Below are 51,028 nucleotides of genomic sequence, written 5' to 3' on the forward strand. Positions count from 1 at the left end.
GCCCAGTCACATCAGAGGCTTGGTTTCCTTTATGAAGAGTATTGTTACCTTTAAAAAGCACTGGCTTTAAGGCCACTGGGCTTGCCCTTGAGCCATATTGAGCTAGCTGCTCTCTCACAGGATTCTCCTCCCCCTGCAGACTGGAGCTCCTGCCTCCATCTCTGTGCTCTGCATCTTCCTCAGTCATCCCCACATCAAGCATGTGCGACTGACCTCACAGACCACAAGGCCTCGCAAATAGGGGAGGATGGGAGCATTGCCTGAAAACCCAGTGGAGGAGTGTGCAACATGGCAGGGAGGGAAGAGTTGGCTGAGGAGCGAGGCAGGACGTGCAGAGACGTGTGGGGAGGCAGCAGGGGCTTGTACAGCAGCGGGAGAGACCCCCAATTGTGCTGGCTCTGAGTAAGATCCGACTAAAGCTACAGCTGCCTCTGCCTTGAAGGAGGTGCTCCTCACACAGACCAAACACCACTGCTCAGGGGAAAGAAGACAGTTTATTAAAAAATAAGTTAGCACAAACACAGCCTAGAGCACAGAGCACCAAGGGAAGCAGTCAGAACATCTGCCCAAGAAATTTAAAACAAAGACTGAATTTTAAACTACCTTTAGGGTGCCCTCCCCTGGTCAAAGTCTGCTGCCCCGCTGCATCTGAAGGAGTCCTGAATTCCCAGGGCCTTGCTAATGGAGCCAGGGAGAAACGGTGACTACCCCAGACAAAGCGCCACTCCTGCCCCCTATGCCTCACCGCAGACCCTAGCAAGCGAGAAAGGTAACACCAGCATCTAAACCATCGCGCATAAATAAAGGGAGCAATCCCACATCCCTCCCTGGAAACCTACCTACTCGTGTCCCGCCTCAACACTCCCACAGTCCTGGCCAAATGCATCCATCCACGCCTTGATCCATGTCCCCACCCATGCGTGCTGTACACAGAGGCACACACTGGCCTTTGCGCCGCTTTCCCCCTCTTCCCAGCCATACAAGCAGCAACCAGATCACTGGAGAAGCTTGAGTCTCTACGTGCTCCTGGGCGGTGTGTGCGCTCGCACTGGAGTCTGTTTCGCGCCCTGAGCACACTGCGTACTATTGCGCCTTCTTCCCCTCCGTGAGATGGCCATTCAGACAGTTGCCGTTCAAATGCATGGGGCTGGCACTCTTTCCCCGGTACCACACAATGGCTTTGTACAGGGCATAGGCAACACAGGCCAGACAGAGAAGGAAGAGAGCAAGGATATCCAGGCAGAAGTACTCGTAGAAAGAGAGGTCGTAGACGGCTGGGCGAAGGTACGACGCCCCGTCATGGCGGAGGATGTACTCCAGCCAGTACACCGTGCGGTTCAGAGCGTGCATAGGCGTGTCTCGGTGCAGGGCTGAGATCTGCTTGGCTGCTTTATTGTAGCTGCAAGAGGGGAAGCGAAAAAAAGTAAAAAAGTCAGCCGCTGTTATTTCACAGTCAGTCACTTCTCTGGGTAGAACAGCCCCTTCTGACTCACAACGGGCCTGAAGCCTACAAGGAACCAAGCAGCCTCATCTCTCACCTCTCATGAGCAGGCTCTAGATCTGTTCCCCAGGTCCGTACAATCACCATCACTGATAGTTTTACTCCTGTTAGCCCTGCAGAGCCGATGCAGCTATGGCCATGCCAGCCAGAGTCTGTTCTACCTCACACATCATTAGCGGAGCAGTCAGCTAAATTCTAGTGACATAATCTTTGTAACAGGCATCACTGTCAGAGGCTTGAAGGACCCAGCTGGATTCTCACATCCTAGGGGGAGCAGGCAGGTGGCAGAGGTCCTTTTCTGACTCTGGGCCTGATCCTGCATAGTGCCAAGCACCCTGACATCAACAGCAGTTGAAAGTACTTAGTAATTTACGGGAGCGGGCACATGACAGCACTTCATACACAGGATCCTGCCAAGTCCTCTCAGGAACATTCTAGCCAGTATCACCCAGAAGTCACTTGCTGGCCCAAGGGTCTTAAAAAGCCGGTGAAGAATAGTATCTAGTAGATACAAGCCCTAGCACTGTCTGTGCTTACTAGTCTCTGCATAAAGGTAGTTTGGGCACGACCAAGCAGATTGCAAGGTGAGGACTTAGGTGGACCCAATAACATGCTGCTATTGAGAAGGGAGGAGTTTTGAGCAGCAGCATCTCAGGGAGCATTCCAAGGGAAACCCAAATAAAACCAGATCAGTTTCCCCTTCACCATAAAGACGGGCAGAGATGTGGTTTTGGCTGCTGCCGGCATCAGTCTTAAAAATCAGAAGGCATTGGAGGGTCCAGGCAAGTGAGCGACGCACCTGGTGGAACCACTGCTTGAGCCAATTATTATAGGCTTCCAAAAGGAGGATGCAACCAACTGTTCATCTGCTCCCCTTTAACTCAACAGCTCCATCACTCAGAGAGTCTCACCTGGGGTTGGAGAGAACGGTGACTATGGCCTGGTAAAGGTCCTCTTCGCTTACTCGGCTCCAGTCCATGAGAATTCCCATCCCTTTTGCCTGAACTCTTGTCATGATGTCAAACTGGTCCCCATAGAAAGGGAACCCCACAACTGGCACCCCGTGATAAATTGCTTCGAATATGCCATTCATCCCGCAGTGGCTGACAAAGGCTTTCACGTTGGAGTGACCTACAGAGAAGCAAGAAATGGTGACCCCCCTGCAGATGCCCCAGTTTGCTCAGGCCTGCTCCATACTAACACTTACTGTACCCGTACAGTCTGGGAGAAACAGGGCATGTCTTGGGGATAGGAGGAGGATGTAGAACCCTGAAGGACCCCACCATCTCCTGCCATGACACTAGGCTGACCAGACAGCAAGTATGAAAAATCAGGACAGAGGGTCGGGGGTAATAGGTGCCAATATAAGACAAAGCCCCAAATATTGGGACTATCCCTATAAAAATCAGGCATCTGGTCACCTTACATGACATTGAGCTGGTCAGACCCTGAGGAGCAGAGGTTAGTTTCACTAGATAAGGAAGCGATTGCTTTCTGATCGGACATGCTCTGGATGACACACACTACAGTGGCATTTTCTTTGCTCTGGTTATGAGCAAAACCCTGAATTACGGTATTTCTCTCCCTGTCTTACCAAGCAGGTCGTTCTGGGGCAACCACTCCATCATCAGCGTATTCTCACCCAGGTTATTTGGCTTCTGACCAAAGTATCTGCCAGAAAAAACAGAGAAGGGAAACCAAGAGAAACAGACTGAGCTGGAATCACCCTTGGAAACGCAATTCCCCATCAAACTATATCCAGAGATAAAGGCTCCCCCTCACCTCCACACGACCCTTTGAGGAAGGCGTGCAAATGCCCCAGCCATCTTCTCCACCAAGCCGCTCGGGAGCGCTCGGATCCCAATGCCAAAGGAAACAACGACAACACCAGCATCCGCAGCTTCCACCCAGTGGCGAAGGCCCTGCAGGTAAACACACACAACTGTGCCTCACAGCCTGTCCTCCAGAGGGCTTGGATACTCTACCACTACCATGGGAAAGCCTCTCTGTAGAGGGGGAAGCTTCACCCATTAGTACCTGTAGAACTTCAGCTTTCATGGACACAGTCTGACTATAAAGAACGCCTTCGCCACTGAACCTGGCACAAGGTGATCTCACTGAGCTGGCAAACGGTTCTAGAGTGTTTTCAGATCATAGCTTTGCCAGGCAAGAGCAAAGTTACCTGCGCTCTGGTCAGCCTCTCAGCTGGTGTTGGGAACTATCAAGAGAGCCAGTTTCATGATGCTGCTTTGGAAAGCTCTGAGCAGCAGGAGCGGGGACTTGGGTCACTAACCAGTGAGGAGGACCCCAAAAATACAGGCCCAGGCCTGGATAGAAGTGGAGACTTGTCCTTTTCTAGAAACCAGGCAGGTCTGGAAGGGATGTGAGGAGAATTGGGCACCTTCTCCATCCCAGCATCAGAAAGGAGCTCTTGAAGCAGGGCCGAGGGACAGCACTTGACAAACCCCAGCAACGCCCCTCTCCCAGCAGCTGGCAGTGGCTGCGGATCTCAGGGGTCTCATTAGGATTTTGCTGATGGGACGTGCCCATCCTTGTCTTTAGTTAGTACCCACCGCTGGCTAATTGATTTAATCCTTCAGGCCCAGATCCTCAAAAGGTATTTAGTCTCCTAATCGCCACTAGTTTTGAGGCTCTGGGCCCCAGTTACTAGGTGTAGGCAGTGGTGCTGGAACTACAGGTGCTGCCGCACCCCTGGCTTGACATAATAATAACAAACACCAAATACACGATTTTCATCATTGGCACCCCCACTATAAAAATTCTCCCAGCACTCCTGGGTGTAGGTAGGTTTTCCAGGCTGCCAAAAGGCTCTGTGGGCACACATGCATGCACACACCCCTGACTCTCTTTAGCAAAGGGAATTTAGCCAGCTGGCTCATTATGGAGCTGCAGTAGCAAACAAAGGGAACCAGTTTTCCCTTATCAGCTCCCAATTCTTGGACTGATCCCAATTTTTATCTCCACCTCCTTGACCCCTCAGGTTTCCCATGACTCTTCTCCTAACATAGGAGGATTTCAGGGGAAGATTTTCAAAACTACTTCAAGGAAGGGGATGTCCAATTCCCATCAAGCACCTTTGAAAACTCTTTCTCTAACCTCCAACTTCCTTAAAAACAAATGTTAACAAGGCCTTAGTTAATATGTGCAGGGAAATTTTTTCTTCCTCTTCCAGTTTTCAAAAAAACCAAAAGAATGGAGTATGAGGGAAGATTCAAGGTGGGAAAAAGCAACTTCATCTAGAAACTGCAAATCTTGCATTTGCCCTCAAAAAGGCCTACTGTCAGAGTATGATGTGTCAGCAAGTGAAAGGGTCTATTCCAGAGTTATTCTCACACAGTATCTGACCCTTTAAGACCCCTGGCAAGTGCTGATTGGGTTTTTAACCCTTTCTTGACAGCATGGGTCATTCTGTGAGCAAGAAGGTCAGAGATTAAATTAAATGATTGGAGATTCTCTTGAATGTCAAGGAAAGGTTTTCTTCTGGAGGTGCAACTGTCTGCAAAACCTATATTTTTCAAGAAACAGGAAATTCTGGTGCCCTACCTCTACTTGTGCTACATTGATGACATCTTCATCATATGGACCCACGGAAAGGAGGCCCTTGAAGAATTCCACCTGGATTTCAACAATTTTCACCCCATCATCAACCTCAGCCTGAACCAGTCCACATAAAGAGATCCACTTCCTGGACACTACAGTGCAAGTAAGTGACAGTCACATAAGCACCACCCTATATCGGAAACCTACTGACCGCTATACTTACCTACATGCCTCCAGCTTCCATCCAGGAGCCATCACACAATCCACCCACTCACCAAGATTGTCCTTTAACACAAATACTAATCCACATTTCCAGCACAGACCACAAACTCTCAGCTACCTGAGGGGGGAAGGATAGCTCAGGGGTTTGAGCATTGGCCTGCTAAACCCAGGGTTGAGAGTTCAATCCTTGATGGGGCCATTTAGGGATCTGGGGCAAAAATCTGTCTGGAGATTGGCCCTGCTTTAAGCAGGGGGGTGGACTAGATGACCTCCTGAGGTCCCTTCCATCCCTGATAGTCTATGATTCTACCTTAAATACAATAAGGATATAAAGAACCAGAGCTACTGGACTTGCTTCCATACTGGGACATCAGGGTTTGGGCCCCAGCTCAAAATGGAAATATCTTGTCTACAAATGCCTTCCTCTCCCCATCCCTAGCATCCTACAACCCAAATACAAAACAGCTGAACCACCAACCATCTCACTTCTTAACCCTCTGAGGACAGCATCTCACAGCCAGTATTCCAATACAGGCCAAGTCTTGCAAGATGCTGGGCATATGGCTGATCCAGAATAGAATGTTTAAGCACACCAGTAATCCCACGGAAGGCAATTGGACACCTCATATTTAAAGGTAAGCATGTGCTTAAGCGCTTTGCTGGATTTGGCTCAGCACCTGGCAGGATTGGCCCCAGGCCTCATCCACCTTCTGATATATACGTGGGGTGTTCCGGACTGTATCTGTAGCCTCCTCACATTACTCAGGCACCATGAGGAAAGGTGGTTACCCACAGGAGCAGAGTCAAGGATAGTTGTGGAACTTTTATTCCAAAGTTCTCAACTTAAAAAAGAGTGTTGCACCCAGAGCTGAAAGTAAGCTGGTGCGCCATACCGGGGTGTTCAAGCTTCCCCAGCCAGCAATTTAAAGGGCCAGAGGCTCCCAGCAGCAGCTGGAGCCCCAGGCCCTTTAAATTGCCACCAGAGCCCCGCTGCTGGAGCCCTGGGGTAGTGGCAGCAGGGTTCCAGGGGTTATTTAAAGGGCCGGGGCTCCTGCTGCATCTACTGCCCTGGGCCCTTTAAATAGCCACCAGAGCCCCACCGCCGCTACCCCAGGGATCTGGGGCTATTTAAAGGGCCGGGGCAGTAGAAGCAGAGGAGTCCTGGGCCCTTTAAATAGCCCCTGGAGCAGCAGCGGCAGCCATGGGCTCCAGCAGCAGTTTAAAGGGCCCAGGGCAGTAGCAGCGGCCGACCCTTGGGGCCTTTAAACTGCTGCTGGAGCTCCCAGCTGCTGCTGCTACTCTGGCAGGGGAGGGCACTTACCAGTACAGGGTGGGCTGAGACTGGCACTGACCCCCCACCATCCCTGCCCCTTCCGCCCGAGGCCCCACTCCTTCCGGGGGCCAGAGCTGGCCCCAACCCAGCCCCGTACTGGTAAAGTCCCTATTTCTACTTTCACCCTCGGTTGCACCTAACATTCTACCACTCACGATTTCATTGATATTTATCAACAATCTTAACCACGCCTGTCATCGAGGCTGGCATTTTGTCTCAGTTTCAATCCATTGGCTGGGCGTGGGGACCCTCCTGGCAAGCCAGGCCACCTTAGCCTGTTCTCGCTGAAGATTTCCAGCACTCCTCCAAGTAGCAGAGCTCCACCAGGGGTAGCAGCTATGGGACCTCTAGTGTAGTCAGGGCTCCTGACACTCAATTCCAATTGCAGGGAAGTGTCACATCTGTACAACCCCATGGAAGAGAACAGGATTAACACAGGGGAAACTGAGGAGCAAAGTCTGGCCTCCAGAATCTAGTACTGGTGATGCTACATAGGAACAGCCATTCTGGATCAGACCCATCGCCCATCTAGCCCAGCATCTTCCAACGGTAGCTGGTGACATATGCTTCAGAGGAAATGAACAGAACAGGGCAATTTCAAGTGATCCATCATCTGTCACCGAATCCCCACTATCTGCAGGGCTGGCAGCTGTGGGAGGGGAGAAACTCCTTTTAACTTGTAAACGGAGCAGATTCAATATGGGATCAGAGCGAGAATAAGCAGGAAGCCCGGGCAAAGTTTTTATTTTAAATAGGTAACTTATGGAGGTTGGGAGATTGAGGGAACAGGATTAAAAAGGAAAACCTGGGGAAGCTTCAAAGACAGGTGAAGCAATAGGACAACAGAGAGGAGACTGCTCAGTTCAAAGCCCCAAAGCCGTCAATACTGGGCTTTTCCCAGGTTGGTATAGGGACTATCATTGCCAGTGCAGAACTCCCCAGCACTGTCAGATGGAGGCAGTGTTACAGGCTCCCAACATGGGATGGGGGACTCAAAACTGCATTCCACCTCCCCCTCACCCCCAATACACACACTTGTGAACCGCAGAGAGTTACCGTACAGGTTTCACAGCCTGTGGCACAATTTGTGAAGCTCAGGGGTGCTGATCAGGGAAGAGACACCCTGGATTGATCTCTGATCACAGCCCTTAGATGCCCTGGCCAGGACCAGAAAAGTTAACCTCAGAACTCTAAAGCCAGCAGCCCCTGTAAGCAGCCCCTCCTCCTGTACTTACCACAGGAAGGGGCTTTTCAGGCTCAGCGAGGATTCCCCCAGTGAAAATGACATGGGGGAGCGTGGGCCTGGGAAAGTCTAATACCACATCATTGCACAGGAAGAAGAGGCTGGTCCCATAGACAAGCTCCAGCATGGACTTCTGCGGCTCCACCCCGTGTTTCTGCATGAGGCGGTCGAACTTGGGCAGGATGACCAGCTTGGTGGCGATACGAGTGATCACGTAGACCAGGAGATTCCAAGTCCGGCCCACCAGCCCCATCCTGTCCGTCATCAGGGAGTTGAATTCAGGGACATAGGCGATGGGGGAAGTGGCGCCGATCTCAGCCGGGTACCAGAAGCCGGTGGAGATCACGGCGTATTTGACGCCAAGGAGGTGGGCCAGAATGAAGCCACACATCTCGTTGGGGTCTACCAAGAACAAGTCAAAGCCCTCACCCTGGAGCTGCCGCAGGAGGGCTGCATCCCCCAGCACTAGATCACAGTTTTCCAAGTACTTTTCCAGAAAGGAGAAGATCTCCAGGGAGGTCTTCTTCCCCTGGAAGACACGCTTTATCTTCTCCTGCACCCAGGCATCCGCACTCTCCATGCTGAATATCCCCCTGTATGTTTGCACTCGGAGACCTGGCAGGAAGGGCTCGGATTCCCGACCTTCATGGAGGAGAAGCGTGGTGTTGTGACCCCGGTCGTTCAGTGCCTCTGCCACCCGCATGAAGACCCGGAGGTGGCTGTCGAAGATGATGGTGGGCATCACCAGCACTTTGGCACCATGGCAACAGTCCAGACTGAAAGTGGCTGCCATGAGGAGGACAGCAATGGGGTGCGGCGGGAGCCTCATCTCCATCGCTGCAGAGAGAGAAACGGGCAGTTACTGACCGACTTGTGCTGTAGGCCCTAGACAGTGTCTCTGTGGGCTGTGGAGAAGGGAAGGTGCCCTGTGTGGTCACCACCTACTGATGGAGACTTTCCACAGGCAGGGTCACATGTTTAATACGACTCAGGCTTCTCCATGCATCATTTTCCCCTCTTCCTCCTCATCTGTCTCTGTGTTCTGTAGTTTCCCCACAAGGAGGTCCTAAGTGGATTTCCCCTGCCTCTTCTCCCACCACTACTTTTTAAAGCCTGGGGCTGCTCTGGAAAAGCAGCACTTTCCCTCACAGCAGACCAGCTCCCTGGGTGTGTCCGATAAGTCTTTACCGCTGTTTACACATGGGCAGAGCCAGTGCAGCTTGGTAAGGAAGCTGGATTCTATCCCTGCTTATGTACCTACAGCAGGCCTGTTTACGAAGCTCCAATCTGTGATGTCCGCGCAAGCCTGCTGAAAGGACAGCAGGCTCAGAGAGGCTGCACCGACAGCACAGTTAGGCCTGCAACTCCTTTATTACTGGTGATGGGGCACATGACAGAAAGCACTCGGCTCTCCCCTCAGATCCAGGTTACATGTTGCAGGGGCGGCGAGTACTACTCAATCGAACAAGGCTGAGACAGAACAAGTGTTCAGCCTGGTTCCCAGAGAGGAGCTGCACTCTTGAAGGAGAGAGCACTAAGCAGTGAGATCCCAACTGTGGCGATGGTGCAAGATTGTGGCCTGACCAGACCTGCTCACGAGGCAACTGGGCCTCAGCACAGTTTGAACATCTGAGGAGCCACACAGCAGCTTCTCCTGTGGCCATAGGAACACCAAAAGAGGGTGTACAGGATTGTACAGCTGGCTGGAGGAAGGGGAAAGCCAGATGTGGACGGAGCAGCAGAAGGGGCCCACAGGACTTGCAAGGGTGGGAGGATTCACAAAGCCATGACAGCAATACAGCATTCCTAAAGACACCCCCCTTCCCCAGGGAACGCCTTCATATTGCTACATAATTCCCCATAGGAAGCAAAGTTCAGCACAGCGCCACTGCACAAATCCAGGGGCATCATCACATCACTGGAAACCAATGTGCCTCAAAACACGAGGCCTTGGCCAGAGCTCCCGTTCTGGGAAAGCGGACCCTATCTGGGAACGTTCATAAGCAAGTAACTGTCCTGAGGCAGATCCAGCACAGAGGCTTGGGAGGAACGGGCCCTCAGAGATGTTACAAACAGAATAGAAATGATGGAATTTTTGACTGTTTAGATTCCTGCCCTCATTCACACCCACCAAACTCCATGGAAATCGGTGGAGCTGCAGTGTCGTGACAGAGCAGAAGTTGGCCTAAGATCTTATCCAGGCCTCACATACTAACTTGATCAACCCCCTCTCTCCTTCCCCTCTACCCCCAAAAGAGGCAAACAAACAAGCCCCTGCTAAATGCAACTCTGGTGCTGCCTAATAAGGATGTGTGCTGAAAGGGGAATTCAGCCCAGAGAGGTGAAGGGGATGTGGGGATGGGAAATTCTCTTGCCAGTGTTCCCTGGCCAACTTCCGTCAGCAACACATAACTACAGCCTATTTCAGAGAGCCTCGGCACCTGCTTTCCAGGACCCTTCCCTGGCACCATGCCACACAGATGCAAGTGGGGGGCGGGAATTATCATGACTCCACTCTGGAAAGCGTGAGGGGAGGGGAGCAGAGGTGGGGGAGACAGCTGTGGTGACTGCACTGGGGAAAATTAAATGTTTGCTTGGAGGAGGGGGAAGGAAGAGGATTAGGTTGGGAGTGGGGCTCACACCAGGTCCACACAGCGGGGAAAGTGCAGATACTGAAAGGGACCTTGGACAGGCACACGGTAAAGGCAGAGGATGGGGGTTGCACCACGGAGCTCTGCAAGAGTCTGAAAGGAGACGTCCCCACACCACATTCTACTCCCCCGCTTACCTGCGTCTTACTGAATGAAAGGGGCTCTTCTGTCCTGGCAGAGCTGCAGAAAAGAGAACAATTGACAGTCAGCAAAATGACAGGGCAGCCTCCCCTCACCCAGGAAATGAAGCCAGCCTGATCCTCAACTCATTGGGCTACAGCTTCACATCCAGAGCCCCGATTCCCCTAGGGAACACCGGAGGAAAGAGAATTGGTCTGCCAAGGAGTCAGGTCAATTTTGCCAAGTCAGAGCAAGGCTCCTTCCAGCTTGCCACGTGGAAGAGAATATACAAGCACTGGGGATACTTTTTGGGAAGACTCTGCAGACGCTAGGGTTGGGGAGGAAGGTTTGATTAGAGGGGAGGGTGTGTGAATGTGAGCTTGCGGAGCCTGGGCTGGACAAGCGTCTTGGAGAACATGCAGGGAGGTCTGGGAGAGGGGGTGGGTTTTCTGAGGGTGTGTATGGGGATAACAGGTCAGAAGGGGAGTATAACTTGAGGAGGAGACTTGAGTGATGAGAGTTGCCATGTAAATCAAGGAAATGAAGATATGGTTTTTTAGACACATTGATACTCTTCTGTCTGCCTTGTCTCCTGAGATAGCTTTGTAAGGCAGGGACAAACAACCTTGTACAGCCCCGAGTACAAGGGAGCCCTGATCTCTGGGCGACCTAAATAAATAAGCTTTTGGTGTGTCAGAGCAGGGGGCTGTTGCTGACCCAGGGGCCTTGCAGGTGGTGCTGGTGTCCCCTCTTTGGGGGATCAATCCCTAGCAATGGAGGGAGCTGCCTCCAGACCCAGGACTCTGCCATCTCTCCACAGGCCCTTCAGCAAGGCATGATGGGATCTACGGGAATCCTCCCCTTCTCCTTGAGTCAGCCACATGTGTTTCCACCAGCTGGATACTCTTCCACCCCCCTCACAACTGACTCAACTCTGCCCTGCCAAAACTCCGCACTCCCCAGGTGCTCCAGGACAGGCTCTGGTTGGGAACTGGCTGCAGCCCACAGTGCAAGCAGGACTAGGTTTAGAACATGAAGAAAGAGGCATGTCTTAGTCCAGGCTTCCTGCAAACTGCATCTATGGAACCCCTTCTATCTGTACCATGCACGTCACCACAGCATCCGAGCACCTGACAACCAGTCCTGCGGCTGGGATCATGGCTGCAGGTACCGCCCCACCCCAATCCTCGCTCTGCAGGCTGGGTGGTCATATTTGACAAGTTCAGCGCTGGGAGCCTGGGGTGGAGGTGTCAGAGGGGAGGGGTCTGGTGGGGGGTGGGAAAGAGAGCCTAGCCCCTTTTTGGACTGATGAGCTGGATGCTCTACAGCAAAGGGTCAGGGGGAGGATATGGGAAAGGGTCACATACCACTGTCTCCCCAGTTCAGGTCTCTTCTCCCGGTCCAGTTATGTTTGCCCCATACACCCCTTTATTTTCCCTCCACTCCTCTCTCCTAGCCTAGCCCTCTCCAGGCCCAGATCCCACACACACCCAGCTCAGGCAATCCCTTCCCCTTCTACAAGACTAAGACACCTCACCAGCTTAGTCCCATCCTGCCCCCTTCCAGCACCCCACTGGCCCTGGAGATGCAGGAGTAGAGGGACCGTAGCTAGCCCTGCTAATCCAGATTAACCCCACTCCAGCCTGGATTCCGATCCGGCCTGCTGCCTGCAGGGACTTCTGGTGGAGCAGCTGCCCGCCCCCTAGGGGCAGCCAGGTGTATCGCAGCCATTGGAGCTGCAAGGAGTTCCCTTGCAGATGGTACTGCACCGTGCACACTAGAACCATTACAGATGAGAGCTGTGTGGCTCGAAAGCTTGTCTCTATCACCATCGGAAGCTGCTCTAATTAAAAAAAAAACAGTACCTCACCTTCCTTGTCTTTCAGTCTATAGTGAGGCTAGCACCTGGGGGCACTATTGAGGGACCCAACGCATCAGTCCAGGTCTGTACTGTACCTAGGCCAGTAATAACAGATTCCAACCGGGAATGCAAGGGAAAAGGAGGAGGCCGCTGTGGCTTCATGAGAGATTGCTTTCAATAAGATAATTAAAACAAATCTATACAGGAAACAGGAAAAAAAACCCATATAAAACACCCTGCTAAGCCTTGCGGGAAAAAAAGGCAAAAAACCCGAATGAGTTAGAGCACCAAAATGAGTAATACGAAGAGCTCACCATTCATAGTAACTGGGAGGAATTCTTTGGCCTATGTTATGCATCAGTCTAGACAGCCTTCTTGGTCCCTTCTGGCTGTAAGATCTTTTAATCTATAATACTGTCAATACCTGTCCTGCCTCCCTATATGAGGTTACAGGTGGAAGAGAGTACTTCTCAGTGTATAGGATAATAACCAAAACCCCATACCCTAAGATGATAAACTGTAAAATCTGAACCACACAGATTGACAAATTAACCCCCCACCCCCCACACAACAGGTCACAATGTAAAACTGCTTTTGTTTCTTCATGGAATTTTACCACCTCAGGACTAAGCCTTGTTGCGTACCTGGGATACCAGCAACATTCCAACACCAAATCAACTGGTTGCTCCAGGGATATGTAGGAAAATCTCTCTCATCATTGTTATTGTACTGACCTGATTGGAAGCATCACTTGGAGCATACAAGATCCATCTTGTATGAAGCACTGAAAATGTGTTTGACCATCAAGTTTATACTAGACAGCTCAGATAGAGTATTGGGGGGCGGGGGGAGGCCACAGCAGAGATTAGAAGATTAAACCCAGCTGTGTCAAAGATAAAGGCAGCAGGAGAGGTTGCCCAGAGGTCAGATTTTTACTGGGAGTAGAAACTATTACCAGGAGGTTTTGTTTACCTCTCCATTTTCCTATATTTGCTAAATCTGACCATTAGGCTTTGTCTACACAGGAAAATTATAGCAATTTATCTTAATTAATTTAGAAACTGTCAGTCAGTGTGTCCATGAAAGGGGGCTGCACCATCTTATTTCATTCTAATATTGGTTTAGCTCGAATTAAAAAATTTAAAGGAACAAGTTAATCTAGACATGGGCATATTATTACATTTGAGACACTTCCCCCTCCCCCCCCCCCGCCTCTCCCAGTGTGAAGAAATCCATAAAATCATAGGACAGAAGGGACCCCCAATAGGTCATCTAGTCCAGTCCCCTACACTGAGGAAGGACTACGTATTATCTAGACCATCTGTGACAGGTGTTTGTCTAACCTGTTCTTAAAAACCTCCAATGATGGAGATTCAACCACCTCCCTAGGTAATTTGTTCCAGTGCTTAACTGCTCCGACAGGAAGTTTTTCCTAATGTCCAACCTAAATCTCCCTTGCTGCACTTTAAGTCCATTACTTCTTGTCCGGTCCTCAGTGGATAAGGAGAACAATTTTTCTCCCTCCTCTTTATAACAACCTTTTCTGTACTTGCCCACCCTCCCTAAGTCTTCTCTTCTCCAGGCTAAACAAACCCAATTGTTTCCAACCTGTTTTCTAGACCTTTAATCATTTTTATTTCTCTCCTCTGAACTTTCTCCAATTTGTCCCCATCTTTCCCAAAATGTAAGGTCCACAACTGAACATAGTACTCCAGTTGAAACCTTATCAATGCTGAGTAGAGTGGAAGAATTACTTCTCGTGTCTTTCTGTCTCACAACACTCCCGCTGATGCATCCCAGAATGAGGATCAAATTGAGAACCTGTTTTGGTCAGCCAAGATTTTACTAAGCCTTTTGAAGTGCAGCTCTGCACCAAGAGAATGGAGAAAAGGAACAGCCTATCCAAGAATAAGCAGAAAAGTGAACTACAAAGCAAAATAAAGCCCCTTTAGATTTTTGATACAGAACAAGTTTTTTTCTGGCTGCTTTCATATCAGGTTTTGGCTTCTTTGTTACAGTGCAGAGATTCCAAGAAAGACTAGAGAATTTGGCCATGCCAGTTCTCACCAAGTGAGGGGAAGCACATGGGCAGACAGATTGCTTCATTGGCATTGAAGCCTGTTGGCCGAGTTCATGTTTCTGACACTTGGTCGGGAGGAGAGCTCTTAGGAGAAGATTCCCTACACCCATTCCCTCTAAAAGTAGTGTTGGGAAAAGAGCCTCTCGACTCTAGTTCTCCAGAGGGCTCTATAGCAAATAGAAGAAATTCTAGAGACTTTATATACCAGATCTGTCTGAGGTTTGACAAATACACCCAGAAGAATATTTCACACACCAGATGTAGACTTGAGCCCTTTCCTCCTTAAAAAAAAAATAAAAAGTTTCCCCTCAATGCATTTACCTATAAAGGCTTCAGAAGAGCAGAATTCCTAAATGCAGAAAGTGGGAGTCCATTCCTTTCTTTCTCCAGAGCGCATGGGATGTGACCCTTTAAATATTCCACCCGCCCATGCACTTTAATGTCTAGTTCCTCAGCACCAGGAATCCCTTGTGCTCTGTGTGGACGAAAGGCATTGAAGCATTTCTCTCTGCTGCAGCCTGCTGTCTTTCCAACTCTTCCCCAGAGCAGGAAGGTATAGATCTCCCCTTTTGGTTTCCTTATTTAAATGGTGAGCCGAGTGATGCAGCACAGCTGTAGCTCATCTGAAGCCAGAAGGAAAGAGAGGACTTGTCTCAAGGATGCCAGAGGCTCTTACCTGGGTGGTAAATTAGTGTTTGCTTCTTCTCCCTAGTTTGATCCAGAAAGAGTGACTGCAGCTGCTTTCAACAGCTTGCTAATAACAGGCTGCGGCTACTGGACCGGTTGTCGTGTAGCAGCTCCCTTAAGAAAGCCACAAGTGCGGCTACCATGAGTTTGCAGAAACTGAAGCAATATGGGTAATTCTGCTGTATAACAGGCAAAAGGATAATATTTCACTTCTAGTAAAAAGCCTCCAGGACAAAATACCGTACGGAGCACATTCTCAGGCAGGAAAGACTAACCAATGCTCACTTTTTGAACAAATGTTTTGATATTTCGGTGGACTTCATCACCACTGGTTCCAGGCCATCGTTTTACAAGGCTGACTTAGTCACCCAGTCAGTGACACTACCTTTACGAGATTCTTGTGTGAGACTCGAACCCATGCCCCTGTAGCATTCTGCACAAACCATTCCAGCAAAGGTCTATAGCAAAGCAAGGCTAGATTTACCCAAGCAGCAGGGTGAGAGATTTTAAACACAAAACTGTCACAGATATAGTCATTTTCTTATGCATAACAGAAAAAAAATGAAGTACTAGAGAGAATCTCTAACTGTCTAACACAATATTCCAGAAGGTCACTCTGTGTGTCATTCTAAAGCCTAAAATGTCTGTAGAACCAATGTGAAGGGATGGAAGCAACTACAAGCATGGTCGAAAGTTCTTTTTATTCAGAATATGACCAGTTTCAATCATCACTGGATTTCACAGTCTACCACCATCCAATTTTCAGGTTCTCATCCGCTTTTACTTGACAAATTACATGCATGTGGTGTACAGGCTAGCTACAGTAAGGCATGTGTGTACCTAGACCATTATGATATCAGAGATAAGTCAACCATTCACCACCCTTCCTCTCGACAGCTAATTTGCATGCAACAGTGTCACCGGCTGTATGAGGGATAGTGCCACACTCGTGCACCCAACTGCAATCTGCACAAGTCTCACAGCACACACCCCTAGATACAAATCAACAGCCACCCATTCCCCACCACAACCAGCATACACAACTCCAAACACATAAGGCCCTTAACTGCAGCACACATCCTTATTTGCCACCCACACAAATCCACACAACTCTCCCAGCACAACACACACACACACACACACACACACACACACATCACTCCGAAGCCTAGAATGCCCATAGAGTCAGTGTGAGGCAATGGAAACTGCTACAAGCATGGTTGACAGCAATTTAGAGTATCATCAGGTTTAATCATAGCAGGGATTTGCAGTCTGATACTGTCCAGTTTTAAATGCTCAGACATTTTTAGCTTTTTCTTTTTTAAAAAAAAAGAACAACACATGACTTTACAAATTACACCTGGCTTTGGGATACTAGTAGGTCACAAACAAACAAGAAAGGGGTTAAATGACCAATCAGCTGAGATACTGGACTCAGAGACAAAAAGGTCTAGAAAGACAGGAAGGGACAAAAGCCTTGAAAACTCACCTCTTGATAGAGAGCAAGTTAATAGAATACTTGGAGGTTCACACATCCAAGGAACAGGCTCAGCTGAAATGTATGCTAGGATAGTAAAGGTGTTCAAGAACTTAAATTATTGGATTACTAACAATATTTCTTTTTAGAATCCATAAAGAACTAAGGAGATACCAGTGTCCAGCTTCAGCAAAGGAAAGAAGCAATCCTACCAATTACTGCCCTGTAATTACAGCTTCTTTCTGTAGTAACACAGTGTATTTAAAAAAAGTAATTAAACATCCTACAAGGTTATGAAACCATAAGTAGGAGGCACTGAGGATTTATAAAGAATAATACTTGCCAGACAAGCTTGATTGCTCAGCAGAACATTACAACATTAGGGCAGCAGTAGATATAGCTGAATTTTAGTAAAGTAGTTAATACTGTATCTCAGAAAGGCTTATTCAAATTAGCTCACCAGTCTTGAAAACTGGCTGAACTACCATAAACAAAGGTTAATGAGAAATAGTCTGAAAAGGGAGCCACTGTCCAGGGGATATCCTATGGATGATAAATCCTAATCTTATTTAGCAGAGCTGAGTCAATTACAGAAGAATGTTGGTGAAGATCTGTTGAAATTCTTAGAATCATAGAATATCAGGATTGGAAGGGACCTCAGGAGGTCTCTAATCCAAGCTCCTGCTCAAAACAGGACCAAACCCCAACTAAATCATCCCTGCCAGGGCTTTGTCAAACCAGGCCTTAAAAACCTCTAAAGAAGGAGATTCCACCACCTCCCTAGGTAACCCATTCCAGTGCTTCACCACCCTCCTAGTGAAAAAGGTTTTCCTAATAGCCAACCTAAACCTCCCCCACTGCAACTTGAGACCATTACTCCTTGTTCTGTCATCTGCTACCACTGAAAACAGTCTAGATCAGGGTCGGTGCAACCATTTAGGCGACCTAGGCGGTCGCATAGGGCGCTAGGATTTGGGGTTGCCATTTTCTTTGGCAGGGACTGCGGCAGCCCGATCTTTGGCCACCCCGGTCGCCACTGGCATTTAGGCAGAGGGAGCTGGGGCAGAGGAGCATGGGGAGGGCCGCCTGCAGCAAGTAAGGGAGGGGTGTGGCATGCAGGGGAACTCCCTACCCCACCTCACCCCTGCCCCGCCTCCTCGAGCACGCCGTGGCTGCTTCACTTCTCCCGTCTCCCAGGCTTGCGGTGCCTATGCTGATTGGCGCCGCAAGCCTGGGAGGCGGGAGAAGTGAAGCAGCCATGTCGTGCTTGGGGAGGAGGTGAAGCAGGGGTGAGCTGGGGTCGGTGGGGGGTGCCTCAGGGAGGAGGGTGGGAGCTGCTGTGGGGGGCTCAGGGTGGAGGCTCAGGGATAGGGGACAGCGCAAGGTAGAAGTTTCACCTAAGGCGCGAAACATCCTTGCACCGGCCCTGGCCTAGATCCATCCTCTTTGGAACCCCCTTTCAAGTAGCTGAGAAGAATGAGGGGGGATTTGACAGCTGCTTTCTTCTGAAGACTAAATAATCCCAGTTCCCTCAGCATCTCCTCATAAATCATGTGCTACAGCCCCTTAATGCTTTTTGTTGCCCTCCGCTGGACTCCCCAATTTTTCCACATCCTCCTTCCAGCGTGGGGCCCAAAACTGGACACGGTACTCCAGATGAGACCTCACCGATGCCAAATAGAGGGGAATGATCACATCCCTCAATCTGCTGGCAATGCCCCTACTTATACAGCCCAAAATGCCATTAGCCTTCTTGGCAACAAGGGCACACTGTAGACTCATATATCCAGCTTCTCATCCACTGTAACCCCTAGGTCCTTTTCTGCAGAACTGCTGCCTAGCCATTTGGTCCCTAGTCTGTAGCAGTGCATGGGATTCTTCCATTCTACGTGCAGGACTGTGCACTTGAACTTCATCAGATTTCTTTTGGCCCAATCTTCTAATTTGTCTAGGTCTCTCTGTATTCTATCCCTACCCTCCAGCACATCTGCCACTCCTCCCAGTTTAGTGTCATCTGCAAACTTGCTGATAGTGCAGTCCACGCCATCCTCCTGATCATCAATGAAGATACTGAACAATAGCCCCTGAGGCTCCGCTTGATATCGCCTGCCAACTAGACATGAAGCCATTGATCACTATGGTCCATGCATGGGTTTGGGTCCTGCAAAGACTCATGCATATGTTTAGTTCCACTGAAGTTAATGAGACTACTCCCAGGTATAAATCTTTGCAGACTCAAGGTCTAGATGAGTTTCAGTCTGAATGTTAGCAGTATTTTTCTGGTTACTTTTTACTACTATTAATGTACAGGATGTTAAATTTAGTGCACGAGTATTTGTCACAAGAGAGTCTCATTGGGACATTCATAAGCGATGCCAAACACCACAACAAAGGTTGTGAATTTTAGAATTAAATTCACAACTAAAGTTTACACACAGCTAGTTAGGCAAGGAGTCCACACAGAGAAGAGAAACAACTCTGCCTACTTTATCCCTCTAGGTTCTTAGACCACACCCAGCTCCACACTATCTGAGTAACTATTTATATAACCAGCCAAGAGTGAGAACATTTCTAATCATATATTTGATTATAAACCCAGCACTTCACACCAAGAAGAATTAATTGAAGAAGTTGGTGAATAATCTTGATTAGCCAGTTTGAGAATTTCACAACACCTCTGCAGAAAGACTTGCAAACTGAAAACAGGGCCAAGTTTACCAAGTTATTCAGCAGGAATTTGCCCAGATTTATTTTAACATCTTGATTAACACAGAGGAGGCAGTCACCAGCAGGAAAGGAGACATTTGCAGATGAAACAAAAGGCCAAATCCCCCTTCCGCGCACTAGCAGGCAAAGAGATGAGGATAGGGAGCTGCTTCCGCCCGTCTGCAGCAGCAGGGTAAGATTCCAGGCTAAGGCTTGTAAAACAGGACCAGCTACTGTACTGGCTGGTTCACTGCAGTAGCCAAAGAGCACAGCTTGCCAGGTAAGGGTAGCGTGTATGTGGAGGTCCCGTTTCCCGGGCAATGCTGCCAACACTGGGAACACCACTGGCTGAATTACTTTACATGGGCTCCGAGGAGCGCGAGCCGTTCGTAAATTCAGCTGTAGCTTATCCAGCTCACACCTCGCCCACGTGCTCCGAGCTGGCTGCTACCCTCCAGCCCGCTCCAGGAGCTGGGCTTCCCTTCCAACACCTGGGGCGCTCGGAGGTCCCGTCCAGAGCCGGGGCGATCCCAGCCCTGGGGCTGAGATTAGCCAGGCGGTCGGATCACGGACCCCGCTTTGATGGGCTGGGGGGCGCTCCCTTGCTGCGGCCGGGGTGACGGAGAGAGGGTGCGGGCTGGAGCCCACTAGCCTGTTCGGACCCCCGGGAGGCTGGCGCAGAGCGAGGCACAGGGTGACCGGGCCGGGGGGGGCGGGAACTAGAGACGGAGAAACTGCCCCCCAACACCGGCCCAGAGAGAACAGCCCCTCGGCCCGGCCACACACCAGCCCGCAGCGCCTCTCACCCACCTGTGCGTCTCCAAAGGCGGCCGCCTCCCTCCACCCAGCCGCGGCAGGTGCGCAGCGCTGCGGCGGCTACTACTAGCATTGGCCTCCCCCTCCGGCCCCTTTCAGCCCGGCCGGCGGGCACAGGCGGAGCCCGCCTCTCAGCCCACACGCCCGGCTCCCATTGGCAAGCGGAGCGGCTCGGCGTCCCCGCGCCCCGGAATCCCCGCACACCGCCCTGCCGCAGGCCCCCAGCTGGCACTCTCCCGCCCTCTGGCCCCGCTACGGGGCGGCCAGGGATGCAGGGCCGGCGGGGTCAGGCGGGACGGGTCTGGGAGGTGGCACCTGCCTCAGCGCCTCGGGCACTAGCTCGGCAGGAACAGGGAGCCAGGCGCAGCCCCTAGGGCCAGGGGTGTGTTACGATCGCCCAGCGCCTGCACCCCCTGAAAGAGAAGGGCAGGTCTTGCGCAGCCCTTTGCCCAACAGGAGGAAACGGCCGCGTTGGAGTTTAGGCTTTAATCATGTGCTGGGCGCGCAGCTACACAGAGCAGCACCCCGCTGGAGATGGAGTCTGGCGCTAGCTCTGGCCATGGGGCGGGGATTCGGGGTAGGGCTCCACTAGGGGCCCCGCGTGGTAGAGTTGACCCTTGCTCTACTTAGGCCAGTCCTGCAGCCGCCCAACCGCATAGCTCCAGAATTAGGGACAGCCAATAAAGATTTTTCAAATGGAACTGGTCTCTGCACCCCAGAAAACCAGGGCAAAGCTAGGAACTACATGCACTACACTGTACAAAACTTAGACAGCCTACTTCCTTCTGTAAACCCATGTGCTCCTGAAGGGGGTGTGGCTCAATTTCTAGGTGCACTGAACAAGACTCCTGTGGCACGTTATAGACTAACATGTTTTGGAGCATGAGCTTTCGTGGGTGAATACCCACTTCATCAGATGCATGTAGTGGAAATTTCCAGGGGCAGGTGTGTATATATAAACAAGCTAGAGATAAGGAGGTTAGTTTGATCAGGGAGGATAGGCCCTGTTCCAGCAGTTGAGGTGTGAAAACCAAGGGAGGAGAAACTAGTTTTGTAGTTGGCAAGCCATTCCCAGTCTCTGTTTAATTTTGAGCTGATGGTGTCAAATTTGCAGATGAACTGAAGCTCAGCAGTTTCTCTTTGAAGTCTGGTCCTGAAGTTTTTTTGCTGCAGGATGGCCACTTTAAGGTCTGTTATAGGGTGGCCAGGGAGCTTGAAGTATTCTCTAGGAATGGCAATGTACAAAAACCTGTAAGAGAACACTTCAACCTCCCTGGCCACCCTATAGCAGACCTTAAGGTGGCCATCCTGCAGCAAAAAAACTTCAGGACCAGACTTCAAAGAGAAACTGCTGAGCTTCAGTTCATCTGCAAATTTGACACCATCAGCTCAGGATTAAACAGAGACTGGGAATGGCTTGCCAACTACAAAACTAGTTTCTCCTCCCTTGGTTTTCACACCTCAACTGCTAGAACAGGGCCCATCCTCCCTGATCAAACTAACCTCCTTATCTCTAGCTTGTTTATATATACACACCTGCCCCTGGAAATTTCCACTACATGCATTTGACGAAGTATGTATTCACCTAAGAAAGCTCATGCTCCAAAACATGTTAGTCTATAACGTGCCACAGCATTCTTTGTTGCTTTTACAGATCCAGACTAACACGGCTACCCCTCTGATACTGAACAAGACTGATCGCAACATGCAGGCCTTGCCTATACTGGAGAGTTGCAGCACTGGTAGTGGCTTTACAGCGCTGCAACTTACTCCCCGTGCACACTGCCAAGGCACATACGGCGCTTTATCTCCCTGGCTACAGCGCTGGTTGTACTCCACATGAATGAGAGGAATAAAGAGAACAGCACTGGTGCTGCAGCGCTGGAGTGCCAGTGTAAACAGTGATTAATCTTACTACGCTGTAACTGACCTCCGGAATTTTCCCATAATGTTTTTAACTAAAGAACTCTCTTTGTTTTGTTGTGAACTCGGGGCTCCAGGAGCTGCTTATCTAAAAAACAAACACAGCTCCTGTTTGCTTGAGCAGAGGCAGGCAGGGAATGTCCACAGCTAGTGTTTGCTTGAGGAGAGAAACAGTACGGGGGGGGGGGGGGGGTCCGTCGGAGCAGCTGCTTCTCTGTTATGAAGGCTATTTGCATTTAAGAGTGAATGAGAGAGGGGTTGGGGAAGTGGTCGGAATTTGCAAGACAGGGAGCTGAGACAGTGTCAGCTCCAAAAAGCCACACTCTCTCTCTCTCCCTCACACTCCCTGTCACACTCCACCCCACCCCTCTCTTTTGAAAAGCATGTTGCAGCCACTTGAATGCTGGGATAGGTGCCCATAATGCACCACTCCCAACACGGCTGCAAATGTGGCCACACTGCAGCGCTGGTAGCTGTCAGTGTGGCCACACTGCAGCGCTTTCCCTACACAGCTGTATGAAGACAGCTTTAGCTCCCAGCGCTGTACAGCTACAAGTGTAGCCAAACCTGCATATACAAGTGGCTAAATTCTGCAGCCTCTACAACAGGGCAGAGTTCCAGCCAGCCACATGTGCAAGGGGGTGGAGTTTCTCCCCCTCCTGCACGATGGCTTTTTGGTGATCAAAAAGCATTGAGTCCAAACGTGCCTCAAGGGTGTGGGCAAAAACCTCCAGCCAAGGATACTGTTACAGTTCAGAGCACCTACATTTCCCTTCTATGCTCCAGCCAAGGCACTCAGGCTTCTGGCTCTCCAGCCATCACCTCTCTTGGGTTAAGATCCACTTTTCTTCTCCTCCTGATCAGGGTATTTTCAGGTTGCACAGCTCCCAGCCAAAGAGTGAGCTCCTCAACAAAGTCAGACTGCCTAAGCAGGCCTGCTTTACTTCCCAGGGTCAGCAAATGTCATTGCCACAGTTAAGTTACCACACAGCTTTTTAGTTATTTGAGTTTACTGTAAAAGCATTACAGAGAAACCAAAACCTACACACATGCTAATAAGCTCACCAGAGATCACCCCCAGTAAGTGCTGTGGCCAGTGAATGTCCTTCAAACCCGAAAGTGTCTTCCTGTCGCTACAAGCTGGGAGTTACTCCTCTATGCAGTTTGGGCCTCTTGATCCAGGGAGTAGATAATTCCTAACCCAATGTCCCATCCCCAGGGTGAAGCTTTAGAAGATCATGCCCTCTTCCAGACCTTTATGTTCCCCTCTTCCCAAGTATTTCCTAACAACTAACAGTTCATTCTTTAGCCCATTGTTTAAGAGAGTCCTTTGCAGCCCGTAGCACCGCCCAAGGCTCACATTAATCATGGCTCCTGGGCAAGTTACACACAATCTCAAAGAAACAAAACATTTGCAGTTTTAATGCAATGAGCTCCTAGGATACTGAAATTGAGTTCAATAAGCTTTGTCCAAGATATCGCAAGAAATTGCCATACCTGTCACAGATGAATTAGCAGTACCCTCTTCCCCTCTGCATCAAGACTGTCTTGCATGTGTTCAGCTTGACGTGGTGCTGGTCTCCAGGCATTGCAGTACATGACACGTACTGCTGGCACTTCAGCTGGTGTTATTGGACCAGCTCCCCTAATGACTTCACACCAAAATTATGAGATGTGAGAGGACTGAATCTTGTACAACTGCAGAGGTAAAGGGCTCTAGAAGTGGGTTACCCCAAAATGGCTTACCAATTCCCTTAACCTCACCACCCAATGGGGTCTTACACAGGACTCGCTCACTGCTGTGTGGCTACAAGTGAGAAGAAAACATCTGTAGTTCTCCTACACTATAGCAGACTACAACTGCAAAGGTGACCAGACAAAAGTGGACACAATGTTGTGCAAGCAGTTTACAGGGAACTTTGGACCCAGGCCACATGCCATAGGAAGGCTGGTGTCCAGGCCCCCATACATCCATTTCTGGACTGTGGACAGAGGGAGGGGGTCACTGAGGGAGCTTACTGGCTGCCCTGCTCCCACCACCTGGACTGCTCTCCTGCCCCAGATGGGACTGAGTATGGCCAGCTTAGCCCCAGAGAGAGGGCACAGGCAGGTGCCCCGCACCAACACTTCCACCACAGGGAGCTGCTAAGCGATGCAGCCTGTGCCCAATGGGAGAGTCAAGGGCAGCAGTGGTGAAGTCAGGCTGGCTGCTCTGAATAGGGAGTACAGGGAGGCTGGACCAGAGGGGATGTATGGGTTGCTGCACAATAATGAGGAGCAGGGGACAGCTGCGGTGTCAGGGATAGGAGAGGAGCAAAGAGAGGTACTGAGACTGGGCAAGTATCAGAGGGGTAGCCGTGTTAGTCTGGATCTGTAAAAGCAGCAAAGAATCCTGTGGCACCTTATAGACTAACAGACGTTTTGGAGCATGAGCTTTCGTGGGTGAATACCCACTTCCTCAGATGAGACTGGGCAGTGGCTCCAGGCTGGGAAGGTAGTCTTGTGACACAGCGTGAGAGACATGAGCCACCTATGCCTGGCCCCAGCCTGACCACCCTGGTTCGTACCTGCTCCTCAGGAGCTTGCCTCAGCCCCCATTCTGCCTAAGTCACCGTCCAGCCCTCACCACCCCTGCCCTGGGAACAGAGAAAGTCGCAAGCAGCATGTTTGTGACATGCCCAGTATATTGAAAATTGCTGCTTTACAGGGAATGTTGCCATCACCACCACCTGGCAGCACTTCCTGTAGTGCAGCAAAAAAGCATCGCAGCAAACCCACAGTACATAAGACCTTGGTCAGTCCCTTGAATTAATGCAGGCATAAGAACTCTCCCCTGCACATGTGTTCAGATAGCAGGTGAAGTACGCAGACAACTTCTTTACATGGGTATTTACCTAAGGATTTTTTTCCCCCATTATGTTCTTTGCACACAGGTTTTGCTGCATTGCGGCACATGGGAAGCCAGATTTATCTAGCAGAGAGGCATCACCGCTGCATAAAAGGTTAGTTAAAACCAGCATCTGACCAGATCCATTGACATAACCTGCATTAACTTAGACTGTAAGCCCCTGGGGGCAGGGGCTGCCTTTTTATCTTTGTACAGCACCAAGCACTATGGGCTCCAGGAACACAAATGGGGGTCCTAGCACTACAGAAAGACAAATAGTACAGGGGTTCCTCACTCCGCTTACCAGAGCCCAGGCTAGCTTCTTGTGCACTCTCATTACACCTGTTCATATTCCTGCACAGAGCACATGCCTACATATTTCTATTCCTCCCCATCCTTCTGTTCTTGATAAAGGCAGGTATTTATCCTCCTCTCACCTATTTTCCTTAGCTCCCAGCTGCCTGGACCATCCCTTATCTCACATTGTCCAATGCCATCTTCAGGTAAGAACACTATTAGAGGCTGACTAACCACTACTTAATCCAGAGAAATGCAGTTAGACCTATTGACCACCCCTCAGACATGGTGGTGCACCCTGTCACAGCTAAAATAGCTTTCCCTTCCTTTTCCCACCCCCATTCTGAGTGTCAAAACCCATCAGTGAAATACACAACTTACAAACACAAGCTTCTTTATTGTAGGAGACACTTGTGTGCTCACACATCAAACCCCCCCCCCCCTCAAACTTAAAACTCTTTAAAATGTCGACAGTTCAGTCATTCACGTGCCAGGTAAGGAGGACAGAGAAGCGTACTTGACAGGTCCCCGCTGGGATTCTACTCCAGAAACCTGCCCAGGAAGGCAGAGGGTATTTTCTTCCCACCCTCCAACTCTATAGAATAGCCTTGGTTTCCTGAGCATGTGCATCGCTGCATGGAAAGAAGCCAGTGACGAGGGTTATTGTGCAAGCATGAAGGCGCGGTGCTGAGATGCTCCTTCCAACAAAGTTGCAGTTAGTTAATGTGCATGGGGGTGGCTTGTTAGTCACCTCCAACCCTCAATTATCTGGCACTGCTTCTCACACATACCTGGCCTCCTATAACAGCAGGGCCCTTTGCTGGGGGCAGAGCTGTAAGATCTGTAGGGCTCTATCCTGCTGGGAGGGAGAGGGAGAACAGAAATGAGGCCTTGGGCTACCTGCCCCTCTGGCTCTCAACCGTGCTAGAGATCAGGCTGCGCTGCAATGGAAAAGGGCCCCAAGCAGCAACTTGCCTGTCTTGTACTTAAAGCCAGGACTAACTTCTGCTTGCTGTCTCCACTTTGGCACTGGGTCTTTCAGACACTAAAGCACGGAGGGCAACAGGCATTCTACCTCTGCAAAGGGGCGCCTCAGGCAGGAAGAGAGCAACTGATTCAAGCAAGGGGAGAAGTTTAAGGCAAATCGTGTTACATTCATCTCAACCTCCCACCAGCTGCATTGCACATGGCTAGGACAAAGCATGTGTTGGGGAGTCAGATTCCTAGAGAGGGCTTGGGGCAATCACTGATGTCAGAACATCCCAAATAAAACAGAGTTAAGGGAGTGGAGAGCTAGGTGAGGAAGGGGGCTGGAGGCAGAGGTTTTATCTGTCCTGCCTCTTTAACCTATTGGGCCAAGGGATTCTCCAAATCCCAAAGCGGCCAAGCAGCCAGGAGTGTCCCCACTTCTTCCATAGCCTATGCCTTCCCTAAGAAAGGAGGACACATCTGGAACTCCCCCAGAGTTTGGGGCTCTGAGCTTCTGACATCAGTGCCAAAGGTGCAGGAGGGAGAGAGAAGTCCTACCAACCTGAACCCTGAGCTTCTCACGCTGGTGGCAACATGCCCCGGGCTGAAAAGCACTTTGCTTCTCTAGCTACCCTGCCTAATGGCACCAGCAGGGTCTGCCCTGGGTGAAAAGGTCACTGAAAGAGGGGGCCTTAAAGAGAGAGGAAAGTAGAAGAAACTACCCCTCTGGAGCTGTGCTTTGTAAAGCTGGAGGTGCAAAGTGAGGAAGCTGTAACCACAGGTCAATCAGGCCTAGCCACAAACAAGCTACAGTACTTTAAATTTCACAGGTCTCAACAGTTAAACTGTCTGGAAAAGAAAGAAACGGATTCATGGAAAATATAAATTTTCTTTGCTTTACAAGGTGGGTGGGAACCTGAACTCCATGGCACCACCAGCCTTTTAAAATAAAACTGTACAAAATTAGGACACCCGGGTAGGATCTGGTGTCACCAGCTCTAAGAAGGCTCTTACCAGGTGCTATGCCAGAATTAGTCAGAAATAATGTGGGAGCATCCAGCCGCTCTTCCACATCCTATGGCAAGGGCTACCTTCTCCCCACAAGACAGCAGGGAGGATTAAGTTCCAGGCAGGATTGGGGTCTACCATGTCCATTCTGTTCACATGCACATCCAGCTGGCTTTGGGGGATGGATGGGGTATGGACTCCCAAGCCAACTGAAGCTCAGTCACTTTCAAACTTGATGGAATTGACCTGGGTAGAAATAGCACCTCCGCAGTAATTGCCTCTTTTCTTCTTTGTCTTCTCATGGCGGAAGGATTTGCCTTTGGTGAATTTCAGTACATTGTGGGCCTTTTCTCCCCAGTCGCCTGCAGCTCCTTTCTGTGAGATAAGGAAGAGGGGGGCCAGGTCAGCACTCAACAGCCAACATGGCAAACACTACGTCCTGCTTTGTATACTACCCAGTAACGACTTCCAAGGGCTAAAGGAGTTTTTACCCAGCTCCTCTGCGGGAGGGGCTGGGAGCCCCCCACAGCCAGAGCCCATGTACTTCCCAGTAAAGCCTCCTGGTGGGAAAGGTTCAGATTGGAAAGCTCTCCACAAACAGCATGAAAACCCTTTCCCAGATGACCTGTGTTCTAGGGACAAAACATGCCAGTTTGTTGCTCTGGCTGGACTTGTCCCTACCTTTGCATCGAATGAATTGTTAGCTACACGGGAATCCACTTCAATCTCTTCCTCTCTCACTCTTCGGAATGGAACAGCTGGCTGTTAGAGAAAAACATAGGTCACCCTAAGCCAATACCAGCACATGGCCTTCTCTTGGCTGGTCCACATAGCAATGCAGGACACTAAACTGAGGGAAATCCTAGTTGCTCCCTGGTCCAATATTCCAGGCCACATGCAATTGTGATCTTTCCCTTTGACAGTAAGGGCAGTACAGAGGGGATCCAGAGGGAGTCTATACAGTCGTCCTCAGCCAGAAAGATGCTGGGGTCACAATGTGCATCTTCTCTGGGCTCCACATAAGGGGCACTTACGCTGGCTGAGGAGGGGGAGATGATCTCCTGCATCCTCGACCACCAGGGAAAAGCAGTGCTGATTGCTAGGACTGAGACACAAGAAAGATTCAGCACGTTTTCTCCTCACTCACCTGCTTCACTTTGGGAAATGAGTGTGGCTTGGTCTTAATCTTCTTACTGTCTGGTGTCTCCAATTCCTGGTCATCTTTGCTCTTCCGCTTCTTTTTAATCGAGCCTGCTAAAAACAATAGCAATTAGACTTCCCCCGGGGAAGGGGAGCAGTGTCTCTCTCCACTGGGACACAAGTCAGACTGAGGTATGCTGGCACCATGAACATGTGCTGTCTGGCGTAGGGTGGTACAGGAACAACGACAGACACTCCATTAATGGCCAATCTAGAGCAGCAGCACTGGATAAGAAACTCCTGGGCAACCATCCTCTAGTGCGTGGAGGCAGCTGCTGGTTACATGCAAAGATTTGTTTAGGAAACCGCTTCTGGAAGACGGCTCCACATATGCTCTGCCCTCCAACACCCACTCCCTGACAAACACCCTTCCTGGCTGGCACAGATTACCTCCATTTGCTTTTCCCTGCTCCTCACTGGAGCTCTCAGAGCTACTCTCACTGCCACCAGCTGGCTTAGGCTCTGGCTTCTTTGTAGCTGGGGATTTGGCTGCAGGTGTGGATGAAGCCTTTGGTTTCTCTTTCACCAAGCTGGAGCTGTTCTGCGCCCCTTTCCCTGGCTTCAACCCGGCAACTGGAGTCCCTGCTGTTGTGGGCTTCCCATCATCATCACTGGAACTGTCAGATGAGCTGCTGCTACTGCTAGCGGCAGCTGCTTTCTTCCCTGCAGCAGCTTTAGTGCCCCCTGGTGATTTGCTGGCTGGTTTCACTGCTGGTTTGCTCTTCTCCTCCTCACTGCTTGAGCTGTCAGAATCTGAGCTGCTGGCTTTGGGGCCCAGGGTGCAGGGTTTGGACCCTGGCTTAGCTGTCTTAGCTGGAGGGGCTTTCTTCTCTTCCTCAGAGCTGCTGGAGCTGCTATCTGAGTCAGAGCTGCTCTGGGCTTTCTTTGCCACAGCAGCAGGCTTCTTGGCTGCAGGTGGAGCTGGTTTGGCTGCAGGCTTTGCAGGGGTCTCATCCTCAGAACTGTCAGAATCTAGGAGGGAAGTTTCCAATACAAGAAGATTCCAGTGAGAATAGCCAAATACTGAACAGACTTGTTCAGTCAGACCAAACGAGACAAGCAGGAGCAGTAACTGGAGTCCCTTCCACACTAGAACCTAAGCAAAACCTGTTTGGTTTGGGACTTTGTGAAAGGTGCAGAACAGCCGTAGAGATTTATGGGCTCTGCTTAGAGCAGGTGTAGCATGGAAAGCTGCCATCTCCTCCCCCACAAGCACATCTCAACTCTGACCCTCAGAAGTGGCTCTTCCAGGTCAACAGGGAGCTCAGTCTCCATGTTCCAAGTGATGCTTTTTCTCTGCTGAGACGGCCACAGGGGGACAAGTGGTTGTGTTAAACACCTGCCCCCTAGGAACTGGACTGAACGCACATACTGCCAAACAAGAACCACTTTTGGGCCCTAGCAACATGGCTGAAGAGCCCTGGGAACTTGCTGCTAGCACAGAATGAAATGGCACTAACAGTCAGAGCTGAGTTGGGGCCATTCCCGTTCCCACCCCTCAGAAGGGTGGTTTACAGTTTCAAGGCAGCACCATGCATGAGCTGCTCTTAAACAATGATGCAGCTCTTTAGTGTGGTTTACAAGCACTATCGTGGACAGTGGCTGTTGGAGAAATGGGTTAGGGATGGGACTGTCTTCCTCCTTCCCCTGTATTTTCCCCACTGGAGAATAAAGTGGCTTTTCACCGAACAGCTCTCCAGTACCCTGTATTTCTCTATGTGGCAGAGGTGTAGGAGTTGTGAGTGATGAAGCATTAGTGGGTGCCTGTTTCCCCACACTTCATGCCCAAGAGAACTGGCATTTTGCATGGGGTTGGTTCTGCATGCTTAACTTTTATCATCAGCAATTGGTCAGCAAATATCAGGTCTGTTTGATTAGACAGTGTCCTGTGCCTCTGTATTCTTGGTACCACAGCTGGGAACACAGGCTAGGAGGGTAGGCATGGCACTCACACTTGCTCAGTACTGGTGGGGCTGAGATCCCCATCCTTTCCTGTCCTGATACCTGAGCTGTCCGAGGAGGAGCTGGAGCCTTTCTTTGCTTGTCCTGGCTTGGCAGGACTCTTCGCCTGTTTGGCAGGACCCTTCGCTGCAAGTGATTTGGCAGTGAGCTTGGTCGCTACCTTCTCTTCCTCAGAGCTGGAATCTAGACAAGAGAAGCACATCCACAAGTGTCAGTGCATTTTAGGGGCACACAACCAGGGACCTCAGACAGTGGTCATTGTAGGCAAAGCTGTGGCCTTGAACCTCACACTTTACGGAGGCACCACTGCCTCTGGATTTTTGGCACTCACCGAACTACTATCATCAAATGAGGTGAGATGACGCCAGCAGCAGAGCCAGAGAAGGGGCAGGGTGGGCAGAGAAGTGTGATAAGCACTCTGAATGGCCAGCAGAGAGCACCACAGCATGTAGTCCTGCCTATGTTTCTGCCCCTGTCCCAGGGAATGGAGGCAACAGGAGCTGGAGGACATAGGGCTGAGAATGTGCCCTAAAGATTTCCATGTTTCTTCTTTGCTGGGAGAATGAGGAACAGCAGCAGGAGGTAGGCCCAACCCTTCGTACAAGTGTGTGCAGTGAGAGGCGCTGAGTGGATGGGGAGTGGTGTAGAAACTACGGGATTGAAGAAAGAGTATTGGCTTCACTGAAGAAAGAGCAAAGAGGGAGGAGAGCACCAGGAAGGAAATAATGGAGAGAAGAAAAGTGTGTAGTGGGGACCAAAGAACAAAATGTAACAGAGAGAAAGGAATCAAATGACAAAAAGAAAAGGGGAACAGACTGGAGTGAACTGGGGAAGATGGAAAGGACACCATTTGAGTTTTCTATTCCACACTCCAGACTGTGTTTTAGCAGTGGTCCAAATGGAATTGAAGATTTATTTTAAAAAGGTTCCCCTTTCTCCCCACCTTGGACCTGGCATAAGGGGGATATTTTTCATCTAGAGAATTTACATCTGGTTCCAGACATGACTCTGTTATGGAGGACCTGAAGAGCCCAGAAATGGATTAAAAAAACCCTCCTAATCCTGTCATAGGTACTTGTTAGGGAATATCCTTCACACCCTGCAATCTGCAGACCTTCCTGGACTAGTCACTGTTCTTGTCTGTGCCACTCACTTGTGCTTCCCACCACATCAATACAGGAGGCTGCAGTTTTCAGAGGCAGCCCCTTACCTTGCCATGGACACTGCAGGAAGCTCAGACTCACTCTTACTAAGGGTCCTAGCAAAGAGGTGGTTGGGTCCTTGCTGAATGACCCCGGCCTGAAAGGGGACATGTGCAGTCACTGCATCAAAAGTTCAAATCCCTGCTCCCTCACTCACCAGAGTCACTGTCCGAACTGGATCCACCCTTCTTGGTCACAACAGTGGGTGCTGAGGCAGATTTTTTTTTAGCTAGACTTGCTTTGGCTGCAAGAGAAATAATTGCCATGAATCTCACACAGCACTTTTCATCCGGGGATCTGCAAGAGCTTTACAAAGGAGGGTGGCAAGTATCAGCGGGTAGCCATATTAGTCTGTATCCGCAGAAACAACAAGGAGTCCAGTGGCACCTTAAAGACTAACAGATTTATTTGGGCATAAGCTTTCATGGGTAAAAAAAAATCTCACTTCTTCAGATGCATGGAGTGCAAGTTCCAGATTCAGGCATTATATAATGACACATGAAGAGAAGGGAGTTACCTCACCAGTGGAGAACCAGTGTTGACAGGGCCAATTCAATCAGGGTGGATGCAGTCCACTCCCAATAATAGATGAGGAGGTGTCAATTCCAGGAGAGGCAAAGCTGCTTCTGTAATGAGCCAGCCACTCCCAGTCCCTATCCAAGCCCAGATCAATGGTGTTAAATTTGCAAATACATGTTAGTTCTGCTGTTTCTCTTTGAAGTCTGTTTCTGAAGTTTTTTGTTCAAGAATAGTGACTTTTAAATCTGTTATAGAATGACCCGGGAGGGGTGCGGGGTTTGTGGCTCCAGCCACAGGAGAGGCAGGGGTCCTCAGAACTCCGGCTGCCAGAGGAGGCAGAGGCCTGCATCTGTAACTTTCACCCCATGCATCTGAAGAAGTGAGGTTTTTTACCCACGAAAACTTATGCCCAAATAAATCTGTTAGTCTTTAAGGTGCCACTGGACTCCTTGTTTGTTTTTTTTTAAAAAGGAAGGTGGGTTATTATCCTCTTGGACAGAAAAGACAGGCAATTCACCCGTGGGCAGCACTGCAAATAATTTAGGACTCCAGATTCCCAGCCCCTGGGATTCCTAACTACCTGGAGTAGGTAGATGTCAGGGCTCCTTGTCCCCTCGCACACTACAGACCAGGCCTAACTTGCAGCCCATTCTTGGGCTGCAAATGCAGCATCACACATGAGCACATGCTCCCCTTCTCAACACATGCAGGGGGTCAGATACATATGGGATTTTCATTCACGTGAAACAGTAACCCAATGCAAGGCCTCTGCCAACTTCAATAATGGGCCAGACTCATCCCTGGCATAACTCCACTGAAGTAAATGGAATTCCAGTAGGATTCATCTGACCTCGTGTCCAGATTAGAGATGGGACTGAGCACAGTCTGGAACTCAAGCTCAGCTCCTGGAGCCTATTTTGGGACACATACTAACTGCCCTGAGACCTTTAAAAAGGCAAAAAACAGCAGCATATTCCACAATTGTCAGGTAATGTCAGAAGCCACTCTGTGGCCAGGAACCGACTGCACCCCACACAGGCACTTCCTGCACAATCTAACATGACCCCTTCCTAGCCTCCCTTTCCCCACAACCCACCTGTCGTTCCCTTCTTGGGCGCCTGCTCCATTTCATCACTGCTGTCCGAGCTGCTGTCTGAGGAGTCACTGCTCTCGGCTTTTTTCCCAGGAGCCTTTGCAAGAGAGGGCTTTGCTTTGCCCTTTCTTGGCTCCGTGACCTTTGGGGGTGGCACTGCACTGTATGGACCTACAAAGAGACAGGATCAGCGGGGACACCAATGCAGACACACCAGCCCTGCATGCTGGCAAATACGGCACACGTCTTGCTGGACTTCCCTGTTTTAGCCAGGCGACGATATAGAACAAGCCAGTTATGCTACTTGCTCCTAATCACTTGCACAGTTGTGATCAACAAGGGTTTTATATTCAGTATGGTGGGAGGGGACATCCCCAGAATACTGCCACTCCTGACTCCTTCAGCAGCAGCACCACTCTCCGTTGCTGGGGTGTCACCGTAGCATTCCTTCCTTTTAGATTTGGGTGGTCTAATCCACAATTTCTCAAATGCGGGACCCATGCGACCACCAGGGGGTTTCCCTGCAGCTACAGCAGTTTCCTAGGCACTGGAGGGGAGGGAAAGCATCCCTGTTACTCCTGCATGTGCCACCTCTCTGAAGAGAGTGTTGGAACTAGGGTGACCAGACAGCAAATGTGAAAAATCAGGACGGGGGTGGGGGTAATAGGACCCTATATAAGAAAAAGACCCAAAAATTGGAACTGTCCCTATAAAATCAGGACATCTGGTCACCCTAGGTGGAACACACAACACTTAAGGAACAAGGTGAGGAGGTGATGAAGGGAGTGGTGTGTGTGAGAGGAAGCAAGCAGCAGGGGTGAGAGGGGTTGAGAGGGGAAGTGAGTGGCGAAGGCAGGCCTGGTGGGGGAGTAAAGAGGTGAGTGGCAAGCCAGCAGCAGGGTGAGGAGGCGGGCAGAAGGTCTGGCTGTGAGCGGGGGAGTGAGGAGGTGAGCGGTGAGCCACTCAGTGAGCAGGGGTTCTCATGATGGGCGGGAGGGGGGTGTCTCTGTGGTGGGAAGAGGGGGTGTGTGGGGCAGGGGAGTGAAGAGGCGAGTAGCAGGGATAAGGAGATGAGAAGCAGGTGGGGGACTGAGGAGGGACACAGGAGGTGAGCAGCGGGTGCATGGGCAGCGGGTAGAGCCTCCCTTTGGGGAGGCTAGCCACCGCCTCCCCGGAAGCCAGAGTCCTGAGACCCCACATCTCCCCTGCGGCTGGAGCCACAAACCCCCCACCCCTCCCGGAGAAGCCCCAGGCTGGCCGAAGCCCCAAGTCCCCACCCCCACATCTGCTTGGAGAAGCCCCGAGCTGGCTGAAGCCCAGAGCGCCCCCCTTGAGGAGCTCCAGGCTGGCCAAAGTCCCGAGCCTCCCACCTGCCCAAAGTCATCCCAGGGCAGCCACAGCCATCCCTCCCCTCCCCAGACTCAAGGCACCCAGACGTTTGTCATTATTATTTGGACTTCTGAAGTCAATTTAAAAATGCTTTGACATAATAGAATTGTTGTACAGATAACCACTTCAAAAGAAACAATAAAAGAGACGAGAACGTGCAGAGCACCTTATTTGTGTTTCTATTCTGTTAGGTCCAGTAAAGAATAGCAGTAACTGTGCATTATTTTTATTATTGAGTCTGCAAAAAAAAAACAAACAAACAAAAAAAAAAAAAACAACCCCCCCCCCCAAAACCTTACATAAATAAGTAACAGTGATTTGGATGTATATATGTGCATATTACTTGTTGAGTGCTGCACTATGAGGCCTCCAAAAAATTTGTTGCGACACTTCCACTGCTGCTGCTGTTCATTTACTGCTCTGTGCCCCAACTCCCCTCCAGGTAAAGAAACCCATCTACATTTCATGCTTGCTTCTGTTTACTAAAGTCCTAGGAAGTGTTATACTAGACCAGGGCACAGGATCCACCTAGTTCATTACCCAGCCTAATACTGGCCAGCAATACACGCTTCAGAGTAAGGTGCATGAAGCCCTGTAATGCACAATTATGGACTCATCTACCCACAGGGAATTTTCTTCTCAACTCGAGTCAGGCCAGGAATCAGGCGTGAGAACAGCCTCTAATAGCTCTCTGAAGAGCAGGATGCTCAGAGACAATGACCACATAAGAGATGCAACCAAATGTAGTTTTCACCTCAAGAGAAGGTGTGGGTTTGAGGTTTAAGCCATGTCTCAGCTGGACGCAGCTTGAATAAAGCCCCTGCAGTTCCACGTTTGCTGACGCCACTGCCACTCAGCCTTCTGGGCCATACCAAGCAGAGATGGGCAGCTAAACCTCTCTAGGGCTAGTAGTGGCAGAAGGCCTCCTCTCCACAGTACCAGCAATGTTTTTGGTACTCACCAGGTTTCGGCTTTGATTTTGAGGCTGGCTTTTCATCCTCTGAGCTGTCAGAAGAGTCCTCACTGCTGGAGCTCTCTTTGGCAGGGGCTCTGGCTTTACCTGGGGGCACCTGGGCGGCTGAAGGTTTGGGCAGTGGTGTTTTCTTGGGAACAGCCTTATTGCAAGCAAGACAGACAAATACCTTTCCTCATTAAGGAGGCTGAGCTTTGAGAGATAGGTGCTGCCCAGATACCACCCCTACTCTGCGTTACAGAGTCCCCTCTCCACCTCTCTGCCCTATTCACTGGGCATCAGATTTCCAGGATAGAGCCAGGAACTAGGGAAATTTCTCAAATGGCAGGAAGCACATTACAGGCCTCATCATCAGAGCATCAGGATTTCTTACTTCACATTAAACTCCTACATGGGAGACTCTTTGGCTGAGAAGAGGTGAGACAGAACATTAGTAACTAGAGAGCAAGAGAGATGGGGCACCACCACTCACTGTCAGGGGTGCTGAGACATTAGCAGTGAGGTATATGGGAGAAGTCAGAGCTCTCTGGGAGCTGGGGTCCAGCTCTATTTCAGGGGAGTTGTTCTAACACTCTCCCCAGTGGGACTGCAGAAGGAGTGCAGGAATTTGTAAGGCTGGTAGAGTAGCACATGTGGCAACAGGAAAGCAAGCCATAAAGAGGGTGCAACATGCAGAAGCTATAAAGGGATTCCTGGCTCAGGAAAGAGGAATGGATCACCCAGTAGCAGAGAAGACTGTTGGTGGTGTTCCTAAGACACAAAGACCGAGCAAGATGTCGCAAAAAGCTACAATGACAGCATGAGCATGCACTCAGCTGCTGTGCAGTTTGGGAATTACTTTACACAACCCTTCAATCAAGGACAGAGAGACTCTTAGATTTCTCTCACACCAATGGAGTCATCCATGCTTGTATCACTGTTTACCTTTGCTGATGCCACTTTTTCCTTGTCAGAATCCTCACTACTGCTACTGCTGCTGCTGCTGCTTTCTGCCTTGCCATTGGCCGCTTTGCAGGCAGCTTTACTTCCTGCTGGAGATAAGGCGAAGAAAGGGTTTAGAAAACATGAGAGGTAGGGAATGGTAATCACACTCAATGCAAAAAAAAGTCTTAGACAGCACCAGCTCCCCACTCTGCACAAGGCAAGACTCTCCAGCCCTCTCCTGGGAAGCCACTCGTTCTCCTCTTGTTTATCAGGGCAGCTCTAAACAATCTCTCTGCTTTTTTCATTATAGACCAAATAGAAATCTCAGACTCAATCCTCTAAAGAGGTTTAGAGGCATTTTTTATTATAAATTGGCAACACAATTTGAACTTGCTACTTTCAGAAATGAGTTGTTACTAAACTGAATTTTGACATTTAGACCCCTCACACTTTTATTCAATTTTGTAGAGCATTTAGTAATCACTGTATCATATTAGAAATAAATTGTGTGCAGTCTAGTTGTAGACGCATTGGTCCCAGGATATGAGAGACAAGGAGGGTGAGGTAATATTGGTCTAATAAAAGATATTACCTGACCCATCTTGTCTTATATTAGAAATAAGTTTTTCATAACAAGTTATTTTTCCTGTAACGTGAAATAATTCTCATCTTCCTTCATGCTTAGTACTTGTTTTAGTATACATAATGCTCTGAAGTTAGAGCACAGTTAACAGAGGTGATGGTATATATTTTTACAAATAAAGAGAGCACCGCTAGTTAGATGAGGTGGTGGTTTATGACACTTATGTTGGTTACAGTTGAAGGAGTCTCAAGAGCTCCATGCCAGTTTCCTACAATCTCTGCATTATTTGCCAAGAATTAAGTAAAGAAGACATGCATGAAGCAGGTGAACAAGGATTGCACAGACTAAGGGAGGCAACAGCCATTACAAAGAAAAAACAAGATAGCAAATAGAGAGGCCATTGACAAAATTGAGTGCATCTTTCATTCAGAACAGAGTATCAGTCGTGTGACACAGAAATTGTTATGCCCATTACACTGACAAAGGCAAAATCAAGAGGTTATAGAAAACAAGAACATCTGCAACTGATATAATCACATGTGGCAAGTTGTAATGATCCCAATACATACAAGACAGTCCCACGCTGTGAAACTCATGGACTGGAGATGCTGTATGCTTTGTCAAGGAGTACACTCTAAACAGAGACTCATTTCTGTAACTACACTCAAGATGAATGAACAAATAATGAAGGCAGCTCTATTCGACCACAAAATTCGTGTTTGTTTAGCTGGAGGAAGTGACCTCATAACTCCTGAAGGCAAGTACTACCTGACTTGTTACATCTCATTTATGAAGTCCGTGATGAAAAAAAGTGAGGGCACCAAAATTACTGACACAGCAATGCTTTAGCTTCAAAATGAGCTTCAGTATGCAGCCAGTCAAGGCCATGGCATGGCAATATTATGGCAATCTTGCAAAGAAAACTGGCATGGAAATTCTACACTCCTACATCTGCTGTAGATCATCATACACTCGGAAACTTCAAGCTCCTATTGGGGTTTATGTCATTGTATTGCCTGATCAATCAGCTGCTGAGACACTCTTAGTTCTAATCAAGTATAAATATGTACCTCTCTCACAAACAATGGATTCTTGCCAAGATGATGAGATGGCTACCCCAAGATGACCTATTTCTGTCACAGGTACACGTTACACTGAAAATTCAGGGCGATGCTTTGTCACACACTGGTCACAAAGATTTCAGTATCAGCAAGGATGATGCAGCTGCTTGCATTGTAGACAGCCAGTACAACTTTAACGTGTGCGTAACTTGTGTGAATTAAAATGTTTACTAATGTTTTGTCATGAAAATATTTACCTGTTTTTAAAAACAGGTGTTTTGAGATTGTGTGTTGTATTTGTACACTTTTCTTTTAAGGGGCGAATGCTCAAGTTATAAAAGCCATGTAAACAAGCCCTTTCATGATTGTATACTGTATTAAAATATGTCCAGTACCTCTTGCAAATAAACTGAAATTCAATAGCTTTATAAAAAGGTTGTGCGTATTTAATCACTTATTACATCCTACAACTCACTAAGACCCAACAAAAATATGTTGATCCTAAACTAAAAGTAAATAAAGATCACTTAAGTGATTTCCACATGTTACTTTGTTCTCTTTGTAGAGGCCTTTATACACAACATACAGCTTGGGAACAACCATATTTGGATTCTGTACAACCTAATTATCTTAAAAAGACTCACTGCCAACTTTTAACAAAAAATGCCTCTTACCGTTAACTTTTCTGACAACCCGACTAGTCTAATACCAGTTGGGGGAATTTATTGTGATACCACTGATTCCAAGTCCCATAACTATAGGCTGAGGGTTAAGTTTAACTTAAGTTAGTGTTGTCTCAGAGTGGAAAGCATTAACAAGCAGCACATGGCCCAAGCAATTAGTCAATTGGTGACAACCATTGGATCTAGTTAGGCCACGAGATGTAATTATCCATTTAGGATCAAATTCAATTAACCTGTGATCAGATTTATATCTGGATTTCCAGAAATCAAAGCCTAATATATGCTACCAGTGCAGCCCCAGGTCTCCATCATCCTAGCAAGTTGGACTGGGTCACCTGAGTGGCCATGGTAGGATGGTATCTTCTCTACCAGGGTGTTTGGTCACCTAGACCCCAGGTTCTTCCCCAGGGTTTCCAATTCACACACATCTGCTCAGTGCAGCCAGATACCTGATTTTGCTGCTGTTTTAGCCGCCACTTGCTTCAGTGGCTGTTTCTTCGGTCTTTCATCCTCTGAACTGCTGGAGTCTGAGCTGGAGGAGCTCTTAGTCTTCTTCTGGGGCTGGGTTTTGGTGGCAGCTAGCTTGGCCTGGGCTTTGGTTACCTTCTATCAAGAGAGGAAAAACTAATCAGAGACCTTTCTAGTCAACAAGGCCTAAAGGGACAGAGGAGTGAGAGACAGGACAACAGTCCAGTTGGCACACCCATTCTATACCGATTATCTGTATTGACTTCCAGTCAAATGTTAGACAACCTTGAGTTGGGAGTTTTTATTCTGGAAAGCTGATACTCTATTTTAGGAGCATAACCCCAAATGTACAGGAAATTCCCTAAGCTTCAGCAGCAGGAGACACTTTTCCCTGCGCCCCAATACTTCCAAGCTGGAATGATCTCTCTCCCACTTAACAGGAAAGGGAGCAGATGTACCCAGAGACCTGAGGATGAGGAGAGCAAAGAGTCAGAGGGCCCAAACAGGGCACTAGGCCCTCAGACTAGTGACTATCCCAGAGGGAAGAAGAACATCAGAAAGGGATGGCTCCAAGTTGGGGTCTGAAAATCCCAACACATGGATGATTATCCTAGATGCCTCATTGCAATCCACCCAGGGTCTCTTCCATGCATGTGAATTTTCAGAACCCAACCCACAGCCATCAAAAAGGGACGGATTTGCGGTTGGTAGCTGTCTGGTGGTCCCCTTCCCTATGAGAAAGCACGAGTCTGAGGGCTCAACTCTGCTGGCTGGGCACCTTTGCCCTTGTCCTCAGCCTTAACTGGGTATTGGTATTGCACATGAAGAACACAGCTCCAGATATTAATTCTCAGCCTGGTGGCATCAACACACAGGGAAAAGGGAGGAAATACAACTACTCTCCCCCAGCACTAGTTACATGCTACTATTTCATTTATAGATGGTGATTAGGGATAACACCCTCTTGTCCTGGGCATTTTATACACTGCTTACTCTGGTGGCAGTGTAAACAAATGCAGACTTCCCCTCGGGTTAAAGGAGCGGGCCACAGCAGTCTGTCTGTCTGTCTCAGTCTCATGGGAGAGAAGCAGATTGCAATACCAGATGGGAAATGCACCCTATAGATCTGCCTCTGCTTTCATTAGAACCAATCCACCAGCAGATTTCATGTTACAGGACTAACTTATTCATAGAGCTCTAGTCACATGCTGAGTGCTTTATAGAGAGCTAAGAGAACACATGTCCTCTACCTCAAAAAGTTTAGTATGTAAGCAAAATTGCTTGGAGTCTGGATTAAGGCCTGATAAATAGAATAAGTGATCCAGGACCCATGCTCTGTAGCCAACCCTCAGCCCCAAGAGTAGTTCCAATCCCCACACAGTGTTGGTCACATTTAACATTCTCTATTACGGTGGAACGTGCTTTGGAAAGGACAGGAAGGAAAAGCTGACCTGTGCTGGCTTCTTTTCTTCCTCCTCAGAGTCCGAATCATCGCTGGAGTCCTCACTGCTGCTCTCTGCTTTTTTGGCAGGAGGCACTGCCTTTGCTATCACCTTCGGCACAGGCGCTGACTTAGCTGCTGTGTTGGGGAGAACAGATACTGATGACAAATTCATTCCCAGCCTCACTGCAGCTATCATTTCCTGTTCAGAGAGACTCAGGTGTATACCTCAGCTTCCCACAAAGTGCAGCAGAAGCCTCCACAATGACTAGCCAAGGGACAGAAACTGCTCCTTTCTTGCCATGCACAAGCTGTGTCACTGAAAAGGACATACTTTCTGCACTGAGTGCTCATTACAGGATCCAGGTATTTGATCATATCATTTAAAACCAAGAGAGCTGCTTTTTGATGATGGTTTGCAAAGAAAACTGCTTCACTGCATTGCTGGGCCCTATGGAACTGCCAGCTTACTGGCTTAACCTGCTTTAGCCAAATCCATTCCTTCCTGGGCAGTGCTTTCTTCCTCTGCTGGATACTGCATGCAAATTGTCTAGCTAGAGATCAGGGAAGCACTCTACACATTACAAGTGAGGGACCTAACCCAGGGGGGCACTGGAGGGGACTTTGAGAGAGGGGGAAGTCTCATATCCTTGGCAGAATACACATCAGACACCAGGGTTTTCAATTTCCCTAGCTGAACCCCAGCTGTCCTCCATCCACCAGGAGGTCATGAGGCGGGGCAATACAAAGAGAAGCCTGATCAATGGAGGCTAGTGCAGGAAATTTCACTAAGTACTTCCTGACTGGCTGCTCTGTGGCCCAATCCTCCTCTTTTGAGTTTTTTTTCCTTCAAATTTTCAGACAATTTAATCTCTTCCCTGAGGGCCCCCACTGCAGTTACTAAGGCCATGTCTACACTTACAAGCTTACAGCGGCACAGCTTTACCGAGATAACTAAGATTGCTTGTGTAGCCGCGTTATGCTGACAGGAGAGAGCTCTCCCGCTGACATAATAAAACTAGCTCAACGAGTGGCGGTAGCTATGTTGGTTGGAGAGCATCTCTTGCCAACATAATACTGTGCACACAAGCGCTCACGCTGGCAAACTTTATGCTGCTCAGGGGTACGTTTTTTCACACCCCTGAGCAACATAAGGTTTGCCGACATAAGTGCTAGTGTTGACATGGCTTAAATTCAGCTCAGCCCTAGCGCAGGCACATTTCTCTTCACTTCAGCTAACCTGCAAAACCTTAAGCCAGGGCTGAATTGGACCCACTATACAGCAGCAGAACAAGGCAGCATACTTTAAGCACCAGGGGAGTTCTCCCTCTCATATCATAAACCTAGTAAGTTAGACAAGAAAAGGAGTTGATGGAAGCACACCTAGGAGCACTGGGGCAGTGGCAGGGGATGGAGAAGACTAATGGGAAATAGCATGTCCAAACACAATGAGGTTCAGGGTAGAACTGGTACTCTAGCTGGATAACAAAACTTGGTAGCAAGCTGGATAACAAAACTTAAAATGAAAAAAATTTCTTAATTATGATTTTAATTTTAATCAGTGTTTTATTTATATAATGCTAGTTCTTCACTTTCTTCTCATTTTATGATCCTACTTCTGAAGCTGATGTTTTGTATTTTTCTTAATTAGTTTCCTAATTGTTAATAACATTTAGGATTTTACACTAGCAGCATGAGCATGTAAAGTGAAAAGTGCAAATGTTGGTGGATGGCACAGATCCTACCAGAACCGAGATCAGGCAGTTCATGACTGCTATTCAAAGACCCAAATGCCAACTGCAAACCACCAACTCTGAATCCAGCCTAAGAACTTTTCCCAAGTTAATTTGTGTGTCACTTGCCCAACCCAAAGGTTTTCTGCTAAGAAGTTTCACAGTGGATGCTCATCTATGCTGAAAAAGACAAGTCCGGGGCCTCATTAATATCTATACTGTGAGAACACCAACTCAAAATTGATAAGCAATTTTAAAAAGCAAGGTGGTGCAAAATCACATCACCTTTCCACACATTAAACTTCTCCAAGTGAAATTCCTTGCTATTTACCTCCATTAGGGTTTGAAATCAACAGGACTTTTGTTCCTGCATCATTTACATGACTAAATATGAGCACAGGAGCCTAAATAAGATATTTTTGAAAATTCTGAACTGTGGACAAGCTCAAAGTAACTTTGTTAGTGTACCGGAAATCTAAAATTTTCATTAACAATAAAGCAATTTTGTTTTAAAGTGACTGGCTTCAGACCACTAAGGGTTGCAGTCTTAATCTCTAATGCTGCAAATACTCATGCACATTTAACTTTGAGCAGTGATTCTCAAACTGTTGGTCATGACCCCGTTTTAATGGAGTTGCCAGGGCTGGCTTAGATTTGCTGGGGCCAGGGGCCAAAGCCAAAGCCCGAGTCTCACCGTCTGGGGCCGAAACCTGATGGATTCAGCCTTGGACAGTGGGGCTGAGATTACAGACCTCCTGCCTGGGGCTGAAGCCCTTGGCTCTGCCCCGCCACCTCTGCGCAGTGGGGCTTTGGCACCCCCACTCGGAGTGACAGGGATCAGATGGGCTCAGGCTTCAGTTCCCCCTCCTGGGTTATGTAGTAATGTTTTTTTGTCAGAAAGGGGTCATGATGCAATGAACTTTTAGAACCTCTGACTTAGAGCATTAGTAGTCCTGGTTAAGTGAATGGGACCCTTCACGTGGGGAAAGTTAGTACCTGCCTAAGTGTTTGCAAGATCAAGGTTTTTATTTTCAGTATTTTGTTTTGCCGACAGCAGTTCATATAAAATACCCTTTAAAAAGGCATTTAAAAACATTTATAACTTAGTTCAGTGGTTCTCAACCAGGAGTCCAGGGCCCCCTGGGGGGGCTGCAAGCAGGCTTCAGGGGGGCCACCAAGCAGGGACAACATTAGACTCACTGGGGCCCAGGGTAGAAAGCCAAAGCTCCACTGTATGAGGTGGAAGCCGTGGGCTGTGAGCCCCAACACCTGGGGCTGAAGCCTGAACAATGTAGCTTTGTGGTGGCCCCTACAGCATGGGGTCCCAGGCAACTGCCCTGGTTGCTACCCCCTAATGCCGGCCCTGGCTTTTCTATGGAGAAAACTAGTTATTGTGGCACAGGTGGGCTGTGGAGTATTTATAGCATGTTGTAGGGGCCTCAGAAAGAAAAAGGTTGAGAACCCCTGATTTAGCTCATTATACATTTTTGACTAAAATTGCAATAGGACAAATTTTCCCATTAATTTTACAAAGTCTCGACCTAATTTATATCAGGTTTCAAAAATCAAGTTATTTAAATCATGATTCAGATTGCTCTACCATGACCAACCATCAGGAAGAACTCACTGGAGCAGTCACGAGTCTAATTCTACCTACATACTACAGTGATGAGTGCTATAGAAAGCCCCATGATAGGCAATCAGTTCTGGTATTCGGCAGCTCATAGGACAACCGCAGTTAAAGCATCGACCCAGCCTCAGCCAGTGTGCAGATACAATATGCCTCCAGCTGCTACAAAGCCTGATTTATACTCATAGCAAGCTTAGTACTTTACTTACAATCAAACTGGAAAAAAAACCATTATGAAGGATGAGTATGTAAAGTGAAAAGTGCAAGTGATCGGGGATAGGTACAGATCTTACCAGAACTGTTCATGACTGCTGCTCAAAGCCCTACTTTACACACAACCTGCAAAGCTCTCAATCCAGCCTCAGAACTTTTCCCAGTTTACCGTGCCCACTTGCCCAGCCCAAAGGCCTTTTGCAAACCCCACCTGGCTTCTTGGCTGTGGTTTTCTCATCTTCTTCACTGGAGCTCTCATCACTGCTTGAGGAAGATTCTTTCTTGGACTTCTTTGCAGGGGGTCCATTGGGAACAGCCTTCCGTTTCTTAGCATCAGGGGATCTGTGGAGGAGAAAGACTTAGTTCTAAACAGTTTCTCCCAGCTCCAGAGAGCTTCATAGCATTTCACCTGTTCGACTACAAGCAAAGCAGCTTATCCCTTGAGAATACTGGACCTTCCCACATTCCTGTCAACAGCACCTGAAGGCCCCAACCAGAACTGGGGCCTCTCTGTGCTGGGCACTGTACAGCGTAAGAGACAGTCCTGATGAGCTTACTATCTGAATAGAAAAGACAGACAAGGGGCTGCAGGAAGGGATAGTATAAACAGAATGAACAACGTGACAATTTGCCAATATCATGTTAGTTTTCTTTTTTATATCTTGGTGGGCAGGGTGTTCAGTTGTACTCAGATGTTTGCAGGTACAGGAAAGGACTGTTTTCATTGCCACTGCACACAACAATATACAAAGTGGCTACAGCCACTTAGTGAGGATTCAAGACCTGGTCTATTTGCACTAATAAGACTTCTCTTTATACAATAGATAACTTAGTTCTTTAGCGCTATGGTAAGATGCTAATTAAGAGGTCCTCCAGCTAAAAGTACTAGACAAAGATTTTGCACACAGTATGTTAAAGGATTTTATTAACTTATATGGCTCATTACAGATTGTTGTTTTCAATTCTATTATTTTACAGTAGTACCTTTAATGCTTATTAAAGATGCAACTGAAGGTGCTAATAATGCTTACACCAAAGGATAATAAATTGAAGCCACAGGTTATACTTTGCATTTATACTCTGAAAAACGCAATCACTGAATTATGCATTCTTTTATTGATTTTTCATTTCCCTATTTTCTGATAGTTACCTTAATTTTAAGTTTTAATTTATGTTTTATATGTGCAATTAATTTTCAACTTTTCTTTTCAGTTCCCCTTCTGAAGGCATCAACTAGACTAGATAATAAAAATAGGGGATTCTTACAATGGAGAAGTACATAATGTCACAACTGCCAGGTTCAAGTCATTTGCATACCAGTCTCCTCTACATCAGGGTGAACCTGCCAACTAAATAGATTTATTCAACACAAAATAAGGGATCTCTTTGTTCAAGAGACCCTGAATCTGGAAATGTGTGTCTAGGGTTTTAAAACACAAGATGGAGCTGGACAGAGAAAAACAACAGAACCTGTGAGAAAATGAGAAAAGCAGAATGCTTATCTCTTCAGGAGTTTATCAGGATATTTCCTCTTCTTGCACTGAGGGGTAGGAGAGTCACATGCTGCCTGACCTCATTTTCCCAGGAATCTCTGAGGTATGAATAGTTTGTTTTAAACAAGATTCTCATTCTGGGGTTCATGTGAGAGATCAGATCGCGGTTCCTAAGCTTACCACACATAGCCCTCTGAAGCACTGGCAGCTGCCTTAAACATAACAGCACCCTCTGAGTTCCTTCCTGAACACAGCAACTGAGGTAGCTCCCTTGGGATTATGAGCCTGCAGACCTTTCCAGCTTGCAGGAATACATTTCTGCTTCAAATTGCCCTTGGTCCCCCATGCTTCTTTCCTGCTCTTTCATCAGTTGTTCAGTCCCTAATAACCTCACCTTAAGCTCACTGGATAAATTCTTGTCTCAAACAGCAATGAGCTCTGGTGTGGAATAAATAGACTCAGGGGCTGAGAGCAGTGCAGCACTATGGTGTGAGGATTTGGGGGTCATAGCATAATTACCAGACTTGGACTTGAGACCAATCAACTGGCTTACGTAGTACTTTTACAGCAATGTATCATAGCTGGGTGTGGATCAGCAGGTTGCAGGTACATGCCTCAGCTATGTCATGAGGCTGAAGACATAGGATCTAACTACCCAAGAAGTTCACCAATAGCTTCTTAATGGCCACAGCTGGATTAACTTGCAGCATGGCTCATCTTACAATTCTGAAAAACAAGTAGTTTTGTGGGGTCCATGCATATCTACTAGATAGTAACCCCTAATAATGAAAGAGGGAAAACATTGTAATACCTTATTTTTACTGTTTCTCTAATCCTTTTAAGGTTTCCTGAACTATCTGGCTTATTTTCCCCACTCCCCAGCCTCTTATCCTGAGATCAGCTGCCCTTTCAACAGCTGTTTTGTTGCCCAGCAGCCAACTTTAATGGACATTATTTTACAAAAACTAAGGATATGTTTTCATTGCACAGTTAACATGGATTCTTACGTGGTGTGAGCCTTACCACCTCTACCTACACAGAAAAACCTGTGACCCAGATTTGGAGTTCTTTAAGCCCAAGGTTGCTTATCCAGCTGGCGGGTAACTGCCCAGAGAAGTCATACCCTAAGTATGGAATACCAAACAACTCACATTTTAGCTTTTCACTTGAAATAGAGCTAAAAGTGGCTGAAAGGGCCATAAGCTGCAGCTGAAATGGCAGCCTGGAACTTTGTGGGTAGAAGGCAGATTAGAAGTGCTCTGCAAATATTTTTTAAAAACAGGCCTTCTTTATGATGGATAAAGATGACTGGGAACTTATTGTTTATATCTTTACCGCAGAAATACCAGAAGCTTGGTTTCCCTGGGTTTTGCTGGAGCACCTTTGGGAAGTCTCAGGGATTCTATTGGGAGCTCTGTCAGTTTGCAGTAGAAAGTAACCAAAAGAAATGTCCCAGATATGGACAGGCTAAGTCTCTCTCAACAGATATTCCAGGAGGAGAGACACTTACTTCAGCCAGTAGTTGAAGACATCCAAGAGAGAAGCAGCATTAGGATCCTGGTCTGTCTGAAAACCAGAAACATACAGGAATATTAGCACCGACAAACCACATAGACTTCTCCATGGAGTGCCTCCTATACTGTCAGTGGAATGGAAAACTCTGCCCCACAGGCAACTGCTTCTGCATTGATGTATAACAGGTGGTAGACTTAGCAAGTGGAGCGTGTTGCTCATAAAATACCTTCATAAGCATTAAAAGCTAAAGTTAAGAAGCCTCTGCATGATCTTAAAAATGAGACAACTTGGGTAATTTAGGACACAAGATTCCACCAGCTATAGATGTATTAAAATCTAAGGCCAAGATTCTGCAGACACTTCAGCTACATTTGCACTAGGAGCTCTTAAACTGGTATACTATCCCAGCAAAGTGCTCCTAGTGTGGACACAGCTTATACTGACAAAGCTGCGCTTTGTACCAGTATAGTAAATCCACTCCCCAGAAGCGGAACAAGCTACATCAGTAACAGTGCAGCTTTGCTAAAATAGCTGTGCCCACAGCAGCAACTTCTGTGGGCATAGCTGTCAATCAGGGATCACTCCTCTTCAGACCCCTGACCAACCCGACAAAGCTGTGCTGGCAGAAGTTTGTAGTGTAGACATAGCCTTATTCTTAACTTTGTGCACTGAGTAGTTTCATTAATGTAAATGTGGCAACTCAGTATGTAGAGTTAAGCATATGCTAAAGCCTTGCAATAATGTAACCTAATGGGAGGAGAAAATAGCTACTTAACGTATTGATTGGATAACAAAAAAATATTCCAGAAGAGTTATCACTATTAGTATCAAATTATGAAGTGACAAGAAAAAGTTGGGAGAGAGCAGGGAGCTCTGCAGAAAGCTTGGGGGAGTCCTTTCGATTTTGCAATGACTTTCCACTGTTTTTGTTGCAATTTCAGTGAGGTTCAGTGCAGAGACTAGTGTCTCGAATACAACATGCAGCTGGCCTGAGAGGAAGGTAAATGTGAAAGTACAGCACATGGGTGGAGGCAACTTGTCATGTCATTATAAATCGAGAGTCCTGGGGCATGTGTTGTTTGGCTCCTCAAACACTCTAGTTGAATGCACAACCCCCTACTCCCCCCATGGAACAGCCCCCGCCCCACCCCACCCCATAGAACCCCTCTTTCCGGGTCCTTCCCTGTACAGGTACCCCCTAATTACAACCTCCCCTCCCCTCACCTCATGGCCCCCCTGGCACAGTTCCCCGTCCCCACCAGGACTCCAGGCCTTTAGGGTCCCGTCCCACTACAGCCCCCGCCACCCACCCTCAGGGCCTGCCTCCCACACAGCCCCCAAGACCCCCAGCACAGCTCCCCCGCAGGGTTCCCTCACTTCAGCCCCCCGTCACCTCCCTCAGGTCTCCCCCGAGCCAGCCCCTGCGCCCCACACTTCAGGGCCCCCCTCACCACTCCGGCCGCCCTGCCGAAGGCCCGCGCCGCCCTCTCGAAGTGGTTGTCGCGCAGAAAGGCGAACACGAGCGGGAACAGGTCGCTGGGCACCACGCGCGGCTCCGCCATTCTTCCACGCCTTCAGCCGGCCGAACCTACCACGTGTTCCGGCCGGGGGAGACGCACTACGTCGTGGGGTCATAGGTCAAACGGGGCCTCGGAGGGGAGGAACGGGGTGTATGTATCCGCCATCTTGTTATAGGCAGGAGCACGGCCCCCTCCCTCGCCGAGAGCGCCACCTGTCGGGCCAGCGGATGCAGTGCACCCGGCCGCGCAAGGCAGGCAGAGGCGGTGTCCAGCGCGAGGGCAGGAAGGTACCATGGTAGAGACTGGCGGGGAGGGAGGTGAAGAGTAATCATGTCCCTTCCGCCTCCAGCATCTGCTCGGGCACAGCTTTGGGCTGCCCCACATCTGAGCACACTGCAGCTCACCCGGCCCACCCCAGCAGAGCCCTAACTAGGTATTTTTGCGCCGAGGCAAGAATATAAAGTTGCGCCCTCCCCCAGGGCTGGCAATTCGGCGGCGGGGCCGTCAGTCCCTCTCGGAAGGAAGGGGCTGCTGCTGAACTGCCACCAAAGAATGAAGGGGGGGTGGAGCCTGGGATTTTGGGGGGGTCAACTCATGATTTTTGACTGCTTGGGCTTGTAATGTTGCTTCCAAGATGGTTGTTGGTTCCAGTCCAGTTCCAACCCAGAGAGAGACTGGCAGGTTAAGCGAGGAGGGAGGTGCTGGAAGTCAGCAGTGGCCCCTGGGGATCAGCATGTGTCCTGAGAACGCTGGGAGTTCAGGCTTGCAGGGCAGGAGCAGGGGTGGCCGGTCTCTAGAAGTTTTGGTGGTGCCAAGAACCCACCTCCACCCAAACGCCCTCCCAGAGCGTTGGGAGGGTGGGGGGTGGAGTTTGGGTGAGGGAGGAGGTTGGGGGTGCAGGCCCTAGGCTGGAGCAGGGGATTGGGGTGCAGGCTCTCGGAGGGAGTTTGGGGATGGAAGGGGTGCAGAGGGATGGGGTGCAGCCTGCAGATGAGGAGTTTGGGGGGTGGGAGGGGCTCAGGGTGAGAGTAGGGGTGAGGGCTCTGGCTGGGAATGGAAGGTTTGGGGTGTGGGAGGGGCTCAGGGCTGGGGCAGAGGGTTGGAGTGGGGGGGGTGAGGGCTCTGGCTGGGATTGGGGATGAGGTTTTGGGATGCTGGAGGGGCTCAGGCAGAGGGTTGAGGATGCGGTGGGAGGGTGGGCTCTGGGGTGGGGCAGGGCTGGGGATGAGTTTGGGGTGCAGGCAGGTTGCTCCGGGACAGGGGCCAGAGAGGAGGACTCCCCCCAGCCCTTTCCCTGCCGGCAGCAGCAAGCTCTGGGGGAGGAGCCCCCCTTTCCTGTCCTCCCAGCAGCACACTCACCCCCACCACTGTCACTGCATGTGCTTCTAGGGCCTCTCTCAGGTCCAGGAATCTCCCTCGCCTCCCCCGTGGTGGGTGCCGTGCGGTGCTGCGTGTGCCTCCTCCCCTGCTGTTTCCCCTGACTGTAGCCTCACTGGGGGTGAGGGATGGGGCTGCCTCCTTGCCCAGCATGGGGCAGGAGTGGTGACTGGGGGTGGGGGGGGGTTGTGCTGCTGGAGGGTCCCATTGGAAAATGAAAGAGTCTGAGGGGGAAGGGCAGGCTCAGTCAGTCTGCCCTGGCAGTGAGATGGTTGGCGCTAGGACCCCGTGGGAGCAATTGCTGCAGGGAGGCAACATGGAACTGCTCTGCTCCCCGTGGGGAAGGGGCTGGGGGAAGCAAGTCGGGGCGGGGGGCGGGGAATCACCGGAGTTATAAATCGCTCTGTGACACTGGCTTTTTTTTCTTTTCTCCACCACTTTCTGTGCCCCTCGACTCTGTGCGCCTGAGGCAAGTGCCTCACTCGCCTTGCCCTTGTTACGGCACTGCACCCCAGGAACATGCCAACTGGGAAGGGGGAGCCAAGAGCTTGGAGCAGCCGGGTGGCTGCACTGGGGCCTTTTGGAAAGGCTGGCTTTTGCTAACTTCGGGGTGCTTGATGTTGTAATCTTAATGTTCTTTTAACACAGTTCTTGTGTGTGATTTCCTAGATTTAAAAAATAAAAAACAAACTGAATCCAAAATTCCC

General features: G+C 49.1%; 2 protein-coding genes across 5 annotated transcripts; both read right to left on the reverse strand.

Moving 5' to 3' along the window:
* Nucleotides 1-487: 487 nt before the first annotated feature.
* On the reverse strand, nt 488-20,390 carry LOC127054186 (2-hydroxyacylsphingosine 1-beta-galactosyltransferase-like). Of its 2 annotated transcripts, XM_050960177.1 has the most exons (7): nt 20,253-20,390; nt 10,649-10,691; nt 7,853-8,697; nt 3,284-3,423; nt 3,096-3,172; nt 2,413-2,632; nt 488-1,399 (listed from the first exon to the last, which is right to left on the reverse strand). In XM_050960177.1, exons 3-7 carry the CDS (start codon nt 8,693-8,695, stop codon nt 1,084-1,086), a joined length of 1,596 nt encoding a protein of 531 aa, XP_050816134.1. In that variant the 5' UTR covers nt 8,696-8,697; nt 10,649-10,691; nt 20,253-20,390; the 3' UTR covers nt 488-1,083. The 2 variants fall into 2 exon arrangements, with proteins under 2 accessions (XP_050816134.1, XP_050816135.1); XM_050960178.1 differs by lacking the exon at nt 20,253-20,390 and having other exon boundaries at nt 10,649-11,065.
* Nucleotides 20,391-27,203: 6,813 nt separating this feature from the next.
* On the reverse strand, nt 27,204-49,092 carry NOLC1 (nucleolar and coiled-body phosphoprotein 1). 3 transcript variants are annotated; one of them, XM_050960122.1, is made up of 14 exons: nt 48,876-49,092; nt 47,420-47,475; nt 44,628-44,758; nt 40,851-40,978; nt 39,381-39,537; nt 36,605-36,708; nt 35,669-35,822; nt 33,322-33,489; nt 31,864-31,950; nt 30,547-30,687; nt 28,933-29,514; nt 28,490-28,596; nt 28,024-28,104; nt 27,204-27,717 (listed from the first exon to the last, which is right to left on the reverse strand). In XM_050960122.1, the coding sequence occupies exons 1-14, from the start codon at nt 48,984-48,986 to the stop codon at nt 27,559-27,561; spliced, it is 2,166 nt and encodes a 721-aa protein (XP_050816079.1). In that variant the 5' UTR covers nt 48,987-49,092; the 3' UTR covers nt 27,204-27,558. The 3 variants fall into 3 exon arrangements, with proteins under 3 accessions (XP_050816079.1, XP_050816076.1, XP_050816077.1); XM_050960119.1 differs by having other exon boundaries at nt 36,605-36,711; nt 48,876-49,090; XM_050960120.1 differs by having other exon boundaries at nt 28,490-28,593; nt 36,605-36,711; nt 48,876-49,089.
* Between the last annotated feature and the right edge of the window lie 1,936 nt (nt 49,093-51,028).

The sequence above is a fragment of the Gopherus flavomarginatus genome, chromosome 6 (genome assembly GCF_025201925.1).
Source record: "Gopherus flavomarginatus isolate rGopFla2 chromosome 6, rGopFla2.mat.asm, whole genome shotgun sequence".
Taxonomy (NCBI): domain Eukaryota; kingdom Metazoa; phylum Chordata; order Testudines; family Testudinidae; genus Gopherus; species Gopherus flavomarginatus.

Bases quoted from the DNA above. Each gene is read 5' to 3' on its own strand.
- LOC127054186 (XM_050960177.1), bottom strand. From the start codon at position 8,695: ATGGAGATGAGGCTCCCGCCGCACCCCATTGCTGTCCTCCTCATGGCA. The intron at 3,424-7,852 runs GTAAGTACAGGA...GTTTACCTGCAG, and splicing joins CTGAAAAGCCCCTTCCTGTG to GGCCTTCGCCACTGGGTGGA. The intron at 2,633-3,095 runs GTAAGACAGGGA...GCTTCTCTGTAG, and splicing joins GCCCCAGAACGACCTGCTTG to GTCACTCCAACGTGAAAGCC.
- NOLC1 (XM_050960119.1), bottom strand. From the start codon at position 48,986: ATGGCGGAGCCGCGCGTGGTGCCCAGCGACCTGTTCCCGCTCGTGTTC. The intron at 35,823-36,604 runs GTAAACAGTGAT...GCTTGCAATAAG, and splicing joins AAAAAGTGGCATCAGCAAAG to GCTGTTCCCAAGAAAACACC. The intron at 28,105-28,489 runs GTGAGTGAGGAG...TTTCTCTAACAG, and splicing joins CATTTCCCAAAGTGAAGCAG to CCAGCTGTTCCATTCCGAAG.